The sequence below is a fragment of the Solanum dulcamara genome, chromosome 8 (assembly GCF_947179165.1).
Source record: "Solanum dulcamara chromosome 8, daSolDulc1.2, whole genome shotgun sequence".
NCBI lineage: Eukaryota > Viridiplantae > Streptophyta > Magnoliopsida > Solanales > Solanaceae > Solanum > Solanum dulcamara.
This window is the reverse complement of record NC_077244.1, coordinates 24490105-24562193: the sequence shown is the minus strand read 5'-3', so window position 1 is coordinate 24562193 and position 72089 is coordinate 24490105.

The window sequence follows — 72089 nt, the reverse complement described above, 5'->3', positions numbered from 1 at the left end:
TTCAGACTTTTAATGTTCAGGAGTGACTACAAGTCACGAGTAACAATCAGAGCTCATAAATGGAATTACCTCTAAACCTATATCATATACCATTTCACTTAAAGTTAAGCCATTCCAAAGGAAAGAAGAAATAGGCTTTACATGTACTAGTTTTCATCACATAAAAGACTTAAGGGCAACAACTCAGCTATTGCAGGAGTTCTAACATCAAGAAGTAAATAAGAGTTTCGACTTATATTCAGGGCTTTATGAATGGATTGAATCCCACATATCATATACATATAATTTATAACTTACATCTAAGACATGCCAAAAGAAAAGAAAGATAGTTCTACATACTAATTCCAAAAACATGCCAAAAGAAAGCTTCACATACCTTGTATGGACTTCTCTTAATCACGTCCACATCGTTGTCCTTGAAACCTATTTAACATGGAAGTAATGTAAGTATTAACAACCTTGGACTTTTCAGCAACTTAGACTACCCACGAGTATTCATAACATTCATCCCTTCGCTCGCCTTCTCGGCTAGTTCCTTAACTAGTTAGGATGTTAACGAAAATTGGGCAGCACCTCCCCTATAACGTGCCCTATCCGAATACACAACCATGTCCTTAGAACCTGAATCTAACCAACAATACAACCAGCAGCCCAAAAATATACATATTACGACAACATTACACAATATAAACCCTCAACAATTCACTCAAAACTAAGATACCAAAACTAGAGTTTTTAATCTTTCTTTCGCGAATTCTTTAATTGCAAAGCGGAGGGTCATTTGGCTGAAACCAGCAGACACCCATGCCATTATAAACACACATTATAGCACCCTAACAACTCATCACACGACCAGCAGTCACATACCACAAGTACGAGGCATTATTCGATTACAATTAACTATAGCGATTCCAATTTCGCTTATTTCGAATGTCGAACTTGTGAAGCCTTTTCCCCAACTTCCAGCAGATAATAAGGTGTATAGTACACTATAATTTAACATCATAAACTTCAAATTAGAAGGGAAGAACTTACCTTTCCCTAAATTGGTTAAAACTAGCCGAAATTGTGCCTCGGAACTTCTTCAATGTGCTGAAATTGAGCGGGCTGCTTGTGGTACTTCCTCGCTGCTCCGGATTGAATTTTTAGGTTATAAAACACTAATATATAACTTAGGGACACGTCAAATAATTAATTCAAGGAACGAAACCCGGAAGCTTACCCAACAAGGGTCAAATCCGTAACCTTCTCCCTTGCCCCTTTTCACGTTTTCTCTTGTTTTTTCCTTCCAAATTTCAGTTGCAACGCTGGAGTTTCAGTTCCATCAACGTCTTAAAACACATATATATGTATCCACGTACTTAATATACACCGTATATAATTAATTCACGGAAGAAAGTTGAGAAACTCACCTTTAATCTTCAAGAACCAAGGCTGCCTCTCTTTTCTCTCTTCTCACGTAATTTTCTAAGTGCAGCTGCTGTTTTTGGGATAGGTTAACAGCTGAAACATTACATATTCATATATATATATAAGGTGACACGTGTCATCCCCTAAGGGTGACACGTGTCAGGCCATCATTGGGCCACCTCAACCATGCGGCCAATGGGGTGCTGCCACGTGGAAACGGGGTCCACCTCCCCAAGCAGGTGGGTCACCTACTTAACCCCAAGTAGGTGGGTCACCTTCTTGCTTAGGGCTGCCACGTGTCACTCTCCTATTGGCTGCCCCACGATTTTTTTTTCTTTCTCGTGGGTTCGTAATCTCGTCTTAGTTTAAGAGCCTATGTCATTGATGCTATGGAAGCTTGGTGTATCCTTAAGCAACTTAAGTGTATAAGACTCTTAACTTAGTGTCTTACGTAGGTAAATCGAGTCCTACGACTCATTTCTTAGCCTCGAACTCTTTCCGGATTCTTATGACTCTATCTCCAACCTCCCTTCTCGCGAGGTATCACAATCTTCTTTCCTTAGAGTTGTTTGATAGTGTCGTAGCTTATCCGGCTCACATGATAGTGTCTAAGGAACTTAAGAAGACGTTCCGAGCTCAAGAGTGCGGGGTGTAACATCCTTCCCCCCTTTAGAACATTTGTCTCCGAATGTTGAATAAAACTTTCCTTAATACTTTATACGGATCATAGGGAGATGCCTTTCTACTGGAATGACATACATTTTTATCCAAGTAATTAATATACGAGTTCCAAGACTGGGGCTATCCGTAGACGTCGGGAATAGGTACGGACACTTGTGTTTCATGTCCTTTTCAATCTCCCAGTTTATGTCTTCACGATTCTTATTCCGCCACAGTACCTTGACGGAAGCTATGTCCTTAGTTCGCAACCCGTTTAATCCACTGATTCCGGATGGAGATAGATTGCCCCTCATAGGATAACTCCCTGTTACGTGGACCTCCTCCATGGGAAATATTCTGGGAGCGTCGTTCCCATTCTTACAGAGCATTGATCTGTGAAAACTGAATGTATTGTTTCAAATTGGACGGTAGGTATCACTCATAGGCAGCTTTATCTATTCTAAAAATGCCCTGCGAAGGATCAATGTATCCCCTTCTTGCTGACTTTAGGCTGCTAATTGATATCTTGTCCCGTAATAAGCTTTACTTCATCAATAATTTAGTGGATCACATCTGGGCCTGTCCCTTAATCGAAGGGCAAAATGTCATACTAAGATTCATCTGGGTTCCTCAATCCCTTTCAAAATGATTTCCAGCAGTTAGCTGTAAATTGAACTTTTCTATCTGAGATAATAGATGTGGGGACTCCGTGAAATCTTATTGTCTCCCTACTATGTCATTTCACAGAACCCTCAGCTGAATATGCCATTCTAACTGGAGGGGAACAGGTTGATTCTATCAGCCCATCTACCATAGCCCGTATGAACTCCCAGTTCCTTAGAATGGGAGGTCAGCTCGTACTATAATTCATATTAACTGCTTTCCACCTCTGAGTCAGGGTTTCCATTCCCTGAGATAGGCTATCAGACTGCTGATGCTTCTTTTAACTTAAGGTATTGTACAACTCCTCTTAATCCAACTTGTAATACCTTAGGTATGCTATCTTTCTCTTTTACTCAGATCTTTTCTCCAGTTTTCTTACCATACATCATATTTTAATCCTTACATAAACGTGTGTACGGACATAGAGCAGTACAGAAAATTTCTTAGCGTTGCTATACTAGTGGCTTACCTCCTTTAGTTGAGGTCAAGGCTCCACTATGGCTCTTGTCCTTAATACCGATTATATCTGAATAGTTGTGCCTCGAACCATCTTACACTTTTCCTGAATAGATTCTAAATATGGCAATCACATTGTTATTACTGACTTTCTTTTATCGAGTAATCATTTGACCTCGCTCTTAGTATGCCAATATTCATAAGTTGCACCACTATTTTTGTGCCATTTTCACGAGGTGTGTTGTATTTCAGTCATAATCTTTTCTTCTCTTGGCTTACTCTGTTCTATATGTGTCATTGTACCAACACACCTTTATAATCTCTTTTTGTCATACTTGTTTTGTTCTCTTTCTCACTTCCCAGGGGGTCACCCATCCCAATGCTACTCTCATTCGAGCACGCTTAACTTCAGAGTTTTGACGGAATCCGGTGCTTTAGTTTGGGTATGATCGCGTCCATCCCTTATGGGGTCTCGTTTGACGTTAAGCGTCCCCATTTACATGCGATAGCATTAGTTGATTTTCTTTTACGCTTGTACTTCTTTTGTCCACTTCCCCCTTTTTAGGGTGTACTTATGTCATTTTCCGTATATCTTCAGCTATTTACACACGAATGATTCTATTCCAACATATTTAACGGGTTGCACCATATCTACATCTTCAGTTAAATCATCCCCACGTTAGGTTGCCTTTCTAGGAAACCCTAGCACAACCGTAGGGTGCTTTAATATTTGGAATATCTCGAATCGAGTCTCATCTAATGAATGATACTCGAGTAGTATCCGTAATGTAGCAGTGCATTCAAAGCCACATTCCATTCATCCAAACCAGTAATTAGGGAGGGCTCATAATTGGTGCACATTCCCCACTCGAGTGTACTTATACTTTAATGACTCATGTTTCGAGCTTCGTCATTATACTAACTTTATTCCAGTGGATACCACTAATCATTAGAGTGGAATCACGTGTACACCATACTTCTTTACGCCTCCTGAGCTTGCATCTTTGTTGTGTGCTTTAAGGCTCATTTCTAATCCTGCTTAAAACCATATCAATTTCGTGGTAGTAGTGGCCTTGTCTTAATACTTTTTCATCGTACTATACCTCTAGTTCGTAACTATCTATGTCTCTTTTTGTTCGATACTTATACTTAATTAATCGCATCTATCTTGAGTGCCTCTATTAGAACTTCTGTATTATTCCTTCAACTCATTTCCATTTTTGGTTGGGCGTAAGGAATTCCATATTACCCTTTATTTCCTTGCACTAGCCATCCTTTTCGTCATCATATAACCTTTATTCGAAACTTTCCTTATGGAACTTGATAAATCTTCCTTATTTGTTCCATAGCTTGCTTTTTCGTTCCACACCTATCTTTATATTCCATTTACATGGACCGCATCATACCTTCTAGTTAATTCCTTACTAAGTTTTGCTTATTCTAATAATGGTTTTTGTTATATTCACCTGGTACCTTGTTCGCATTCATACCCATAGTATAATACCGCTTGACTTTCTTCACGATTCTTACTATGGGTTACTTACCCTTCTTAGCTAGTATTATCCTTAATGTTTCGCAAGCTGTCTTATTAATATTTCATATCCATCACAATTCTTTATCCCTCATACTCTTGTCTTAATCATACTGTTACTTCCCTTAACTATAACTCGTCATAGTTTATCCCTATGTATCAATTCAGGAGATGCCTTACTATATCATTTTATCCCGATCTATCAGTCTTCTCTAAGTCATCTTCTTTGGCTTATAGCTCTTTTCCAACTTCATTCTACTATATCAATATCAACCTCCTAATTTCTATTGCCATTAATTCAGCAACTAACTCATTCCTCGAGGTCAGCCATACTTGTTTAGTCAAATCTCATCATTGTTACGAGAACAACCTTTCAAGACATACTATAGCCCTGTATTTCATTCTCCTCTTATTTCTAGGAAAATTTGGGCAGAGTTTCCTCTATATTTATTACTATCTCAACACCTGCACGCAGAAAATACCAACAATGCCTCACAGGGCACACATATATACATTCATATTGTATAACATCTCAGCCACACAGGGCACACATAAATAGTCATATCATCTTATATCGCAGCCGCATAGGGCGCCCATAATTAATAGTATGAAAATGAACTTACCTGCTATGTCCACTCGAGCTGCACCTGTTATACTTTCCTGTTTACCTTTCCTTTCACTCTTCAATTGTATCTATCAATCGCATTTCAATACCTTATCTGACATAGGTCCTTCGTGCCTTTGCTTACCTGCGTTCTTCGTAACATCCAATACTGTCGGTTACTTTCTTCTATCGGCGTTGTCTTCCTGCTAAAATCGCAGGTTAGTATGAGGAATTTCATTTCCTATAGCTCGGCTCTATCGCACGATCTTAGATATGAAAGAAAGTAACATCTTAAATGTCCTGCAGCCTCCTGTCTATAGATGTGGTGCACAACACACTGATAAACAAGACTCTACTAGACACGGTCTGTAGACATTCCAAGGACGAACTGCTCTGATACCACTTCTGTCACGACCCAACCCCGTAGGCCGCAACTGGGGTCCGACCTGGACCCTCTTATGCGTATTTATCAACTACACTTAAGTTAAACCGTGTGTGATGTGATACTATATACAAAAACCCCAATAGTTTAAAACTTTTTCATGTACATGTAGCCTCTTTCATTTGTATCATATCATGAAAGGGCACGCGAGCCGACAAGGCTGCTATAACAAAAACATTCACAACATATCGAATAGGTAACATCGAAACTAACTCACAAACAACCCACATATACATATGTCTACAGACCTCTAAGAATAGTAACAGCAACATATGGCGGGACAAGGCCCCCGCCGTACCCCTAAATGTACAAATATATACATTAAGTGACCAGCATCAAAATTTAGGCTCCAGAACAGTGAAGTACTTCCGACACAGCTGAGAGGAACTCCTATGCTGATGGATCTCCAGAATAAACATCTGTACCTGCGGGCATGAAACGCAGCCCCCTGAGAAAAGGGGGATCAGTACGATATATATACTGAGTATGTAAAGCATAACACATCATAACTGAGATCATAACTGAAATAGGGATGCAGGGGACAAGTATAATAACTAAATGAATTACTGTACCTGCACCTTAGGACACGTAAATCATTACATTAAGTGACCAGCATCAAAATTTAGGCTCCAGAACAGTGAAGTACTTCCGACACAGCTGAGAGGAACTCCTATGCTGATGGATCTCCAGAATAAACATCTGTACCTGCGGGCATGAAACGCAACCCCCTGATAAAAGGGGGGTCAGTACGATATATATACTGAGTATGTAAAGCATAACACATCATAAATGAGATCATAACTGAAATAGGGATGCAGGGGACAAGTATAATAACTAAATGAATTACTGTACCTGCACCTTAGAACACGTAAATCATACACATCATCATATGCTGTGCCCGACCCTCTAGTGAACTCGTTGTTATAATCACTTCTTCATAATCATATATCATCATATCATAATGCATTTCATTTCAGCATATCATCGTATACGGTATCATACCATCGTATACGGTATCATCTTATCATGTATATAATCGTATCACACCCGGTTCACTACGGGGCTCAGGGTCACAATGTATTGCTTTAATCTCATATGCATGCCTACATAAAGTATCCGGCCCTTTAGTGAGGGACTCGGTGAATGGAGTAGTATACGTCTATAGCGTACCATCATAATATACATATGTACCCGGCCCTCTAAGGAGGGACTCGGTGTTCCTTCCTTATTTCACCACATATACTATCATATTACAGTCGGCCCAGGACTCGGTGAATAATCGTATCCTCATAACATATAACATATATCACACCTCACGTACGGCATCGTCTCCTCGTGCATGGAACTATACACATACGGCCCGAGACGCGGTGAAAGTAGCAGTAACACTGTGCACGATAACATATCCCGGCCCATCGTGGGACTCGAGGAAGGATGGGTTACAGTATACACGAGTAGAGTAGTGAGAAACCATATGCAACTAAATCATTATCTAAGACTCGATGAAACAATCAAGTGAACCGTCACCTGAAGACTGGGGAGTAATTATCCGAGGTATCCCTTTAGATGTCATTAGGGCTTATATCAGTTGGGGCTTCAGGGATCACAAACATGCATCAAATAATGCCACATAATTTATGCAATCAGAAATATAGTCTATGCAATCAGAAACACAATTTATCTAGTCAAAGACTCAACTCATGCAATCAACGACATTTATCATTTCAGAGCCTCTAAAAAGAGGAGCTAGTACCTCTACTTACTATTCATTATATAGCAGGCTCGAGAATAGTAGTTTGACTACTTTCAGACTTTTAATGTTCAGGAGTGACTACAAGTCACGAGTTATAATCAGAGCTCATAAATGGAATTACCTCTAAACCTATATCATATACCATTTCACTTAAAGTTAAGCCATTCCAAAGGAAAGAAGAAATAGGCTTTACATGTACTAGTTTTCATCACATAAAAGACTTAAGGGCAACAACTCAGCTATTGCAGGAGTTCTAACATCAAGAAGTAAATAAGAGTTTCGACTTATATTCAGGGCTTTATGAATGGATTGAATCCCACATATCATATACATATCATTTATAACTTACATCTAAGACATGCCAAAAGAAAAGAAAGATAGTTCTACATACTAATTCCAAAAACATGCCAAAAGAAAGCTTCACATACCTTGTATGGACTTCTCTTAATCACGTCCACATCGTTGTCCTTGAAACCTATTTAACATGGAAGTAATGTAAGTATTAACAACCTTGGACTTTTCAGCAACTTAGACTACCCACGAGTATTCATAACATTCATCCCTTCGCTCGCCTTCTCGGTTAGTTCCTTAACTAGTTAGGATGTTAACGAAAATCGGGCAGCACCTCCCCTATCACGTGCCCTATCCGAATACACAACCATGTCCTTAGAACCTGAATCTAACCAACAATACAACCAGCAGCCCAAAAATATACATATTACGACAACATTACACAATATAAACCCTCAATAATTCACTCAAAACTAAGATACCAAAACTAGAGTTTTTAATCTTTCTTTCGCGAATTCTTTAATTGCAAAGCGGAGGGTCATGTGGATGAAACCAGAAGCCACCCATGCCCTTAGAAACACACATTCCAGCACTCTAACAACTCATCACACGACCATCAGTCACATACCACAAGTACGAGGCATTATTCGATTACAATTAACTATAGCGATTCCAATTTCGCTTATTTCGAATGTCGAACTTGTGAAGCCTTTTCCCCAACTTCCAGAAGATACTAAGGTGTATAATACACTCTAATTTAACATCATAAACTTCAAATTATAGGGGAAGAACTTACCTTTCCCGAAATTGGTAAAACTAGCCGAAATTGTGCCTCGGAACTTCTTCAATGTGCTGAAATTGAGCGGGCTGCTTGTGGTACTTCCTAGCTGCTCCGGATTGAATTTTTAGGTTATAAAACACTAATATACAACTTAGGGACATGTCAAATAATTAATTCAAGGAACAAAACCCGGAAGCTTACCCAACAAGGGTCAAATCCGTAACCTTCTCCCTTGCCCCTTTTCACGTTTTCTCTTGTTTTTTCCTTCCAAATTTCAGTTGCAACGCTGGAGTTTCAGTTCCATCAACGTCTTAAAACACATATATACGTATCCACGTACTTAATATACACCGTATATAATTAATTCATGGAAGAAAGTTGAGAAACTCACCTTTAATCTTCAAGAACCAAGGCTGCCTCTCTTTTCTCTCTTCTCACGTAATTTTCTAAGTGCAGCTGCTGTTTTTGGGATAGGTTAACAGCTGAAACATTACATATTCATATATATATAAGGTGACACGTGTCATCCCCTAAGGGTGACACGTGTCAGGCCATCATTGGGCCACCTCAACCATGCGGCCAATGGGGTGCTTCCATGTGGAAGCGGGGTCCACCTCCCCCAAGCAGGTGGGTCACCTACTTAACCCCAAGTAGGTGGGTCACCTGCTTCCTTAGGGCTGCCACGTGTCACTCTCCTATTGGCTGCCCCATGAATTTTTTTTTCTTCCTCGTGGGTTCGTAATCTCGTCTTAGTTTAAGAGCCTATGTCATTGATGCTATGGAAGCTTGCTGTATCCTTAAGCAACTTAAGTGTATAAGACTCTTAACTTAGTGTCTTACGTAGGTAAATCAACTCCTACGACTCATTTCTTAGCCTCCAACTCTTTCCGGATTCTTATGACACTATCTCCAACCTCCCTTCTCGCGAGGTATCACAATCTTCTTTCCTTAGAGTTGTTTGATAGTGTCGTAGCTTATCCAGCTCACATGATAGTGTCTAAGGAACTTAAGAAGACGTTCCGAGCTCAAGAGTGCGGGGTGTAACATCACCAATGCCCTGCTAGCCTCTGTAGGGAAGGTACTTTATCTAGACACTGCTTCCATACAAAAAACAAGAGGAAGCATAGCCAAGGTGAGACTTCAAGTGAACCTCACCAATAAAAGACCTCCCCATGTTTGGCTGGGATATGACAAAACTGATAAAACTCTAGGGAGGTGGCAAGCTATTTTATATAAAAATGTACCTTATTACTGCATGTACTGCAAACATCAGGGTCACTTGATACATGTTTGTAATATTCAAAGAAGGGATGAAGAACAAAAAAAAGAAAAGAAGAAGAAACAACAAAAATGAACAAAAACAAGGAGGGCATGCTAACCAAGGATCATGATGACACAAATATCAATACTTCTATAAAAGATTCTTCTGCTCAGCCACAACAAACACTTGACAATGCAAAAGAACTGTTGTGGCAAGTTCAGAGAAAGAAACAATCTAAGGGATAAAACAAGCCCCAACAAACAAATGTGATCAGCTCTATTCAACCACAGCAGAACAGGGCAGTTGATAAACCTCAGCAAAACATCACAGGTCCAGGTAAGTCCTCTACTCCTATTTATACTTCCAATAACCAAGATGCAGGAGAACCAAGTAACCAAAGGAATTCCACTTTGAAGAATTCAGCAAAAATGCAGGAAAACACCATAATTCAACAACAAGGTACTACTCAAGGGAGCAATGTACCAAGGAATGCAGGTATTGACTTATTACTCCCCATACCCCTTACACCCCCACATCATATCTCTGCTGCTGTTGGTTGTGTAGTTGATGGAGGAAGGGTTGGAGGAGTAATGGAGAACCCCACTAATCTGCAGGATGGGGAACCCAAAAGGGGAGGGATTTTGTCTCATGTTTTGCATGAGAATATCACTGACCTTAGGAGTGCCCTTACAGCCCCTGCTACCCCTGCACACAAGGCTCAAAATGACATACCAAATACTGAATCCATCAGAAGAGATCCCCGTACTGATGATTCTACCATGCAAAACATCTTCGGCTCTATGGCCAAGGATTTGGGATCCTTTGCAAGCAGTAGTGGCAAAGACTCTAATGCTAAAAAGAACAAGTTAAGCAAGAAAAGGAGAGAGGCCATCAAAAAGAAAACAAACCTTTCTGAGAAATACCAAACTCTTTTAACTGACAGTGTTGCAATACAGCAAAGTGAACAGGGATGTCAACAATTTGTACTTGATGATGACCAGGTGGGTATAGATATCACCCCTTTTCAAACTCTAGAGGTAGCTACAGATCACTTCACCTTCAACATCAACATACAGGACCCTATTGATGAGTATGCTGTATGTGATTCAGAAAATGAAGAAGATAATAATTATCAGCCCTTGCATGATCAAGAGGAAGATGATATTATAAGTGAGCATTTAATCAAAAATATCAACCCCTCTTCTGAGAATATATATGAGGAAGATATCCAACAGGTGGCTAGTTCACAGGGTCTATCTCCTAGAGGGATACATAGGACCAGATTTAGCAACAAGGCAAAAATTTCTACAAAAACTGCCCCCACAGGCAGACCAAGTACCAGGTCCCATACTTCAAGAGTTTCTCAATGAGTAGTACCCTTAGCTGGAATGTAAGGGGTATAAATACCCAAGGAGCCATGGATAGAATAAAACTTCTCAAAAATATCCATCAAATTTCTCTTATAGATCTAATGGAACCTTTTTCTGATAACTCTTAGTTACAATACTTCAGAAACCAGCTCAATATGGACCATGCCATCCACAATCCCAATGGTAAGATTTGGATTTTCTGGACCAAAGATGTGAATTGCAAGATTTTGGAGAATGATGAGCAACTAATCACTTGTGAACTCAATCATGCCTTGATCCCAAATCAATTCATCACTACCTTTGTCTATGCAAAATGTAAAGATCATCTCAGAAGACCTTTATGGGATAGCCTTCTACAGCAGTCTACTACATCCAATCCATGGTGCACTATAGGAGCCTTTAATGTTATTGTAGACCCTGAAGAAAAATTAGGGGGTGTCCCCTATAATATGAGAAAGAGTTTTGAGTTCATTAGCATTATTGAGGCTTCAAGTCTTCAAGACCTTGGTTTCTTAGGTCAGAAATACACCTGGTCCAACCTGAGGGGTATCAACTTTAGAATTTGGAAGAGACTTGATAGAGGGATGGTTAATGATAACTGGCTAGAAACCATGCCCCATACCAGCATTACTCATCTTCCTTCTGTGGGTTCTGATCACTGCCCCTTGCTCTTAGAAATGATTGACCAACAACACAACCCCATCAAGTATTTCAAATTCCTGAACTGCTGGCCTGAGCAACCTTCTTTCATGGATACTGTCAAGAATTGCTGGAGCAGACCTTCTAATGGAAATCCAATGTGGAGCTTTCATCAGAAAATAAAAAGACTTACTGCTACTCTTAGCAGCTGGTCAAGAAATCAATTTGGAGACATCTATGCTAAAGTCAAAGAATATGAGGAGAAGGCTAGACAAGCTGAAGAGAATCTGATCAGTATAAACACCAATGAAAATAGGTCTCAACTGCATGCTATCAATGCTGAGTACATTAGATACATGAAAATGGAGGATTCTATCCTCAGACAAAAGTCTCAACTTCACTGGTTCGAAGAAGGTGACAGGAACTCTAGCTACTTTCATGCTCTCATCAGAGGCAGGAGAAGAAAGCTTTACATCCACAGAATCCAAAATGAAGAAGGCTCTTGGGTGCAAGGTGATAAAGAGATAGCTGATGCTGCTTGTGAATATTTCCAACAAATATTTACTGGAAAGGAGGAGCACATCCAACAGCAGACACTCCATTGCATCCCTACAATGGTGACTGACAAAGACAATGATGATCTACAAGCCATGCCTACTATGGAAGAAGTGAAAACTGCTGTTTTTACTATGAATCCTCACTCTGCTGCTGGCCCTAATGGGATGAATGGAACTTTCTTTCAGGTGTGCTGGGACATCATCAAAGAAGACCTCCTTAAAGTGATCACATCCTTCTTTTGTGGACAAACTATGCCTAAATATTTCACCCATACTTGTTTGGTTCTACTCCCAAAAGTAAACCATCCTACAAAAATCTCTGAGTTCAGACCCATAAGCCTTAGCAACTTTACTAACAAAATCATTTCCAAACTCCTCTACCTAAGACTTGCTCCTATTCTCCCCAACCTCATTTCCTTGAACCAATCTGGCTTTGTCAAAAATAGAAACATCTCTGAAAATATAATGCTTGGCCAGGAAATAATCCACTAGATCAAAAAACTAAATGTTGGAGGCAATGTTGTGATAAAACTTGACATGACCAAGGCTTATGATAGGGTCTCTTGGAATTACACTTGTCTTGTGATGAGAAGAATGAGGTTTAAAGAAACTTTCATTGACATGGTTTGGAGAATCATGGATGATAACTGGTACTCTGTTATAGTCAATGGTTCAAGACATGATTTCTTTCACTCCAGAAGGGGTCTCAAACAAGGTGATCCTCTCTCCCCTGCTTTATTTGTCCTAGGTGCTGAAGTGCTGTCCAGACTACTAAATAATCTTCATCAGCATCCCCAATTCCATGGTTTCTTTATGGCAAAAAAGGGACCTCAGATCAATCATATGAGTTTTGCAGATGATATCATCATCTTTACTTCTGGAAAAAGGCACACCTTAGCTCTCATTATGGAAACATTAACTACCTATGAAAGAGTTTCTGGACAATTGATTAACAAGCAAAAAAGTCATTTCATGGTTCCCTCCAATGCTTTCAAGTCTACTGTACTGAGAATCAAGAGTATCACTGGTTTCAACCAAAAGAGTAGTCCTATAACATACTTGGGATGTCCTATTTATATTGGTAGGCAAAGAGTTATTTACTACTCTGATCTTATTGCAAAAGTTGTAAGCAGGATAACTGGTTGGCATGCTAAAATCCTGAGCTATGGGGGTAGAGCTATTCTTGTGAAGCATGTTATTCAAGCCATGCCAATACATTTGCTTTAAGCCAGCATCCCTCCCTCAACCATCATTAAGCAGATTCAGAGCATCACTGCTAACTTCTTCTAGGGATGGAAAAATGACAAGAGGAAGTACCACTGGTCCTCATGGAAGAATCTTAGCTATCCTTATTGTCACGATCCAACCCCGTAGGCCGCGACTAGGGTCCGACCTGGACCCCCCGTACATATATCTATTAGCTGAGGTCACATTGAATCATAAATAAGACAATATCATGTAATAGAGCCCCACTAGGCGATAATATTTTCATAAATTGTAGCCCTTTTCGTTTGTATCACAACATGACAGGGCATGCAAGCCGACAAGGCTGCCATAACATAATAACATATATCATATATCATGTAGACCCAGCTTAATCAAACTGACATACACAACCCACATATACATGTCTGCAGACCTCTAAACATATAAATGACAATGTATGGCGGGACAGGGCCCTCGCCGTACCCCTGAATGGATAAAACAATTTCTATACATCCGTGGACAGTATCAAAAAACTAGGCTCCAATACAATGGAGCCTCTTCCAGCTGAGCTGCATGGAATCCTAAGCTGACGGACTCCCAAAATCTGTATCTGTACCTGCGGGCGTGAACGCAGTCCCCCGAGAAAGGGGGTCAGTATGATATGTGTACTGAGTATGTAAAACAAAATATAATACAATTGGAACATATCTGAGATAGAGAATCAGGGGATACGATATCAATTCAGAAACTTGTACCTGTACTTTATGAATTACAAAAACATGCATGTTCGAGTCATATCATATAGCCGGCCCTTTCGGGGGTCCGGTGAATCATCTCTGTAAAATCATCTCTGTAAAAGCATCATGGCCCTAGTGCCATCACCACCTTATTACAACACATCATCATATATTTATACACGTATCCTGGCCCTTTATTGAGGGACTTAGTGAATAATGCAGTGAACTGTGCACGAGAACATATCCTGGCCCGGGACTCAAAGAAAGAAGTGTTACGGTATACACGAGTAGAGTAGTGAGTAACTATATGCAATTTAAATCGTTATCAGAGACTCGATAGAATACAAAAGTTAAGCTTTTATTTGAGAACCCAAGTAACGGTGTAGTCATCTCGAGTGTCCTCTAGATGCTATTATGGGCTGTCTCAATTATAATCTTGGGGCTCCTAGATATGTACTAAAGTAAAGCCAAATCGCTTATAGAACCAGAAACATTTGTTAACATATAGTCTGTAAGACTTGGAGCCTGTACATTTGTTACCGTTTTAACATATAAAAGTTTCCAGGGAAATAGTTCGATTATTATAAAAGTTCGATTTTCAGACGTAAATAAGAGATGCTAAGAATGGAGTTACCCCGGAACTCATATCATGTTTAACCTACAACCAAGCCATGCCAAAAGAAGAAAGAGAATAAACTATATATGGTCTGTACTTTCCTTTATGGGATCTGCATACACATATTTCATACCCGGCCCATCATGGGGCTCGGTGAATCATTATGGCATCATAATCTCACTTTTGTACCAAATACGTATCAAAGGAAATGAGAGATAGCTTTCCACATACTAGTGTTTAACACATAGAAGCCTTACTAGGCAATACTCAATTCTTGCAGAAATTCCAATACTAAGCAGTGGATATGGATTATGAGGCATACTTGGAGTTTTTGGAATGGAATTATCCCCACATTCCACACACACTTCACTTAAGGCTAAAACTTGCCAAAAGGAAAGAAAGATAGTTGTACGAACTTATACCAAAACATGCCAAGAGAAAGCTTTACATACCTTTTGGGAGTTACCCTTTATCCTGCTCGTCTCGTCGTCTTCCGAACCTATTCAATATGAAAGTAATACGAATATCAACTACTCTTAACTTTCCAGCATCTTGGATTATGGCTTAATGTTAATGGAATCTATTTCCTTAGTCGTTTCCTCGGCTAGTCCTTTAGTTTGTTAAGGCGTTAACGAAAATTGGGCAGCACCTCCCCTATAATGTGCCCTATCCGAATTTCCAATTAGGTCCCTAAGACCTACAGCCAACCAACAACAACAACCTGCAGCAATTCATACCAACAATATACAGTATAAACTCCAAACGACTTATTCGAAAATACGATATCAAAATAGGGCGTCTAGCCTTTATTTTGTGACGCCTTTAATTATACGTAACGAGGGGTCTTGTGTCTTCGACCAGCAGCACCCTAACCCACTTTAGGACATATTCAGGCCCTGCAACAACAAGCCACACCCCTGCAGAGCAACTCACAAGAACAACGCTTTGTTTCGACAACAATTCAACTATAACGACTACAAATTAGTTTATTCCGAACGCCAAGTATTTCTAAGCCATTTTTGTATTTCCAGCCACCAATAGGGCATGTAACATGCTCCATTAGAACAAATAAAGCTCAAATTTAAATAAGAAACCTTACCTTACGTTAAACTTGTCAAACTCGCCAAAACTATCCAAAATGTGAAATCTGGACAGCTTACTGTTTTACCTTGTCGCTTCGTTTCGAAGGGGTAATGGAGGGAAAAAGGATTTACGTCCTTCATGAAAGTTATATACATGTGTCTTAGGGTCGTAAACAATTTCGAATCATCCCTACATCAATTTTGTACGAAAGGATATGACCAAAATACTCACAGCTGTCCGTGTAGGATTTCCAAAACCAAATCTGGGCAGTACCTCCTCTACACTTCATCACCCTTTTTCGAGCTTCTACAAGTAAAAATGGATTTTAGAGTCTGAACGAAAGTTATCTGCCTCTGAAATACCTTTCCAAAACATATTAAATCATTCAAAACGAAACTGTACACAAGAAGTTATACCCATATTACTAACAACAGTCCCTTCCAAAAACGGGTTGGTTAATTAGTACTTAACGTTTTCTCCTTCAACTTTCTCTTATTTCTTTCCAAGTGTAAACTGCAACCATGGTTCCGTAGGCATCCTAAGACACATGTATACACCCCCACATGGTTGAAAAACATTGTAGATAATTAATTCACGGAGGAAAATTGAAGAACTCACCTTTAATTCTTCAAAAACGTTGCTGCCTTGTCCCTTTTGGTTCTTCACGTTTTTCCTCTCATTTGGCTGATGTTTTTGGATGGAAAATGAGTTAAAGAGTCAGCCAACATGTATATATATACCTCCTTAGGAGGTGACATGTGGCATCTCCCTAGGGTGACACGTGGCAGCCTCCTAGGGTGACACCTCGTCCAAGCTTCCAACACAAAACTGCCACGTGGCAGCGTGGGGTCCATCCCAAGTAGGTGAGTCACCTGCCTGCTTGTCACCTGCTTGCTTGTCACCTGCTTGCTTGTCACCTGCTTGCTTCACTTTCGTAAGTTCGGAAACTAGTTTTTGCTCCCTCTTGTAGGTTCGTAATCTTATCTTATTTTAAGAGCCTATGTAACCCATGCTACCCAAGCTTGGTACGTACTCCAATAGCTTAAGTGTGTAAGACTTTCAAGTTAGTAGCTTACGTAGATAAATCGAGTCCTACGACTGGGGTATCACATTCTCCCTTCCTTAGAGTCGTTTGATAGTGTCGTAACTTAAGTGGCTCACATACTCGCTTCTAAGTAACTTAAGGGACCTTCCGAGTTTAAATATGTGGGGTGTAACATCCTTCCCCCCTTTAGAACATTCGTCCCCGAATGTTAAATGCAACTTCCTTTAAGACTTTATATAAATTATAGAGGGGTTCCTTTCCTTTATGCTATCACATACATTCCCATCTATATTATTAACATACGAGTGCTCAAGAGTTGGAGTTACCTGTAGACATCGGTTACAGGTGCGAATACTTGTATTTCATGTTCTCTTCAGTTCCCCGATCATCCTCTTTCTGGTTTTGGTTTTTTCACCGTAACATGACGGAAGGTACGTCTTTATTCTACAATCATTCAGTTCGCCGATCTAGGATGGCGGTAGGTTTTTCCTCACCGGATTCCATCTCCTGGACCTCACCTATGGCATATACCCTGGGTGTCTCATTAGTATCTTTGTGAAGCATTCTTATCTGATGGACTGGGCGTATAGTTTCCAAATGAGGTGGTAAGCTGAACTTACCAGCCACGTTGCCCACCTTATCAGTAACTTGATACCGTCTAACATTTTTTTTGGGTCAATTTCCTTTTTCTAGGTGACCCTATGATGAACATCCAATCATCAACTTGAACTCTGTATGTCGACGTCGATTATCTGTATATCATTCCTGCCGACTTTGGGCTTTTAGTCAATAGCTTACTTAATCATGTCGAGGCCATTGGAATACTAGTGTAGTAATTATTATTGTAGGCAACTTGATAAGTGATGGATAATCATTCCGGCTACCTTCGAAGTTAATCTCCCGGCTTGTGACATATCTTCTAGCGTCTAATAGTGCGCTCAATCTGTTTAGTAGCTCGAGGGAGAAATGTGGTACTAAGACCTGTCTATGCTCCTGACCTCTTCTTGGACTGATCTCAAGGCGTTAATTATAATTGAAGTCCCTTTATCTGGGATATTAGATAAGGAAACCTCATGGAACCTTACCATTCTCCATGTTCTATAACTCCCTCTAATTTCAGCAGCATAGGTGCTCTTGATTGGAAGCAAATGGGCTGATTCATTAGCCTAATCACAATAAATCATATATCACCCTACTCCTACCGAGTATAAAATGGGTGTGTAATGACATGGATAATTTGGGAACCGTTAGCCTCGTATAGTCTTTCTCGACTCCTTTCAGAACTTTAACTGGCACTTTATTCTTTTGGGTCTTTCTTCTCCCTTATCCTATATTCGATGTCGGGGAAGATCTTTGGTCCACTCGTGGCCATGTCTCACTTCACCCATAGTATCAGATCCATCTCGATAGTTTGACTTAACCCATCTCTGCATCTCTCAATAGTTAATCACAACTTAAGCTCCCTTGCCTAGGACAATAGCTGTGGAGACTCCGTAAGGTCCTACCACTCTTTTACCTTACAAATTTATACCTTCTCGGCGGAGTAGGTAACCTGTGATCGAAGGAGCAAGGGTAAACACCATTAATTCACAGGTAACATTTGTGGAATTTTTAACCTTGGGTATTACTTCCTGTCATCCGTAAGTTACATCAACTGTTTTGCTTTTTCTTGCCCTCAGAGTTGGTTGCCCAGTGGTGTCGAAATTCCCTCGACTACTGGTCCATATAACCCTTCGGTGGTTTGCCTCTTATTAATAGGTACTATGTTGACGAACTGTGGCATTCGAATGTGTTATCAGTTAGCAAGTAGCTAATCCTCCTTGTTTTGCTTAAGTCCTTGTTAGAATTACTTTAACGTATCTTATGACACTCCAGGTACGTAATCCCATATTGTTTCTTCGTCCCCAGTTCAGATTCATCCATCTCGCGTGATCATACCAGCACTAACGCATTACGTTCCATCAGAATTTCAAAGTTAAGCGTGCTGGGGTGGGAGTAATATTGGGATGGGTGACCTCCTTTGGAAGTCTTCGTGTCGTGTTTCATTGTAGCCTTTTCCACGAGGTGCGGGCACTCAACTTAGTTCTAGATTTACCTCAGCGTTGTCTCGCGAGTCTTTATATTTTGCCCCGTCTTTTCATCTGTTATCTTACAGCTAGTATCGGCGTCGACCTTTAGCTCCACGATTCTTTATTCACTTTATGTTCTCCTTATTTTCTACCACAGGAGGCTTTCTATTCCTTTTTCTTTGGTTATTTATCTATTGCAACATCATTTGCGACTAACTCTATAACCAATATTTTGGCTTTTGGTCTAGCATACTGTCGTTATCCTTTGTAGTGTCTCTTGAATTATTCAATATCCTTTCATTGGTACATTCTTCTGTTTTTATATGCAGCCGCCTTCTAGTGTTATGTTTTTCAGGGTCTCCTCGCAAACTTCTTAACGCTGCTTTATGTAGTGTTCTAGCTTCCATTCAATTATTGGCGGCCTCTGGACCTTTTTAACTTGGTTTAGCAAGATATCTTATCGAAGTTTAGACGTCTATCTCACATTTATTGCTATATCAATTGCCTCCTCCTACCTTTGCCATTTTCTCATTAACTTCCCCCCTTTAGGGGGTACCCGCACTTTCCTCTGTTTGTACTTTGTTCTACGTCTCTATGTCCAGTCTAAATTTTTGTCCAATTCCTTTCACCAATCTATTTGGTACCGCATCATGTCTTCGTTTATCTGCATGTTTATAATCTGATATCCGCATACGGAGCCTTGATTAAATTACGAAGCGACGAAAACCTTTCCATATCTAACGTGATGTCTTATCTACTAATTAGTACTTGAACAATGTGACCCAGGGAACAACTCATCCAAGGCTACTTTCTACTTTTTCTTTTTCCAAGAATTACTTACCACCTGTAGTTGTTCCAATCCCAATTAGGTAGTGCTAGTATTCCGACGATAACTATTCTACGTTTTCTCGAAGTAGTGGTTTTTTCCCAACCTATATCCTTTGCTTCTTGGGGCGAATAGAAGTTACATCATTTGTTCCTTAAGTTTTCCATCCTCGTCCCTTAAGGATTCCACTATTTTTGGGGCGACGTTGTGTACACGCGTCATTTCCTTTATATCTTAAGCCCCATGTTCTTACTGCGTTCTCAATGCAGGCCTTTAACTTAGGCAACGCGTACTATGTGCGTCTTACTAGTGGTTCCACTTTATCCCTGCATACTCGTATCACACTGTTCAGTTCATACTTACATATCCCCCTTTTTTTTGTTCATATTCGTATTCAGTTCCTGACATCTCTTTGAGGTGCTTCTATTAGAAGTTCTTTCCCCAATTAGTCGGTGGCAAATTATATGCTATTATCGTACATCATTTTCCAACCATTGTTGGAAGGGATCAGAACCTCTTAAACATCACAGTACTTTTTTTTTTGGTAGTACTTGACCTACCTGGTCTCCTTCTGAGTTTATCCTCGAGTTATGAACAACTCATCTAATTTACAATTAGGAGTTGAGGGCTTGGTATTTTTTTTTCCAAAAGAGTGAAACTCATTCGTGGGACATCTTATCCTTCATTCTGAGCCCTCTGTGTATATTTCTAAAATACAAATACGGCTGGAGATACCATAATCTGAACTTTACTACTTAAATAAGCATTTGTTCCTCCGAAATAAAATTCTTTGAGTGAAAAGGGTGCCCCTTATCGACCACCTAAAGGGTACCTCTTACAGCTTTAGTTGAACACAGTAGGGGTACTTGGTATCAACTCCTCTGACATCTCAAAAATCTATGATTTATTTCCTTTTTCTTGTTCTGGGAAAATTTCGGCAGAGTTTCCTCTACATTTCTTACTTATCCCAAAACCTGCATGCAGAAAATACCAACAATGCCTCACAGGGCCAGCATATATATTTACATATCATATCACAGCCGCACAGGGCTTTCAATGTCATTTTTTATCGCAGCCACACAGGGCTTTCAACGTCAACAATAATATAAAAATATTGGACTTACCTTATATGTCCAACTTCAAACTGCAACTATTGCACTTCCTGACTGCTTTCCCTTCAGGTTTCAGCTTTACATTTCAAATAATACTTCACTACCTTACCAAACGGATATCTTCCGTGCCTTCACTTTACTTACCTGCGTGCTTTGTAACTTTCCATGTCATCAATTACTTTCTTCTGTTGGTGTCTTCCTTCTATTAAGATCCAAGGTTAGTATAAGGAATTTTTCCTATGACTCAGATCTAAAGCACGATCTCAGATGTAGAAGAAAGGTAACATTCTAAATGTCCTATAGCTTCCTATTTATAGATGTGGCGTGCAACACATCGATAACCAAGACTCTATTAGACATGGTCTGCAGACACTCCAAGGATGAACTGCTCTGATACCACTTCTGTCACGACCCAACCCCGTAAGCCGCGACTAGGGTCCGACCTGGACCCCCCGTACATATATCTATTAGCTGAGGTCACATTGAATCGTAAATAAGACAATATCATGTAACAGAGCCCCACTGGGCGATAATATTTTCATAAATTGTAGCCCTTTTCGTTTGTATCACAACATGACAGGGCATGCAAGCCGACAAGGCTGCCATAACATAATAACATATATCATATATCATGTAGACCCAGCTTAATCAAACTGACATACACAACCCACATATACATGTCTGCAGACCTCTAAACATATAAATGACAATGTATGGCGGGACAGGGCCCCCGCCGTACCCCTGAATGGATAAAACAATTTCTATACATCCATGGACAATATCAAAAAACTAGGCTCCGATACAATAGAGCCTCTTCCAGCTGAGCTGCATGGAATCCTAAGCTGACGGACTCCCAAAATCTGTATCTGTACCTGCGGGCATGAATGCAGTCCCCCGAGAAAGGGGGTCAGTATGATATGTGTACTGAGTATGTAAAACAAAATATAATACAATTGGAACATATCTGAGATAGAGAATCAGGGGATACGATATCAATTCAGAAACCTGTACCTGTACTTTATGAATTACAAAAACATGCATGTTCGAGTCATATCATATAGCCGGCCCTTTCGGGGGTCCGGTGAATCATCTCTGTAAAATCATCTCTGTAAAACCATCATGTCCCCAGTGCCATCACCACCTTATTACAACACATCATCATATATTTATACACGTATCCTGGCCCTCTATTGAGGGACTCAGTGAATAATGCAGTGAACTATGCACGAGAACATATCCTAGCCCGGGACTCAAGGAAAGAAGTGTTACGGTATACACGAGTAGAGTAGTGAGTAACTATATGCAATTTAAATCGTTATCAGAGACTCAACAGAATAAGAAAGTTAAGCTTTTATTTGAGAACCCGAGTAACGGTGTAGTCATCTCGAGTGTCCTCTAGATGCCATTATGGGCTGTCTCAATTATAATCTCGGGGCTCCTAGACATGTACTAAAGTAAAGCCAAATCGCTTATAGAACCAGAAACATTTGTTAACATATAGTCTGTAAGACTTGGAGCCTGTACATTTGTTACCTTTTTTACATATAAAAGTTTCCAGGGAAATAGTTCGATTATTATAAAAGTTCGATTTTCAGACGTAAATAAGAGATGCTAAGAATGGAGTTACCCCGGAACTCATATCATGTTTAACCTACAACCAAGCCATGCCAGAAGAAGAAAGAGAATAAACTATATATGGTCTGTACTTTCCTTTATGGGATCTGCATACACATATTTCATACCCGGCCCATCATGGGGCTCGGTGAATCATTATGGCATCATAATCTCACTTTTGTACCAAATACGTATCAAAGGAAATGAGAGATAGCTTTCCACATACTAGTGTTTAACACATAGAAGCCTTACTAGGCAATACTCAATTCTTGCAGAAATTCCAATACTAAGCAGTGGATATGGGTTATGAGGCATACTTGGAGTTTTTGGAATGGAATTATCCCCACATTCCACACACACTTCACTTAAGGCTAAAACTTGCCAAAAGGAAAGAAAGATAGCTGTACGAACTTATACCAAAACATGCCAAGAGAAAGCTTTACATACCTTTTGGGAGTTTCCCTTTATCCTGCTCGTCTCGTCGTCTTCTGAACCTATTCAATATGAAAGTAATACGAATATCAACTACTCTTAACTTTCCAGCATCTTGGATTATGGCTTAATGTTAATGGAATCTATTTCCTTAGTCGTTTCCTCGGCTAGTCCTTTAGTTTGTTAAGGCGTTAACGAAAATTGGGCAGCACCTCCCCTATAATGTGCCCTATCCGAATTTCCAATTAGGTCCCTAAGACCTACAGCCAACCAACAACAACAACCTGTAGCAATTCATACCAACAATATACAGTATAAACTCCAAACGACTTATTCGAAAATACGATATCAAAATAGGGCGTCTAGCCTTTATTTTGTGACACCTTTAATTATACGTAACAAGGGGTCATGTGGCTTAGACCAGCAGCACCCTAAAACACTTTAGGACATATTTAGGCCCTGCAACAACAAGCCACACCCCTGCAGAGCAACTCACAAGAACAACGCTTTGTTTCGACAACAATTCAACTATAACGACTACAAATTAGTTTATTCCGAACGCCAAGTATTTCTAAGCCATTTTTGTATTTCCAGCCACCAATAGGGCGTGTAACATGCTCCATTAGAACAAATAAAGATCAAATTTAAATAAGAAACCTTACCTTACGTTAAACTTGTCAAACTCGCCAAAACTATCCAAAATGTGAAATCTGGACAGCTTACTGTTTTACCTTGTCGCTTCGTTTCGAAGGGGTAATGGAGGGAAAAAGGATTTACGTCCTTCATGAAAGTTATAGACATGTGTCTTAGGGTCGTAAACAATTTCGAATCATCCCTACATCAATTTTGTACGAAAGGATATGACCAAAATACTCACAGCTGTCCGTGTAGGATTTCCAAAACCAAATCTGGGCAGTACCTCCTCTACACTTCATCACCCTTTTTCGAGCTTCTACAAGTAAAAATGGATTTTAGAGTCTGAACGAAAGTTATCTGCCTCTGAAATACCTTTCCAAAACATATTAAATCATTCAAAACGAAACTGTACACAAGAAGTTATACCCATATTACTAACAACAGTCCCTTCCAAAAACGGGTTGGTTAATTAGTTCTTAACGTTTTCTCCTTCAACTTTCTCTTATTTCTTTCCAAGTGTAAACTGCAACCATGGTTCCGTAGGCATCCTAAGACACATGTATACACCCCCACATGGTTGAGAAACATTGTAGATAATTAATTCACGGAGGAAAATTGAAGAACTCACCTTTAATTCTTCAAAAACGTTGCTGCCTTGTCCCTTTTGGTTCTTCACGTTTTTCCTCATGTTTTTGGATGGAAAATGAGTTAAAGAGTCAGCCAACATGTATATATATACCTCCTTAGGAGGTGACATGTGGCATCTCCCTAGGGTGACACGTGGCAGCCTCCTAGGGTGACACCTCGTCCAAGCTTCCAACACAAAACTGCCACGTGGCAGCGTGGGGTCCATCCCAAGTAGGTGAGTCACCTGCCTGCTTGTCACCTGCTTGCTTGTCACCTGCTTGCTTCACTTTCGTAAGTTCGGAAACTAGTTTTTGCTCCCTCTTGTAGGTTCGTAATCTTATCTTATTTTAAGAGCCTATGTAACCCATGCTACCCAAGCTTGGTACGTACTCCAATAGCTTAAGTGTGTAAGACTTTCAAGTTAGTAGCTTACGTAGATAAATCGAGTCCTACGACTGGGGTATCACATTCTCCCTTCCTTAGAGTCGTTTGATAGTGTCGTAACTTAAGTGGCTCACATACTAGCTTCTAAGTAACTTAAGGGACGTTCCGAGTTCAAATATGTGGGGTGTAACACTTATGATGACGGGGGCATAGGGTTTAGACAAATCACTGATGTGGTCAAATCTTTTCAATACAAGCAGTGGTGGACCCTTAGAACCAAGAACACCTTGTGGGGAGAATTCCTTAAATCCAAATACTGTTAGAGGGCCAATATTATTACAAAAAAGTGGGACACTGGTCAGTCCTTAATTTGGAAGCACCTCATGAACAACAAACACAACACTGAGCCTCACATTCAGTGGCAAATTAAGTCTGGCTCTTGCCTTTTTTGGTGGGATAACTGGCTAGGTGTTGGCCCTTTAGCTCATTTTTCTGCTAACAGCTGTAGGTTTAACCACACCCAAGTTTCAGCTTTTCTAACTAATGGCCAATGGAATATTGATCTCATTATCCAAAAAACCCCTCCTCAGTTTGTTCCTAACATTTTAGCAACTCAATTCAGCTACTATCCCCTCAAGCAGGACCATCCATGCTGGATTCCTAATACCAATGGGGAGTTCAGTTGTTCTTCTGCCTGGGAGCTCATTAGAGACAAGAGGACAAATACTATGCTGAATGCATGTACTTGGCACTAACTAATACCTTTCAAATGCTCCTTTCTTGTTTGGAGAGCTCTTAGAAGGAAATTACCTACCAATGACAAAATAACCAGCTTTGGCAAAGCCCCCTCTCAGTGCCATTGTTGTGATAGACCTGACCAAGACACCATTGATCACACCTTTGTTGCAGGAACCTTTGCCAAGAATACTTGGAGGGTGTTTGCTGATTCTTTGGGCATAAAAAAAGATTACACACCTCTTAGAAATATGCTTATGAGATGGTGGACATCTAAATACAAGAATGCAGCACATAAACTCCTGTTACAAGTAATCCCTATCTTCATTTGTTGGAACTTATGGAAGAATAGATGTGCTTCCAAATATGGTGGGAAGAAAACTAACCTTTCAAGAGTCAAATTTTCTGTCTACAAAGGCATCTCTAACCTGCTCATCACAGCTTTTCCTTATATTGAATGGCCTAATAACTGGAAGGACCTAGTTATTTCAGTGGAACAATGCTACCATGACACCAAAATTACCCCTGTATACTGGATCAAACCAGCTGATCACATGGTAAAGCTAAATACAGATGGTAGTACCCTTAACAACCCAGGCAACATTGGTGGAGGAGGAATACTTAGAAATACTCATAGTGACCTTATCTTTGCCTATGCAGTTCCATTGGGGGAAGGAACTAACAACCAAGCAGAAATCAGGGCTGCTATCTTTGGTCTATCTTGGTGTATTCATCTTGGTTATTTATAGGTAGAGTTAGAGGTAGATTGTCAACTCCTAATCAGGTGGTTACAACAAGAAGCAAAACCCCCTTGGTCAATAAAGGAGCTGCTGAACAATTTAAACAACATCATCAACCAATTCCAAACTTTCAGCTGTAAATACATCCTTAGAGAAGCAAACTACATAGCTGATGTCTTATCCAAACACAGCCACAAATGCAAATCTCCTGAACTCTATTTCACTGTGCATGATCTCCCCAAACAAGCTAAGGCATACCTTGATATGGACAAGCTGGAAATGCCTTCTTTCAGAAGAAAGAAACTCAGGAGAATAAAGAAACCTCCCTAACTCATTCCATTTTTGGTTCTAACTCAAACTTCAACATGGTTTTGTCTATGCATAGCTATAAATACCTTGAAGATCTAACGGTTAGAACTCCTGGCAAAAGGAAAATCTCCCTTCCTTATTACTATCTTTATTATTTTCTTAGAATAACCAGTCTAACCTTAGAGGTAAGGAGTAGAGTAGTTTGTATTTTGTCTTCTCTTCCTTCTTGGCTTAACAGGTATAGGAATCTTGATTGGAAGCCCAGGCTGATCACACATGGGACACAATCAGCTGTCTTAAGCCTAAAGAGAGAGAAATTTGCTATTTGGAAGCTCCAACTTGGGCAAAAAGCCTTCAAATATTGCAAGCCTTCAAATGTTAACAGACTTTGCATAAGACACATTACAGAAGCAACAGTGACTCCAATTGATAAACAATAGCAGCATTCTAACAGCAGCACCAGAGACCAAAAGCAACCAGCAGTACTTAACAAATACATCATGCATCACCAAAATGCCTCCATATTGTGCAGGATTACTGCAAATACAATTCCTGAAGATCCCATGGAGTTTCAACTCAAACGGATAATTGGAGACGTTAGTCGAGCGACCTTGAAAAAGTTATCAGACTTAAGTCCCCAAATGGAGCATTTCACAACTTGGAGCCTCCAGCCTGTCCAAATGACCTCGAAATGTTGCAAGAATACAGAAAATACAGTATTTGCAAATCCCAAGAAGTTTCACCTCCAACGGATAATTGGAGACGTTAGTCGAGTGACCTTGAAAAAGCTAGTCGACTTAAGTCTCCAACTGGTGCACTTCACAACTTAGAGTTTCCATCTTGTCCAAAAGACCCCCAAATGTTGCAGGAATATAGCAAATATAGTAGTTGCAAAGCCCAGGAAGTTTTACCTCAATCGGATAATTGGAGACGTTAGTCGAGCGGCCTTGAAAAAGTTAGCCGATTTAAAGCTAACAAGCTCCAAAGCACTCTTTGAGGTCTTTTCCTTTCTTTGCTTTGTTTTTGTTTGTATGTGCAGGTGCTCTAAGGAGCTGAGCATGAGGAAAGGTCTCCTCTTGAAGGTAACTTACAACAACAAACAACTGAGCACTTCCACTATGGAGGCACCAGAAAGCTGGCTACAGGTTTGCAGCAGCCTATACTTCTCCCACATTCGTTTGGTTCTTTGGCTACTTGTTTATGCAGGTCCACAGAGATCCAAACAAAGGGAGACAAATGCTAGAGATGCAGGAGCATCACCAGCCCTCACCAACAATCCAACCATGCCAGATTCCATCCTTTATTACCTGCATCAACCCCATTACATCCAAGCTACTTGGAACTCCTTGTTTGTTTATTTATTGGTGTGCAAACACATAATACAGCAGCAATGGAACCTTCCAAAATGCAAGGCTCCATCAGTTAAACACTCAATCCAAGGCTACTTCTCCTACAGGTTGCAATATACAACAGCAAAAGCATGGTGCAATAGGTACAACTGCTTCAACAACAATAACAACATGAGGAGCTACAGTCACATCAATTGGTCCATCCACAACAATTCTACAGTAACCACAACAACTTGGGGACTTCCAGTTCTGTTTGTGGATCTTTGTTTTTGGTCTTGTTGGCTTGGTTTTATGCATTTGCAGGTAGCTGGAGATACACTAAATCAAGTAACATTTGGGGATACAAGCCTCAATATACAACACCTCCAACAACATGCAGTATCCAAGAAGCTTGCAGAACTGCAGCATGAATCAGCAGAATCGCACCTCTTAATGTGCATTTCTACTGCAGAATACTACAGCTTGCACAATCATGATACTCTACACAGCTGCACACTAAAGAAAGGCAACAGGAAGTTGAAGCCTCCTTTAAACCTCCTACAAGATTGCAGCTGGATCTCCAAGCAGCAGTTCAGTCACAGCTGCATCACTTACATCTGCAACATACAGCAGCTCAGGACTAAGTCATCCTCTACAACATCTCCAAAGTTGCTGACTAATACAGCTCCAAATCGGCTGACTGATACACTTCTTTCCATTTTTCATCCTCCATAGCTGCTATAATTATGATATTGAAGTTGATGCATCTCTCCATTTGGACTTACTTGGTATGACAAGACTAAAAAGGGCAAAGATGAATAGAACTTTCTCATCCCATGCGAGATAGAAGTTTCGTATACTTGTTCTGCTTCAATTTAGCTATGTGATTCATCGCGTAGTTGAATAGGACTAGTGTAGGTTACTTTCTTGTTTTCTCATGGAAGGGGAGAGTCTCCCTCATTTATGCTTACTTAGTCGACTTGTACCGGGAGGAGTCCTCCCATAGGTTTAATGCTTTCTAGTTTTAGTTAGCCTTTTTTAACGGGAATGAGTTAGCCGACCTTAGTAGGTTAGCCGACTTATGAACCAACATAGGATCGGAGGTAAGGTTTATGTCCCCCTCCGTGTATTTTTACTTTATTTTATTTATGTTAAGGCTTGGGGGTGCTGCTCAACCCCTGACTGTGCATGAGAGGTGGGAGCCTCGTGTAGGGTCTGTTCCCAAAAAAAAAAAGAACCATGTTGAAAGTGTCTTTCCACTCGTACTCGAGAATGGGCAAAACTCTATTGTTAAGACGAAATGTAAATCTAAAGTCAAGATGGGAAATATCCGAATCGAGAGGCATGCCAATATTGATGACAAGTCACCGTAACAAGAAGGACAAAGTTCCATCAAGAATATAAAATGATCAAGCAATTCGTACAAGTGGGCGGTTTAGCGAAAGTTTTGCAATACTTGAGATAATATTCATACCAAAGTACAAAAGAAGGAGCATGGAAAGAACCCATCAAAATACTTCAAATTTTAGAAAATAAAATAATTTAAGTTCAAGTTTATATACAAACCTTGGCGTTTTAGCATACAACAGGTTCTACCACAACTCGAGGAGCTCACTTCCTCTCCGCCATAGACCAACCAAAATCCACTTCGTCAAATAGTACCTCTTAGCTTGTATAAGAATATATACACATTAAATACACAATCAAATATCTACTTAAGTTTAAGAGTCTCATCATATCGAAACTAAATATGAAATTAATAAAAATTAGCCCAAACTATTCAAACCGGAATTCTGGACATCCTACTGTCTTGTATTGTTGCTCAGTTTCAAAGGGGTAAATGGGGGAAATAGGCTTTGTAGACTCAATGAAAGTTATAGACATATATCTTAGGGTCATATACAATTTTGAATCACCCCTATAACAATTCTGTACATAAAGAAATGCCTAGAATACCAACAGTTGTCCATGTAGGATTTTCAAAATAAAATTTGGGCTGCACCTCCCCTATACTTCATCACTCTTTTTCGAGCAGCTAAAAGTAAAACTGGGTTTCTGAGCCTAAATGAAAGTTATATCCCTATGAAGTAGATTTCCAAAACATCTTGAATCACTCAAAACGAAGCTTTACAAAAGGAGTTATACTAATATTACTAACGACAGTCATATCTAAAAAGGGGTTTGCTACCAAGAACAAGAACCTCCTCGCTACCCCAACTATAAATTTTATGTTATTAAACACCTCCATTTGATCGAAGAAACCCTTAGATAATTAATTGACAGAATGAAATCGGAGGGCTTAGCTTTCTTCCTTGTTGCTGCTATAGGTAAATTCTCTTATTCTCTAAGTTTTTCCTCTCAAATTTCTAAGTGTAAGGCTGAAACATGACTTCTTAGTCATCTTAACATGTATATATTTGCTCCCTTAAAGTGTGACATGTGGAAGCCCCTAGGGGTGACACATGTCCATCCTCTAGGGCGCCACCTCATCTATGCACCCAATCCAAAGCTACCACATGGCAGTGTGGTGTCCACCCTAAGTAGGTGTGTCACCTACCTTGTCCAAGTAGGTGCATCACCTTCTTAGTCCAAGTAGGTGCATCACCTTCTTAGTCCAAGTAGGTGCATCACCTACTTGTTTCAAGTAGGTGCTACACCTCTTTTTACCTCTTCCATTAGTTCATAATCTCGTCTTACTTTAGGAACCTATATAATCTTTGCTACCTAAGCTCGACTATACTCAAGTATCTTTTTTACGTAAGACATTCCAATCAATAGCTTATGTAGAACTTTATAGATAACGTGGATCACCTGGCAATCCTTTAGAAAAACCATAAAAAGAAAATTAGGGTGTTACACACGTATCATATAGTAATATCGAGGAACGTTCGGTTTGATCCACATATCATATACAGTACCCGGCCCTTTATAGGATTCGTTGTCATCATATCATCATATACCGTACTCGGCCCTTTATGGAACTCGTTGTCATCATATCATCATTTACCATACTCGGACCTTTATGGGACTCGGTGTCATAATCATCATATACCATACCCGGCCCTTTATGAGACTCGGTGTCAGATGTATTACAGTATACACAAATCAAGTAGTGAGTAACCATATATAATTTAAATAATTATCAGAGATTCGATAATGTAAGAAGATTAAGCTATCGTTCGAGGACCAGAATAGTAGTGTAGCCGTCTCGAGTGTCTTTTAAATGCCATTGAGGCCTATATCACTTAGGATCTCGGGAACCCTAGACATTTACTAAAGTAATACTAACAGTTCATAGAATTAGAGATACCCGTCGTCACATAGTCCTTAGGACTAGGAGCTTATGCATCCAATACTTCTCAACCTATGGAGTTCAAGGAAAGTAGTTCAACTTACTACAAGAGTTTGACATTCAGAAGTGAATACGAGATACATATTACATTTAGGACTTAAAAGTGGAGTTACCCCAGAGCTCATATCATATTTTACTTACAATTAGGACATGCCAAAGGAAGAGAAAGAATAAGCTTTACCTAGTTTCTACTTTTCCTCATGGTGTCATCATTTACATATATCGTACCCAGCCCGTCATGGGCTCGGTATCATAACCTTATTATTGCATTACCTTACCATCATAGCACCACACTTATGTCAAAGAAATATCAAGAGGAAAGAAGGGTAGCTCTGCGTACTTATGCAAAAATATGCCAAGAGAAAGGAGATAACTTCATATACTTACTACTCTCTATCATATAGAAGCCTTGAGAGGCAATAACTCAACTAGTATAGGAATTCTACCATCGAGAAGTGAATAAAACTTATGAGTCATACTTGGGGTTCTATCAATGGAATTATCCCCATATTTCTCATATCAATCACTTAAGGCTAAGACATGCCAAAAGAAAAGAATGGGTAAGCTTCACATATCTCTTACGGATTACTCTTACACGTTTGCCTTGTCGTCTCTTGAACCTATTTAACATGAAAGTAATACTAAGGTTAATGAAATTTCATTTTCCAATTTCCAAATCTACACCCAAGTACTCATAGGAGTTATTTCCTTATCCATTACCCTCGACTAGTTTGTTACTAGTTCCGAATCTACCGAAAATCGGGCAACATCTTCCCTATAACTTCAACATCCCCGAGATTTCAACTCAGCCAAAATATAAACAAAATACCACCAAAAACAACCAGAAGAATATTTTCAAGTAAATCACATCAACCTTACACAATACAATCTCCAAACAACTAGCTCCAAACTACGATACGAAAATAGAGTTTTTTAATCTTTATTTCGCAAAATCTTTAACCATACCAAATGGAGAGTCGTGTGGATGAAACCAGGAGAACCACACCCTTTTTCAAACACTTTCAAGCCCTGAAACACGCAACCCAACCAGCTACACCCGCAGCACCACAATGACAACCCACTACTCGACTTCGATTTAGCTATAACCACTTTAATTTAGTTTGTTTCTAACGTTAAGCATCCTTATGCAATTTTTCCATTTCCAACCTTATTTAAGACATGTAATATAAATCATAGAAACATCATAAACTCTAATTTGAAAGGGAATCCCTTACCTTGCCCGAAACTTGTCAAACTCGTCGAAACTTGCCTCAGAAGTTCCTTTAGAGCGCCTAAAATTTTGTGGCTTTTTACTAACGTTTTGGGCTGATATAAACCATAAATTTTCATTACTAAACCTTCATAACATCGTGGCACACCATAGATAATTAATTCATAGAGCGAAATCGAAGAACTCACCTTTTTTCCCCAAAACCATAGCGCTCTCTCTCTAGCTTCAAGTTTTCTCTTCTCTTCTTTTCTTGAATCTTTTTTTGATAAAGATGAAGCTTAAAGGATAAGGATGAATTAAAGTCATCAAACACATATATATATATAAGCCACCTTAGGGGGGTGACATGTGTAAACCCCTAAGTGGTTACACAAGCCAAGCCCTAAGTGGTGACACGTGTCAAGCCCTCATTGGGCCAACATATCCCTTCCTCCAATCACGGGCTGCCACATGGCATGTGGGGGCCCACCCTCTTTGCTCCAGCTGCTACCACGTGGCACTTCTAGCTGCTTCCATGTGGCACTCTCACATGCTGCCATATGACACTTTCTTTCCCCCCTCGTGGGTTCGTAATCTCGTCTTCTTTTTTGAACCTATGTAATCCTTGCTACGTAAGCTTAGTATGTACTCCAGTAGCTTAAGTATGTAATATTTCCAAGTTGGAAGCTTATGTAAATAAGTCGAGTCCTACGACTCATTGTTTGGTCTCCAACTTCTTCCAGATTCTTCTAACTCTATTTCTAATCTTCTCTACTATGGGGTATCGCGTTCTCCTTTTCTTAGAATTGTTTGATAGAGTTATAGATTATTCGGCTCACATGGTAACTCTTAAGAATCTTAATAGTTCTTAAGAAGTCTTAAGAAGCTTTAAGAAGCTTTAAGAAACTTTAGAAAACCTTAAGAAACTTAAGAGGCTTACGATCCTTCCAAGAAACTTAAGAGCCTTCTAAGAGACTTAAGAATACGTTCCAAGGTACAAAAGTACGGAGTGTAAAAACCAAAGCATGGGGTACTCACTAGGCATCGTAGGCTAATAGAGCTCAGAAGGATCATATATACATATCGGCAATAAGAAAGGTATAACAAGGTCTAAATAGAATTAAAGGCAGCCTCAAATCGTGAACAAGTATAAAAAAATAAGCTAGTAACCCCAAAAACTACCACAAAATCCATAACTCACACAAAAATCAAGTGCTATGCGTATGTGGCCAATCCAAAATAAATGCAAAAAGTTCCAAAGTTGTCTCACCTGCTGTCCCGTGGACCCTCGAGATAATTACGGAACCCCGCCTCATCTTATCAGAAACGTAAAACCCAAAATTTAAGCTATGGACTACCAAAGCTCATCAACATATGCATAATCAAGTGAAAATGGTACTTTTTCTTTAAAAACCACGTTTTCATCAGTAAAGTCAGTCAAAAATCGGTATCCCGCTCCCTTGGAGCTAAAATCCATAAAAAGTGTAGTATGTCTCAAAATAACTCCTAACCTCTTCTCTTTTAGAAATTAGATGCGAATATTCCATGATCATGCTTATGCACCAATGCAATCCAATGACTATCTAAAAACAATCCAATTCAAGCAAATAACCGGGTAAAATACCATCCACATCTCAAAGGCACTAACCTAGCAATCCAAACTCATGGCCTTATGCCCAACAATTCAATTAAAAAGAAAAATAAACTGCAACATAGCAAAAATAGGGCACACAACCCAAACATAACAAACAAAACACACACTAGCTAAGCTTCACACCATCTAGGAGCTGTCTAAGGATCCAAACACCAATCAAGTGACAATTCATCATAAACTAAGGTTCGGAGGATAAAACACTAAGTTAAATAAATTGAAACAGACAATGAATCTTACGAAGGTTCAATCATACTTAAAACCTAGTTCTAACACCATCCTAACAATCAAACTACTCAAATATATATATATATATATATATATATATATATATATATAACCGACTAAGCCAAGTCTAAAAAGATAAATCATAACTTGCCTCAAGACCGAAACCGCACATGAACAGCTAAGCCATAGCCTTTTCTTTTTGGACTGCCTTCGAACGATGCCAATCTATCAATAATGGAATCACAACATCAATATGGTCGTTATGACATTAAAATTATCAAATTAAGAGAAAGGACAAATTTTGAGTAAAAATCGAGAATTGTGGGATCCGCTCTATAACTTATAAATTTTACTCCGAGAATAGGCCCTAGCTGCTAAGCCTAGCTTGTTCTCCGAAAGAAAACACAATTCATACAACCAAATAACTACAACACCAACAAACACAAAAGTTCTCAACTTAGTATAAGACCCACAAAAGTTTCAGGGAAAAGGGCAGTTTACTTCAAGACAAGACTTTGCTCCTAGTTTTGAGCACACCAATGGATTCCCCTTAAAAATCCACGCAACTTAGATTTTTGAATCTCCCAAATCGCCCAAATATAGAGAGAAAAATCGAATTGGAAATTTAGGGCTCAAATTTGAAAAAGAGACCAAAAATAGGCCTCTAATGTCTCTTAAGCAAACTCTTGGTGTTCGCTTAAGCGACCCACCTCAAAGAGGCAGGCATCACTTTAGAAAACAAGGTCGCTTAGTCGCCTTTGCGATGGGGTAGCCGCTTTAGCGACCCTAGGGTCCAAGTGCCTGGTCGCTTTAGCAACCTCTTGACTGCTTTAGCGACACTCTCTTTAGGAATAGGATTGGCTTTAGCGACGCAACTAGATCCCTGCTGGTGCAAAATAAAGTTAGTATGCCAAATTCTCTGATGAGGTGTTCCATATTCTTTCAAAAACCCGTGCACACAAATGAGATATGCAATCCTACCAAATTCGACAGACTCAATGATGCATTCAAAATTTCTATATGAGGTCATTTTAATGAAAAATGGGTCCCTAACCTAAATGCCATTTTGAGCCAAATTCCACAATAGGTCTTGGGATTAAACCGAAACACTCGAGAAGCAAACGAAAGGTCATTATAAACCAAACTTGATATTTCGGAACCAACTGGGTTGTCATAATTTTCATTCCAGTGCAGTTTCCAAGAATTTTGACCAAAGTCAACCATAAGCTAACTTACAAAGTCAAAAATGCCAAGTGGCCCCAAACTTGTACCGATTGCCTTAATACTTGTGCCGACCATGCTACTAGCGTAATTTTGCCATTCTAGAGCTGATGGATCATCAAAAATTTGTTTTGAGGTCGTTTACCATAAACTATGATTGAAGTCATCTTTTCCAGTTATAAAAGCTCCAAAACAGGGAAATGGGCCTAAAACCCACTCCAAGCACCTTGAGAATCGAACCAAAGTCATTCCAAGACAAACTTAGCATTCTGAAGCTAACCGTGATGATGGAATTTCAATTAGACAGCAGAATCTCTAAATGTTGACTCAAGTCAACTATTTCAAGTCTTAAGCCTCAAAAAGGCCAAACCTCCTCAAAACTCAACCGAACACTTTGGAAGTGTGCCACCCATCCAACACTGCATAAATACTAAAAGAAAGCTACGAGAAAGGGTAAAATGGTAAAAATATACAAGAACACAGAAATGACCTTGAGGGTCATTCCAACATCCACTAATAAAAGGACTTTCATCCACGAAATTAAAAGAAAGAAAGGTACCTGAAGGCTTGAAAAGGTGAGGATATAGAGTTCGGATATCAAGCTCAGTCTCCCAAATCGCTCCTTGATCGGAAGATGCCTCCATGAAACTTTACTGACGGGATCTCCATAGTCCTCAACTTCCTAACCTCTCTGTCTAGAATGGCCACAGGCTCCTCCTCAAAAGTGAAAGACTCATCCAACTAAACCGAATCCCACTAAAGCCGGTGAGACACATCTGGAACATGCTGTCTTAGCATAAAAATATGGAAAATAGGGAATTCCCAAAAGAGATGGAGGTAGTGGTATCTCATAGGACACCTCTCGTACCCGTGTCAGAATCTTGAATGGACTGATGAACCTGGGGCTAATCTTGCCCCTCCTCCCAAATCTTATCACACCCTTCATGGGTGATACCAACCATAAACTCTAAAGGCAGCAACCTTCGGTCAGCATATCTCTTCTCCTTACTCTTGGCAGTATGGAGTCGCTCTTGTATCACACGGAAACTATCCATAAAATCACGCAACAAGTCGATGTCTCATGGCCTAACCTCAAAAGAATCAAACTAACCCACCGGAGAACGACATCTTCTACCATACAATGCCTCAAATGGAGCCATCTCAATGCTCTAATGGTAGCTATTATTATATGCAAACTCTACCAAAGTCAAAAACTGATACCACTGGCTCCAAAATCAATAACACATGCCCATAGCATGTCCTCCAAGACTTGAATAGTCCTTTCGAATTGGCCATCAGTCTGGGGCTGGAAAAATGTATTGAGCTTAACACTGGTACCCAACTCTCTCTGAATAGACCTCTAAAAGTATGAAGTAAACTGTGTACTATGATCTAAGATAATAGACATTGTCATACCATGCAAATAGACAAAATCTCGAATATAGATCTGAGCTAACCTATCTGAACTGTAGGAAGTATGAACCGACAAAAAGTGAGCAGACATGGTCAACCGATCTACAATGACCCAAATAGAATCAAACCCTCAAAAAGTGTGTGGCAAGCCTACCACAAAGTACATATCTATTCGCTCGCACTTCCACTCTGGAATAGGTAGGTATTGGGTCAAACCACCTAGCCTTTAATGGTCGTACTTCACCTGCTGACACTTCAAGCACCTAAATACAGAAGCTAAAATGTCTATCTTCATCCTACACCACCAATAGTACTAAATCAGATCACGATACATCTTCGCCACACCAAGATGAATGAAATATCTAGAACAATGGGACTCCTCCAGAAATAGCCTAACCAAGCCTCCTACTCTAGGAACACAGATATGACCCTCAATCCTCAAAACACCCTTTGAATCTAAGATCTCCTTCCAAGCCTCACCTCTAAGAACCTTATCCTGGATAGTCCTCAACTACGGATTATCAAACTGTTGTGCCTGAATCCGCTCCATCAAGGAAAATATAGCCTCCACACAGGTGAGTACCCTACCTAGCTCAAAAATATCAAGCCTAACTATCTAGTTGGCTAATGACTGGATGTCTGAAGCCATAGGTCGCTCCTTTGTAGCTAAGAAAGACAAACTCCCAATACTCACTATCTTCTGGCTCAAGGCATCCGCTATCACATTAGCCTTGCTCGGATCATAAAAATTCAAAATGCCATAGTCCTTCAACAACTCCATCCACTTGCGCTTCCTCAAATTAAGATCCCTCTAGCTAAAGATATACTGAATACTACGATGGCCAGTGAACACCTCAAAATTAACTCCATATAAATATTACTGCCAAATATTCAACGCGAAGACTACTGCCGTCAGCTCCAAGTCATGAGTTGGGTAATTATTCTCGTGAAGCTTTAGCTGCCTAGAAGCATAAGCAATAACTCTACCCTGCTGTATTAACACACATCCCAGCCAATCCCAGAAGAAGACTGTAAACCCATAGCCTTCAACTGGAAAGTTTAGAATTGGTGCTGAAGTCAACAAGGCCTTGGGCCTCAGAAAGCTCACCTCATACTCGTCAGACTACTGGAAAGGGACATTCTTCTGAGTCAATCTAGTCAAAGGTGCCTCTATCAAAGAAAAACCCTCCACAAACTGCCTGTAGTAGCCTACTAAGCCGACAAAACTGTGAACCTTAGTTGGAGAAGTAGGTCTAGCCCAATCATGAACTGTGGCGATCTTTTTTGGATCCACTATATTTATCCTTGGAAACACCGTGCCCCAAGAATGTCACCAAATTAAGACAAAATTCACACTTGGAAAATTTGGCATACAACTGCTAATCTTGTAAGGTCTGGAGTACAATCCTCAGGTGTTGCTTGTGCTTCTCCCTACTCTTGGATAGACTAGAATATCATCGATGAACACTATCATGAACAAATCCAAATAGGACCTAAACACATAGTTCATCAACTACATAAATTCATTAGGCATTGGTCAACCCAAAAAATATGACTAAGAACTCAAAATGGTCATAGTGAGTCCTAAAGGCAGTCTTAGGGATGTCTACAGCCCTAATCCTCAACTAGTGGTAGCCCGATCTCAATTCTATCATAGAGAACACCACTGCACCCTGAAGCTGGTCAAATAAGTCATCAATCTGTGGCATAAGATACTTGTTCTTAATGGTCACCTTGTTTAGCTGCCTATAGTCAATTCATATACATAAGGTATAATCCTTCTTCTTCATGAACAAAACAGGAGCACCCCTGGGAAACACACTAGGCCTAATGAACCCCTTACTCAGAAGGTCCTAGAATTGCTCCTTAAGCTCCTTCAACTCAGTTGGAGCCATCCGCTAGGGTGGAATAGTAATTGGCTGAGTGTCCATCTCAACATCAATACCGAAGTCAATATTACAATCAGGTGGAAAACCAGGTAGATCGATAGGAAACATGTCAGGGTACTCTCTAACCACTGGAACTGAATCAAGTGAAGGAGTGCTGGCACTAGTATCACAGACATAAGCAAGGTAAATAAGACACCCCTTCCCTACCATCCGCTGCGCCCTCAGAAAAGAGATCACACCCCTTGTATATGGCTAACAATACCCATCCACATAATCAGAGGAATGCTAGGCATATATAAATTGACAGTCATAGAGAAGCAATCCAAGACTGCATGATGAGGATATAACCAATCCATGTCTAGAATCAAGTTAAAGTCCACCATATCCAGTATAATCAGGTCCGCCCTAGTATCGTACCCCAAGATAGACACTATATATGATTGATACACTTGATCCACTACTAAAGAATTACCTGCGAGGATAGCTACACTCATCGGTATAGGCAAAGACTCACACAACATATCTAGACATGTGCTAATGAGCAGACACATATGAGTAGGTAGACCCCAAATCAAATAAAATATATGAAGGATGATAAGAGACGGAGATTGTACCTATGATAATGGCATACGAAGCCTCCGCCTCCATCCTCCTCGAAAAAGCATACATGTTTCGTACCCCATGGCCACCCGACCTGCCTGATTATGGACCACCTTAAGCATCTTAGGGTCCACCCATGACGTACTAAGAACAACCTCTAATAGATTAAATAGGAGCCCTCAGGGTCTAAACCTTCTAACCCTAATAACCTTATTAGCCTTGCTATTTGAAAGGTCAACCCTTATGATACTCTATAGCAAAGTGGAAAAACTCGCCACACTCATAGCAACCTCTGCCAAAACTGACCCGCAAAGATGACTCAGCTGAACCTGATTGGTCACCATGGCCTGATTACCCTAAGTATGCTCTCTGAGGAGTCTAAATCGATGTTAGAACCATAGGACCACCAACACCTCTAATAGTACCACTATCTGTAATTTGAAAGGCAACCTGCACCATCCTAGTAGGCAAAAGCTGTGGTGGGTAACCTTTGTCCGAAAATACCCTACCACGGGACTAAGATATGGTGAAACCACTCTGATAGTATGGCCTCTTATCGTTACCCCCATAGGCCTCATAATAGATCCCCTCAATGGTGCATGTATGATCAATTATTTGTATAAAGGACTCAACTGATGCCACCATCTGCTTTGTAAACAACCGTAGTAGGTATGAGATCCCTCTGACTAACCTATGCACTCTCTCATGCTTGTTCGGTATAAGCATCACTGCATGTCTCGAAAACTCATAGAACCGACTCTCATACTCTGCAACTAATAGTGACCCCGGAGTAAAACTTATAATCTGATACTGTAACTACTCCCTCAAGCAGTGAGGTACATTCTTCTCTAAGAAAGACTCATAGAACTGAGCCCAAGTCATTGGAGGTAAACTGAATCGCCTACACTGAAGATTAAACCTCCACCACTTCTTTGCTAACCCGACTAGCTTGTAAGAAGTGTAATTCACCCCGTGAGATTCCAGTAATCCGAGATTATGCAACCTCTCCTGAAAACTAATCAAAAACTCATGGGAATCCTTGCCCACTGTGCCAAAAACCTTGGGAGGGCCTTATCTGATAAATTTCCCTAGCATATTTTTCTCCTTAGAAGACATAACTGGCCTGGATGCCATGGGTAGAGCAAAAGTAGGAATTAACTAAACTACTAACTAAGAAGCAGCAGCAACAAGTTGTGCCCCTAATGTTTGACCTCTCGGTTCCCCTGCCTGAGCTATGGTTTAAGCCTCATCGTACCGCGGGGAAACTGTTGAAGTACTGGGCATAGCTCCTGCCTAGGCCATACCCTCTATGATGCAAAGAATCCTCACTACGGTCTCCTCTATAACTAGCATGGCAAAAATTTCTAGCAGAGGTTGGGCTGGCCCCACACCACTTGGCTGATGCTAAATCTGCTCAACCTCTATGTTGTTGGGCTCTAGTGACGGTTTCCTCTTTTGACCTCGAGCTAGTGCGGTATCTTGTGCCCTACCTCAACCGCTAGGTCAACCTTAGGCTCGACCCCTGCTGGGACTCTACTTGCTGGAGTAGGAGGCTCTCGTCTACTCGTAGATGATCTCATCCTCTCTATCAGAGAAAGAGTGAAATGAACAAAAATCAGAAGTTGCTATAGTTAAAGATGCACGATAACAAACAAAAGAGTGAAATATTCCTAAGAATGCCCTGTAGCCTCTCGAAGATGGGATACAGATGTCATTGTATCGATCCACCAGACTCTACTAGGACTTGCTCCTGTACAGGTGAGACCGGTGAACCTAAGCTCTGATAGCACTGTCATGACACAAAATCAGGCCATGATAGCGCCTACTACAACTCACCAAATATGCAAACCTCAAACCAAGGACACAAATTCACAGAAGACAATAATAGAGAATGCTGGGAATAACATATAGGAAAAATAGGCCATATCTTAAACCTATAGATCAATATAAAATATACAAAAGAGGCCCGAAAGTGACCAGGAAGTCAAACTAACACACGATAAAATCTCCGGACCTGGTGCCACTTATACAGGAGTTACTAAGTACAGAATGACCAATTATACAAGGGAACTGACTAAGAAAAATACAAAACATAAGTTAGTACAAAAGTAGGAAAGAAGAAAGTCTCTAACTCCAGGAGCTCACCACATTCCAAGTCGATGATAGCCAAGGGAGATCCAACGCTCAGGAAGGGTTGCTCATATTGAGAGCTGCATCAAAAAAGATGTAGAAATGTATTATAAGTACCAAAGCACGAGGGACTTAGTAGGTATTATTGGTCGATCGAGCTCAGAAGGATCATATATACATATATGTAGTAAGAAAGGTATAACTGTAGTTTCCTTCTGGGGAGGATGCTACTACTTAACAAAAGAATGTATGTAATACTTGTGACATTTAAAGATCTTAACATAAGACATATTTATATAATCTAGTAGTGCAATTTAGCCCATTCAGAATAGTTATAGGTATAAAATTTTGCCTTTTAAAAATGCATTTGACCTCAATTGAACCAAATTAAAGATTCAATTAATGACGAGGCGACTTTTCAAAATAATTAAAGAAAATAGCTTACCAGACTTTCATATACTATTCAATACCACGACAGTTCACGTTATAAAATATTACCAACTTGTGATTACCAAAGTTAACTAGTTCATGCTTCATACAACTATCCCAGCTCAAACAGTAAATTTAATACATTACAAGACTTGGATTTATACACCCTAAAATAACAAAACAAGCAACCAAATTTATGTTACAACCTATGGTGTCATGAATGGATCAACTCTCAAAAATAAATACATAAATACAAGCACTTCATAAATCATATACATGTCCAGAAACTACTACAAAATATAGATGCATATATGCAAATGTGATCTTTCTTAAAGCTTTTAAAACTTCATCTCCAATGGCCAATTTCAAGCATCTCCACAGACATTTCCTATGATAGAAATAACTATCGCTAAGCATAAAGCTTAGTGGTGTAAAACTACAAGTTTGAATCCTTTAGATTCTCTAATTTCTCTTTTCAGGTCAAGAGTAGCACAAATGTAAACATAAAAATTAAATCAAGTAAGGAAATATATCACGAGTATCAAGTTTGATATTTAAAAGTTTAAGTGTCAATAATTCATAGAACCATATTTACAAGAGATTTAATAACAAGTTTTACCCAATATATACGTCATGCTGTCACACCAAACATGATCAAGTACCAAGAAGGACCAGAGCCCTGTATCAAAAAGGTTAAAGACCCAATAATCAAGAGAACCAAGAACCATATTGAAAATGGCTTTCTAGTTCGTACTTAAAATGGACAACTTCCATACTTAAGATGAACTAAAAATCCATAATCAATATGACAAAGGGTCCAAATCAAGAGGCATCCTAATAGTGACAAGATCACATTCACAAGAAGGACAAAGTCCACAAGAATGTCAAGTGATCGAGCAATCCATACAAGTGGGTGAGTTAAACAAGTGTCTTACAATTTTCCAAGATACCAACACAAAAATACAAAGTAAAAAGAAATAAACAACATACCAAAATAGGCTTTCAAATATACCATAAGTTAACAAGAGTACAAGTACAAGTTTATAAACAAACCTTAGTATACAACTAGTCCAATACAACTTCAAAGTTTCAAACCGTAGACCCACCAATATTTCAAGTTTCTCAACTTGTACACGAGTATAAACTACCTTGAAAATACAATTAAATAGTCTCTTTAATTTCTAGTATATTCTTAATATTGACATAAAATAATAGTTATCATCAAAAGTGAGCCTAGAATGTGTAAATATGACTATACTACCAAAACAGTCAAATAGGTCATCTCAGTACCTCATGTCGTAACTGAATATTGAAAATGTAAATGGTAAAATTGGACTTTATACCCTTCATAAAAGTTGTAGATATATGTCCTAAGTTTGAAAATTATCAAGAATCGCCGCAAAATAAGTTTTTTTACAAAAAGATATAATAAAAATACTAGCAGTTGTAAATATGGAATTTTTAAGTCAAAAATCTGGACAGAACTTGTCCTATGTTGCATCCTCTTTTATGACTCAATAAAAGTAGAATAAGGCTCCAACATAAACATAAGAGTTGTAGGTATGTGTGTTATATTTCCAAAACATATTTATGTACTAAAATAAAAGGTCTACACAATGATATATTCAAGACTTACTAACCGCTACACAGTTCCAAAAATGGATTTGATCACTTACCAAGGGTTAGGGTGTGTTTTGAGTTTTGGCTATGTGGAACCTATTTTTATTGTGAATTTTGTGAAAAAAACTCATTTTAAGAGACATAAAATGTCCCTTTGTCTCAAATAACTGACCTTCTTAAAGGTGCTTCATTAATATATAATATAACAGTTATATCTATCATTAAAGTTGTTGGTAAATAAAAAGAGTGGCTGCCCAAAAAGTCACTAAGGGCTGCCAAACTTCTAAAATAAAATATCTTGATTCTATTATTAGAAGGGCATTTAGGTCTCATGGGAATTTACAAATCTACCACAATAGACTTCTTTATAACACCATAAGGATTTAAGGAAGTCGAGTTCTCCTACTTCACAAAGTTTGAGTCAAGGAATTATAAAGTAGGAGTTGATCCTCTAGTCAAGAAATAACCTCCTGAAGTGCGAATATTAGCTTAATTAATTAGGAGAGTTACAATAACAAGGTCTAAATAGAAGTTAAAGGCAGCCTCAAACCGTGAACAAGTATAAAACAATAAGCTCGTTACCCCAACAACTACCACACAATCCATAATTCACATAAAAATCAAGTGCCATGCGTATGTGGCCAATGCAAAATGAATACAAAAAGTTCCAGAGTTGTCTCACTGCGTGGACCCCTGAGACAACTGCAGAACCCCACCTCAGCTTATTAGAAAAGTAAAACCCGAAATTTAATCTGTGAGCCGCTGGAGCTCATCAACATATGCATAATAAAGTGAAAATGGTACTTCTCCTCTAAAAACCACATTTCCATTGGTAAAATCAGTAAAAATTAGTATCCCGCTCCCTTAGAGCTCAAATCCATAGAATAGTGTAGTATATCTCAAAATAGATCAAAACCTCTTCACTTTCAGAAATTAGATGCGATTATGCCATGACCATGCTTATGCACCAATCCAATCCAATGAATATCTCAAAATATTTTAATTCACGTAAATAACTAGGTAAAACACCCACCACATATCAAAGGTACTAACCTAGAAGTCCAAGCTCATGGCCTTAGGCCTAACTGTTCAATCAAAAAGGAAAATAAAGTGCAACATAGCACAAAAAGGGCACACAACCTAAATGTAACAAATAAAATGCACACTAGCTAAGTTTCACACCACCTAGGAGCAGTCTAAGGATCTAAGCACCAATCAAGCCACAAGTCACCCTAAACTAAGGCTCTGATGCTAAAATACAAAGTTAAATAACCCGAAATAGCCAATAAATCTTACTAAGGATCAAGCATACCTATAACCTAGTTCTAATACCATCCTGACCATCAAAATACACAAATATATACATAACCAACTAAGCCAAGTCTAAAAAGTTAAACTATAACCTACCTCAAGACCGAAACTTCACACGAACCATTAAACCAGAGGTTTTCCTTTTGGGGACACCTCTGAATGATGCCACTCTATGTACAATGGAATCACAACATTAATATAGTCGTTATGCCATTAAAATTATCGAATTCGGAGATGGTCCAAATTTTGAGTAAAAATTGAGAATTATGGGATTTTCTCTATAACTTATAGAATTTGTTTCGATAATAGGCCCTAGATTCTAAGCCTAGAATGTGCTCCAAAAGGAAACACAATTCATACAACCAAACAACTACAACACCAACAAACACCAAAGTCCTCAACTTAGTACAAGACCTACAAAAATTTCAGGGAAAAGGGGAAATTTACCTCAAAAGAAGCCTTTTATCCTAATATGAGCACACCAATGGATTCCCCTAAAAAATCCACGCAACTTAGCCTTTTGATGCGATCATATTGCCTAAATATAGAGAAAAAAAAGAGTTTGAAAGTTGGGCTCATGTCTGAAAAAGAAACCAAAAGTGGGCCTCTAATGTTGCTTAAGCGAACCCCCAGTGTTCACTTAAGCAACCAACCTCAAAGAGGCAGGTATCACTTTAATGAAACCAGGTCGCTTACCAATCGCTTAGTGATCGGGTGGCCGGCCACTTTAGCGACACCCGACCTCAGGTGCATAGTTTCTTTAGTGACCTCCTAACCACTTTAGCGGCACTTGGTTTAGTGACCAGGAGTCGCTTTAGCGACGGCAGCAGATCCTTGCTGGTGCAAAATGAACTTGGCTTGCCAAATTCTTCGATAGGGTATTCTAGATTTATTCAGAACCCCGTGCGCACAAACTAGCTATGCTACCCCATTAAATTCGATGTTCCAGATTTAATTACGCATTCTAAATTCCCATATGAGGTCATTTAAATAAAAAGTGAGTCCCACACCCAAGTGCCATTTTGAGCTAAGTTCTACAACGACTCTTGGGATTAAACTAAAAGCCTCGGGAAGCAAATGAAGGGATGTCATAGACCAAACTCCATATTTTAGAACTAACAATGCTGTTAGAATTTTTATTCGAGCGCATTTTTCAAGAATGGTGACCAAATTCAACCATATGCTAACTTTCAAAGTGAAAAGCATCAAGTGGCCCCAAACTTGTACTGATTCCTCAATACTTGTGCCGACCTTGCTACTTGCCTAATTTAGCCATTTCGGAGCTGATGGAACTTTCAGAATTTCATTTTAAGTTATTTTTCAACAAGTTATGACTGAAGTCATCTATTCTAATTATAAAAGCTCCAAAATAGGGAAACGGGCCTAAAACCCACTTCGAGTGTCACAATCTAACCCCATAGGCCGTGACTGGGGTCCGACCTGGACCCCCCGTATACCTAGCCATCAACTGTGGTAAAATTGAACTGCAAGTAAAATAATATTATGTAACAATGCCCTACTGGGCAATAATATTTTCGTAAACCTGTAGCCCTTTTTCGTTTGTATCACGATACGACAGGGCACACAAGCCGACAAGGCTGCCATAACATAATATCATATATCATGTATCATGTAGACCCATCCGAATCACACTGACACACACAACCCACATATACATTTCTGTAGACCTCTAAAAATATTAACGACAACACATGGCGGGACAGGGCCCCCGCCGTACCCCTAAATAGACAAAATAATTCTTATACATCAACGGTCAGTATCAAAAACTAGGCTCCGATACAATGGAGCCCCCTCCAGCTGAACCGAGCGGAATCCTAAGCTGACGGACTCCCAAAACCTACCTGTACCTGCGGGCATGAAACACATCCCCCCGAAGAAAGGGGTCAGTACGACATATGTACTGAGTATGTAAAATGTAACACAATACTATTGGAGGTCTATCTAAAACAGAGAAGCAGGAGAATAATTTATCAAATCGCGAACATGTACCTGTACTCTGTGAATTATAAAAACATGCATGCTCAAATTTTCAATATAGCTGGCCCCGTCAGGGGTCCGGTGAATCATATATATAGTATCAGTATCAAGCTCCATGCCACCGTCACCTTATTATAATACATCATCATAGTATCAGTATCAGGCCCCAGGCCATCGTCACCTTATTACAACACATTATCATAGTAGCAGTATCAGGCCCCAGGCCATCATATATATACATACAGACGCCGGCCCTTTAGCAAGGGACTTGGTGAACAATGCAGTGAATTGCATGAATCTGACAACCGGCCCGGGACTCGGAGAAGAAGTGTTACAGTATACACGAGTAGAGTAGTGAGAAACAAAACACAGTTTAAATCATTATCTGAGACTCAACTATACAAGAGGACTAAGCTATTGTCTAGGAATTTGAGTAGCAGTATAGTCATTCTAGCTGCCCTCTAAATGCCATTAGGGGCTACATTAATTACATCTCGAGGTCCTTAGACCTATACCAGAGTAAGACTATTCACTTAAGAATTCCAAAGTACTCGTCTTTGAATAATTTTATGACTAGGAGCCTGTACATTTGTTACCTCTTTAGCGTATAAAAGTTTCCAGGAAAAGTAGTTTAACTACTATAGAAGTTCAATATTCAGAAGTAATTAAGAGATGTTTAAGAATGGAGTTACCTTGGAGTTCAGATCAAATTCAACTTACAACTAAAACAAGGACATGCCCAAAAGAAGAAAGAGAATAAGCTCTATATAGTCTGTACTTTCCTTCAGGTGATCTTCATATACATATTTCATACCTGGCCCTTCATGGGGCTCGGTGAACCACTATGGAATCGTAATCTCATTTTCGTATCAATACATCTCCCTGGGAATGAGAGATAGCTTCCCATACATTATATTCTTACACATAGAAGCCCTACTAGGCAATACTTAATCTTCACAGGAACTCTAATACTGAATAGTGGATAGGGGTTATGAGGCATACTCGGAATTCTGGGAATGAAATTATCCCCGCACTTCATATACAATTCACTTAAGGCTAAACATTGCCAAAAGGAAAGAAAGATAGATGTACGAACTTATACCAAAACATGCCAAGAGTAAGCTTTACATACCTTTTGGGAGTTACCGTTTATCCTGCTCATCTCGTCGTCTTCTGAACCTATTCAATATGAAAGTAATACGAATATCAACTACTCTTGACTTTCCATCATCTTAGGTTATGCCTTAATGTTAATAGAATCTATTTCCTTAGTTGTTTCCTCGACTAGTTCTTTAGTTTGTTAAGGCGTTAACGAAAATTGGGCACCACCTCCCCTATAATGTGCCCTATCCGAATTTTCCATTAGGTCCCTAAGACCTACAGCCAACCAACAACAACAACCTACAGCAATTCATACCAACAATATACAACATAAACTCCAAACGACTTATTCAAAAATACGATATCACAATAGGGCGTCTAGCCTTTATTTTGTAATGCCTTTAATTATATGCAACGGGGGAGTCATATGGCTTAAACCAGCAGCACCCTAACCCATATTAGAACATATTTAGTCCCTGCAACAACACACCACACCCCTGCAGAAGCAACTCATAAGAACAATGCCTTACTTCAACGACAATTCGACTATAACGACTACAATCTAGTTTATTCCGAATGCCAAGTATTTCTATGCCATTTTCATATTTACAGACACCTATAGGGTGTTTAACACACTTTATAACAATGCCATAAAGTCCAAATTAAAAGAAGAAACCTTACCTTACCCAAAATTGGCCAAAATTGTCAAATCGCAACTCGGAACTTCTTCAAACGCGCTGAAATTGAGCGGGCTGTTTGTGCGACTTCCTTGCTACCCCAAATTGGATTTTCTCATTATTATACAGCGTCATATAACCAAGGGATACCATAATTAATTAATTCATGAAACGAAACTCGGAGGCTTACCTCCAATAGCCAAACCCGTAGCCTCCCTCCTTTTCCCCATTAATGTTTTTCTCTTCTTTTTCTTCCAAATTTCTAATTGTAAAGCTGAAGTTTTGGTTCCGTAGACATCGTAATATACATATATATGTATTCACGTACTTAAGTAACACCGTATATAATTAATTCACAAAGAAAAATAGGAAAACTCACCTTTAAGCTTCCAATGCCATGGCTGCCTCTCTCTCACGTTTTCTCTCCATGTTTTGGACTGATTTTCTGGCTAAGAATGAAATAATTAGTCAAAATACATATATATATATATATAGGGTGGCTATGGGGGTGACACGTGTCATCCCCCTAGGGTGACACGTGTCCAGCCGTGATTGGGCCACTATATTTATGCAACCAGTTAGGGGCTGCCACATGGCAGTGGGGCCCACCTCCCCCAAGATGGTGGGTCACCTACTTGACCCCAAGCAGGTGGGTTACCTGCTTCCTTGAGGTGCTGCCATGTGGCACTCCTCCATTGGCTGCCACGTGTCATTTTTTCTTCTTCCTCATGGTTTCGTAATCTTGGCTTATTTTAAAAGCCTATGTAATCCATACTACGCAAGCTTGGTACGTACTCCAATAGCTTAAGTATGTACGACTTCCAAGTTATTAGCTTACGTAGGTAAATCGAGTCCTACGACTCATTACTTGGCCTCCAATTCCTTTCGGATTCTTATGACTCCATTTCCAACCTTCTCTACTATGGGGTATCACATTCTCCCTTCCTTAGAGCCATTTGATAGTCTCGTAGCATATACGGCTCACATGATAATGTCCAAGGAACTTATGAGACATTCTGAGTTTAAAAAGGGTGGGGTGTAATATACTTCCCCCCTTTAGAACATTCGTCCCCGAATGTTAAACAAAACTTCCCTTATAACTTATACAGACCATCGGGGGATTCATTTCTATTTCCTTAACACATATTTCCATCGAAGTACTTAGTATACGAGTTCCAGGATTGGGGTTACCTATTGACATTAGGAATGGGTACGAATACTGGTGTTTTATGTCCTCTTTTTAATTTCTCAGGTCATCCCCTTTTGTAGTTTTGGTTTTGCCACAGTACCTTGACGGAAGGAACATCCTCAGTTCGCAACCTTCTAATTTTCCAATCAAAGATGGCAATAAGTTTCTTCTCGTAGGATAACTCTTTCATCTCATGGACTTCATTTATGAGACATACTATGGGTGGATCGCCAGTAAATTTGTGAAACATCTATATCTGATAGACTGGCGTATGGTTTCCAAATCAGGTGCTAAGCTCAACTTACCAGCCGCGTTGCCCGCCTTATGCGAACCTGATATAGTCTAATATATTTTGTTTAAGTCCCCTATTTCGGGTAACTCTGTTATGAACCTTCAATCATCCATTTGAACTCTGAATGTCGATATCGATTATTTGTATATCATTTCTGCCGACTCTGGGTTGTTAGTCAATAGTTTGCTTAACTCTGTTTGGCCTACCAGCTTAGTCTTTTCCCCATCAAGGGGACTTATATGCTCTTCCTTACAACATCTTGTAGGGGGTCATCTGGATACTGAAATGGTGGTCCTTCTCGTAGACAAACTCAATAAGTGGTGGATGATCGTCTTAGCTCTAGGAAAAATGCGGTACGAAGACCTGTCTGTGTTCCCGAGCTTTTCTTGGACTGGTCTCTAGACGTTAATCATAACTAAAGTCCCTCTATTTGAGATATTAGCTGGGGAACTTCACGGAACCTTGTTATTTCCTTGTTATATAACTTCACCTAGTTTCAGTTGCATAGATGGTCTTGCTTGAAAGCAAATGGGCTGATTCGTTAGCCTATTCACAATAACCCATGTAGCACCCTACTCTTATAGAGCATAAAATAGGTTTATCATGACGTGGATAATCTGAGGCTCCTTACCCCGTATAGTTCTTTTTGACTTTTTTCCAAGCTTTAACTGGCACTCTATCTTTTGGGTCCTTCTTCTCCCTTATCCTATATTCGATGTCGGGGAAGATCTTTGGTCCACTCGTGGCCATATCTTACTTCACCCATAGTATTAATTCCATCTCGATAGTTTGACTTAAGCTATCTTTGCCTCTCTCTCGATAGTTAATCACAACTTGGGCTCCCTTGCCTAGGACAATAGCTGCGGGGACTCTGTAAGGTTCTAGCACTCTTTTACTTTACAACTTTACACCATCTCGGCGGAGTAGGTAACCTGTGATCGAAGGAGCAGGGGTTAATATCGTTAATTCACAGGTAACCGTTGTGGAATTTTCGACCTTGGATATTGCTTCCCGTTATTCGTAAATTACATCAGCTGGTACCCTTACCCTTTTGGGTTTGCTCCTTCGCCTTTAGAGTTGGCTGCCAAGTGGTGTCAAAATTCCTTCGCCCACTGGCCTATATAGTTATTCTGTGGTTTTTCACTCATTAACTGGTTCTATGTTGAAGAACTGTGGCATTCAAGTGTGTCGTCAATTAGCAATTAGCTAATCCTTTTTGTTTTTCTTAAGACCTTGTTACAATTTTCTTTACCGTATCTTATAATACTCCGGGTACATAATCTCATCTCGTTTCTTCGTTACTAGTCAGATGCTTCTATCTCGCGTGATCATACCAGTACTAACGCATTAAGTTCCATCAGAATTTCGAAGTTAAGCGTGCTGGAGTGAGAGTAATATTAGGATGGGTGACCTCTCTGGGAAGTCTCCGTGTCGCGTTTCGTTGCAATCCTTTCCATGATGTGCAGGCACTCACTTTAGCCCAAGATTTACCTCAGCGTTGTCTCGCGAGTCTTTATGTTTTGCCTTGTCCCTTCCTCTGTTATCTTGTAACTGGCATAGGGGTAGACCTTTTAATTCCACTACGACCATGTCCCTTTTTGGTCATTTTGGTTTAACTTTTCCTATTGTATTCCCCCCCTTTCTGCATGCACCCACTCATTACGGTGGGCTACTGAGTAGCGCCAAAGTTCGTTCATATAGTGACCTTTGGAGCCACTTTGAGTCTTGTCTATTATTAGCTGGCATAGCTTTAAAGGAATTTGACATGTAAGCTTCCCTATCCTCGATTCACTTTGTGTCGTTCCCATTTTCTACCACAGAAGACTTTTTATTCCTTTGTCCTTGGTTATATATCTATCGCAACATCATTTGCGACCAACTCTATAGCCAACATTTTTGCTTTTGACCTAGCATGTTGTCATTATCCTTTGTAGTGTTTCTTAAGTCATTCGATATCCTTTCATGTTTACACTCTTTTGTTTTTTATACGCAATCGCCTTCTAGTATTATGTTGTTCAGGGTCTTGTCACAAACTTCTTAACGCTGCCTTATGTAGCATTCTGGCTTTCGTTCAATCACTGGTGGCTTCCAGACCTTTCTAAGTTAGTTCAGCAGGATATCTTATTGAAGTTTAGACGTCCATCTCAAATATATTGTCATATCAATTGCCTCCTCCTACTTTTGCCATTTTCTCATTTACTTCCCCCCTTTAGAGGGTACTCATACTTCCATCTGCTTGTACCTTACTCTATGTTTCTTTACCCAGTCCCAGTTTCGCCCAATCTCTTCCTCCAATCTACTGAGTATTGCATCAAGTTCCCGTGTTTCTGTATATTTTATAACCTGATTATCCGCGTACAGAATCTTGGCTAAATCATGAAACGACGAGAACCTTTCCATACATAGTGCGACATCTCATCTGTTACTCTGTACTTGAGTAATGGGACCTATAGGACTACTCGTCTAAGGCCACCTTCTACTTATCTTTATCAAAAATTAATTAACACTTGTAGTCATTCCAATATCAATTAGGCAGTACTAGTATTCCGACGATAACTATTTATGGTTTTCCTGAAGTAGTAGCTTTATTCCAACCTATATCCTTTGCTTCTTGGGGCGAATAGAAGTTGCGCCATTTATTCCTTAAGTTTTCCATCCTCGTCCCTTAAGGGTTCCACTATTTTTAGGGCGACGTTGTGTACACGCGTCATTTTTTTGCATCGTAAGCCCCATGCTCTTACTGCATTCTCAACGCAGGCCTTTAACTTAGTCAACGCGTACTATGTACATCTGACTAGTGGTTCCACTTTATCCCTGCATACTCGTATCACACTGTTCAATTCATACTTACATATCCCCCTTTTAATTCGTATTCGCATTCAGTTCCTGACATCTCTTTGTGGTGCTTCTGTTCGAAGATCTTTCCCCAATTAGTCGGTGGAGAACTATAAACTGTTATCGTAAGCCATTTTTCAATCATTGTTGGAAGAAACTCGAATCTCTTAATCATCATAATACTTTCATTTTTATACTCGACCTACCTCGTCTCCTTTTGAGTTTATCTCGCGTTACGAACAATTTATCTAATTTATAATTAGGAGTTAGAGGTTTGGTATTTTTAAAACGAGTGAAGCTCAACTACTAGACATCTTACCCTTCAACCTGAGCTTCTCCTTTTTTTTTCTACAACACAATTACGATTAAAGATACTGCGGTCTGAACTGTACTGCTCAGATAGACTTTTGTTTCTTCGAAATAATCTCCTCGAGTAAGAAGAGTATCCCTTATTGACGACATGAACAGTACCTCCTATAGCTTTAATTAAACATAATAGGGGTACTTGATGTCAATCTCTAGGACATCTTAAAAAGCTATGTTTCATTCCCTATTCTCGTCTTGGGAAAATTTTGGCAGAGTTTCCTCTATATTTCTTACTTATTCCAAACCTACACGCAGAAAATACCAACAATGCCTCACAGGGACAACACATATATATATTCATGTCATAGCCACACAGGGCTTTCAACGTCAACAATAATATAAAAATATTGGACTTACCTCATATGTCCAACTTCAAACTGTATCCGTTGCACTTCCTGTCTGTTTTCCTTTCAGGTTTCACTTGACATTTCAATATTAGTTCAATACCTTACCAGATGGATATCTTCCGTGCCTTTACTTTACTTACCTGCGTGCTTCGTAATGTCCCATGTCATCAATTACCTCCTTTTGTTGGTGTCCTTCCTCTGTTAAGATCCAAGGTTAGTATAAGGAATTTTCCTATGACTAGGATCTGTAGCACGATCTCAGATGTGAAAGGAAGGTAACATCCTAAATGCCCTGTAGCTTCCTGTTTATAGATGTGGCACGCAATACACCGATAAACAAGACTCTACTAGACACGGTCTTTAGACACTTCAAGGACGAACCGCTCTGATACCACTTCTATCACGACCCAACCCCGTAGGCCGTGATGGGGTCCGACCTGGACCCCCCGTATACCTAGCCATCAACTGTGGTAAAATTGAACTGCAAGTAAAACAATATTATGTAACAATGCCCCACTAGGCGATAATATTTTCGTAAACCTGTAGCCTGTTTCATTTGTATCACGACATGATAGGGCACGCAAGACGAAAAGGCTGCCATAACATAATATCATATATCATGTATCATGCAGACCCATCCAAATCAGACTAACACACACAACCCACATATACATGTTTGCAGACCTCTAAAAATATTAACGACAAGACATGGCGGGACAGGGCCCCCATTGTACCCCTGAATAGACAAAATAATTCTTATACATCAACGGTCAGTATCAAAAACTAGGCTCCGATACAATGGAGCCTCCTCCAGCTGAACCGAGTGGAATCCTAAGCTGACGGACTCCCAAAACTTATACTTGTACTTGCGGGCATGAAACGCAGCCCCCCGAAGAAAGGGGTCAGTACGACATATGTACTGAGTATGTAAAACGTAACATAATACAACTGGAGGTATATCTGAAACAGAGAAGCAGGAGAACAATTTATCAAATTGCGAACATGTACCTGTACTCTGTGAATCATAAAAACATGCATGCTCAAATTTTCAATATAGCCGGCCCCGTCAGGGGTCTGGTGAATCATATATATAGTATCAGTATCAGGCCCCGTGCCATCGTCACCTTATTACAACACATCATCATAGTATCAGTATCAGGCCCCAGGCCATCGTCACCTTATTACAACGTATTATCATAGTATCAGTATCAGGCCCTAGGCAATCATATATATACATACAGACGTCGGTCCTCTAGCAAGGGACTCGGTGAACAATGCAGTGAATTGCACGAATCTGACAACCGGCCCAGGACTCGGAAAAGAAGTGTTACAGTATACACGAGTAGAGTAGTGAGAAACAAAACACAGTTTAAATCATTATCTGAGACTCAACTATACAAAAGGACTAAGCTATTGTCTAAGAATTCGAGTAGCAGTATAGTCATTCTAGCTGCCCTCTAAATGTCATTAGGGGCTACATTAATTACATCTCGAGGTCCCTAGACCTATACCAAAGTAAGACTATTCACTTAAGAATTCCAAAGTACTTGTTTTTGAATAATTTTATGACTAGGAGCCTGTACATTTGTTACCTCTTTAGCGTATAAAAGTTTCCAGGGAAAGTAGTTTAACTACAATAGAAGTTCAATATTCAGAAGTAATTAAGAGATGTTTAAGAATGGAGTTACCTCGGAATTCAGATCAAATTCAACTTATAACTAAATAAGGACATGCCCCAAAAAAGAAAGAGAATAAGCTCTATATAGTCTGTACTTTCCTTCAGGTGATCTTCATATACATATTTCATACCCGGCCCTTCATGGGGCTCGGTGAACCACTATGGAATCGTAATCTCATTTTTGTATCAATATATCTCACTGGGAATGAGAGATAGCTTCCCATACATTATATTCTTACACATAGAAGCCCTACTAGGCAATACTTAATCTTCACAGGAACTCTAATACTGAACAGTGGATAGGGGTTATGAGGCGTACTCGGAATTCTGGGAATGGAATTATCCCCGTACTTCATATATAATTCACTTAAGTCTAAGCATTGCCAAAAGGAAAGAAAGATAGTTGTACGAACTTATATCAAAACATGCCAAGAGAAAGCTTTACATACCTTTTGGGAGTTACCCTTTATCCTGCTCGTCTCGTCGTCTTCTGAACCTATTCAATATGAAAGTAATACGAATATCAACTACTCTTAACTTTCTAGCATCTTAGGTTACATCTTAATGTTAATGGAATCTATTTCCTTAGTCGTTTCCTCGACTAGTTCTTTAGTTTGTTAAGGCGTTAACAAAAATTGGGCAGCACCTCCCCTATAATGTGCCCTATCCAAATTTCCAATTAGGTCCCTAAGACCTATAGTCAACCAACAAAAACAACCTATAGCAATTCATACCAACAATATACAACATAAACTCCAAACGACTTATTCAAAAATACGATATCACAATAGGGCGTCTAGCCTTTATTTTGTAACGCCTTTAATTTTACGCAACGGGGGAGTCATGTGGCTTAAACCAGAAGCACCCTAACCCATATTAAAACATATTTAGTCCCTGCAACAACACACCACACCCCTGCAGCAGCAACTCATAAGAACAATGCCTTACTTCAACGACAATTCGACTATAACGACTACAATCTAGTTTATTCCGAACGCCAAGTATTTCTATGCCATTTTCATATTTACAGACACCTATAGGGCGTGTAACACACTTTATAACAATTCCATAAAGTCCAAATTAAAAGAAGAAACCTTACCTTACCCAAAATTGGCCAAAATTGTCAAATCGCAACTCGGAACTTCTTCAAACGCGCTGAAATTGAGCGGGCTGTTTGTGCGACTTCCTTGCTGCCCCAAATTGGATTTTCTCATTATTAGACAGCGTCATATAACCATGGTATACCATAACTAATTAATTCATGAAACAAAACTCGAAGGCTTACCTCCAATAGCCAAACCCGTAGCCTCCCTCCTTTGCCCCTTAAACATTTTTCTCTTCTTTTTCTTCCAAATTTCTAATTGTAAAGCTGAATTTTTGGTTCCGTAGACATCTTAATATACATATATATGTATTCACATGCTTAAGGAACACCGTATATAATTAATTCACGGAGAAAAATTGGAAAACTCACCTTTAAGCTTCCAACGCCACGGCTACCTCTCTCTCACGTTTTCTCTCCATGTTTTGGACTGATTTTCTAGCTAAGAATGAACTAATTAGTCAAAATACATATATATATATAGGGTGGATATGGGGGTGACACGTGTCTAGCTGTGATTGGGCCACCATATCTATGCAACCAGTTAGGGGCTGCCACGTGGCAGTGGGGCCCACCTCCCCCAAGAAGGTGGATCACCTTCTTGCTTGAGGTGATGCCATGTGGCACTCCTCCATTGGCTGCCATGTGTCATTTTTTCTTCTCCCTCGTGGGTTCGTAATCTTGTCTTATTTTAAGAGCCTATATAATCCATACTACGCAAGCTTGGTACGTACTCCAATAGATTAAGTATGTATGACTTCCAAGTTATTAGCTTACGTAGGTAAATCGAGTCCTACGACTCATTACTTGGCCTCCAATTCCTTTCGGATTCTTATGACTCCATTTTCAACCTTCTCTACTATGGGGTATCACATTCTCCCTTCCTTAGAGCCGTTTGATAGTGTCGTAGCGTATCCGGCTCACATGATAATGTCCAAGAAACTTATGAGATATTTTGAGTTTAAAAAGGGTGGGGTGTAACATTGAGCACCTCGAAAACCAATGTAAAGGTTATTCTAAACCAAACTTAGAGTTCCAAAGCTAACCATGCTAACGAAATTTCAATCCTACATTAGAATCTTTGAATGTTGACTCAAGTCATCTCTTTCAAGTCTTGAGCCTAAAAAAATGGTCAAACCTCCTTAAAACTCAACCAAACACTTTCGGGGGCTTGCCACCCATCCCAACACCGCATAAATGCTACAAGGAAGCTACCAAAAGGGGAAAAATGGTAAAAACATGCAAAAGCACAGAAATGATCTCGAGGGTCATTACAAAGCTTGTCCTAAAACCCTATCAAAGTCTAGTATAGAGGCATGATTAGACGTTTAAATTGATGTAAGTCCTTTCGGACATTGGGATTGAAGTTGCGTTCATTGACTTCTATATTGAGTTGATTCTTCTGTTTATCTTGTTATGTTTATTTCACCTTATGTATGCTTAATGATATGTCAATAATCTTTGTGGAGCGCTTCGGGGTTTCGATCATCGTGTTATGACTAGGACCTAGGTCGGATCATAACATATTGATGCAACTTTATCTTGATTGTTTAACTTATAATCTGAGATTGCAAACTCTTATTAGTTTATATCTCTATGGTTTCTTGAGAAAGACCAAGAGTGGAAGATATAGTTGATAATTCTATGATTATTTCAATTGCTAGCTAAAGCTTCAAAGAGTTTAGTTGAATTTAAGGTTGTGAAATGTTTATAAATGCGATATATGTAGGGTTTGAGAAAACCCATGTGAAATTTGATAGTTGATTGAAAGATAGTTGTCATTAGCATGAGTATATCCTACCCATTGATAATCAACCATTTGTAGCATTAGAAAATACCCATATTGTGAAATTTGTATCCTATTACACCCCCCACCCCCCCGAGATTTCTCTTTTACTTGCTAAATTTTCTTGTGTTAAACTCTGCATTTGTGGCTTGTTAACAACTTGTTAACCAATTTCTAATTTTTACTTAAAACTCCCTCTATTTTACATATATGAGTTACCTCAACCCACATACGAAATCCAAGTTCATAAGATTACATCGAATAGTGATTACTATAATACCATTCCCTATGGGAACGACCCCAATTCCTTTGTTGGGTTTTATATTGCTAGCAGCTTCTTACACTTTGAATTATAAGAGTGTAGTTGAGCGTTATCAATTTGCAGGGTACAGAGGTGTAGTATGAGTATCAAACTAATGGTACTTAGTAGGCACAGGCCGAGTGAGCTCCAATGACAATGTAATTATAAATAACATGTAATTAAGGAAAGTACAGTACAAGCAGCTAAAGATGAGTTATCATATGTTAATACACGTAAACAGAGATAAGGGAGTAGAATACTATGAACTAGAAACCTAGGTGAAAAACATACCTAAAGACGCTAGCCCAACAACCTAACCACAACAAGATCATATTACAGATGTCAACTAAATGAAGATATACTGACGGTAATCACCATTATTCACCATAACTTCCCAATGGGTCAATCGAGTCCAATCCAATGAGGGAGCACTGATATAGAATAAAAACTAGGCCAATTAGATAACCAACTATAAAACCAATATAAAATACACAAATATAGATAAATAATAACCTAACCAAACTCCCATAAGCCTGGAAGGCACATATCAACAAACATAACACAACCGTCACCTGTAAGACCAGAAAGTATAAACAACAACCAATTATACTGGTGATAGGCAATGCATATAGATGCAGGTTATGCAATAAAAATATATAGTGCCCTCTGTAACAAAGTATATACATATACCTCCTACCCTTGGCATACTAAGTAAGACTATGCGGCCTCATCCTCTTGTTCAATTGTCACACGGATGAAGGGACCTATAAGGGACTCAAAAAGTTTGTATATACTTACTTGGTCCCATCACAAGACTTTCACAATCAATCCTCTTGGATCTGATCCATCATGGTACCAAATATAAATATGAGATGCCATTAGTATATAAAAGGTCAAAAATATTCTCAACCAATTAGTAAGAGAGAACAAAAGGGTGAGCAACTCGCCCAACTGAACAATTAAGTATTGAGCACATCTCTGATATCTCATCGGTTACAAAAATTCATTTATCAAGTAGTAAAGGTAGTATGAAGTCTTAAAAGGAGTAAAAGAGGGATATCAAAATTTTCTGAAAACTGTAGGGAAAATCCAATAAATGAGTCAGGATCATACTTCAAAACACATATAAACAGCTATCAATACAATACATGCCATCACCAACATCCAAACAATTTGACCTACAATTAGATAACATTACCAAAACAACAACACTCCTAGAGCATAGGAAACTAACGTGGAATCCAATTAGTCCTCGACCAAGACCTTAGATTCAACAACATACCAAGAAACTCAAGATAACAACATAACATGCTCACCATAACTCATGAAACAAAGGGATAAATGAAGAGTTCAATAGTCAAGAAGGAGGAGTAACTTAAGGATAGACACCTTACCCCACACATATTATTCAAATGACAATGAAACACACAAAGCCATCCTATCACTATTGTACGTAACAAGGCTCCAAGCAATAGTAAAGGGTATCAAACCGTAGCAATAACTATGAAGAGCAATATAATACAAATGAATCTCTAAGAACTTGATCTAAGGCACTAAGTTCATCATATGATCTAAAGCCACCATTATCATCTCTAAAAAGATCATCCACTCCAACTAAGCCATAAGCAGGGAACTACTAGCCTAAGCTAAGGATCCCACAATCCAAGACTAAATGTAAGCTTCTACGGAGATCACAAAAATATATATAAGGAAGGATTTTTAAACCTAACATATACAATCCACATTCACATGTGATTCATACTATATGTTATCTAATAGAGCTCAATCAAGAAAAGTAGACCATAGCCTCTATCAAAGTCGATCACACACACTCTCAATCTCTTGAACTAAAGCTTTTCTCTTTTAAATCATCTCAGATCACCACCACGCTATTATAATACTGATCAGGATATCAATGTGGACGTTTAGACACCAAAATAAACACAATTGGAGATGGACCTAAGAATGTGTCAAAAAAAGAATTATGGGACCGGTACTGGAATCCCACAATTGACTCCATCAATTAGTCCAAGAAATCTCAAGGAACTTGTTCCCCAAAAATAGGCATAATTCGAGCTTGAAAACCAAATAAAACCCCTCATGTAATTGAATTCACCAAAAACACCTTTTGAGAGGTATGAGAGGTCCTTCAGGACAAGAATTTACCTCCAAAATGTGTTCCCCACACTCTTATAACGACCGTGCACAATGCCTCAATAAATTCCTAGAAATTACAGACAAAAAATACCTAAAACCAGAGTCTTGACACTCTCACAATCGAGGTTTCAATATTGGAAGAGGGTCTAAAATTTGAGACTGGACTTTCGTTAAAAAACCAGTCATGTGACTTTTGCAAATACAGGCCCCAGGCTGTGATCGTGGTTGTCAATGAGGTCAGGTCAACCATGTCCCTTCATTATGAATGTAGAATTCCACTCGCGAATGTGAAGGCTTGAGGTGACTCCTTTCTGCGATTGCAACGCCCATCCCACAAATACCATGACCAAACATACTTGGTATTCACTAACGCAGCAAAAGGTTCATGAATATGATGACCAAAGTATCTGGACCTCACAAATGTAGTGCAAAGAGAGAAAACATAAAGAGTAATGGTGCTACACCAGCCCAAAATAGAAATGTGCAAAATGCCCTGATTGGGGCTCAAGATTTGTTAAGAACCCCGTATATGCAAATGAGATATGCTACCTCACCAAATTCAACATTCTAAACCCAAAAGAGATCTCGAAACTTCCAACCAAGGTTGTCTCAATCAAAAGTGAATCCTACATCCAAGTTTTATTTAAGCCCAAACCCACAGGGTAGCTCAAAATGAGTCTGGAAACCTTGAGACCCAAACGAAAGGCCCTTCTATCCCTAACTCAATATTCTGGAGCTAACAAAATCATTAGAATTGCTTTCTGAGTCATCTACCTGAAGTGTTAACCAAAGTCAATTGCTTAAACTCTAAGAGCTCCAAAATACAAAAACTTACACGAAACTTGAATGAAAGACCAGGTGACCAAACTATCAGTCCCAGCAAGTCATAAATGACTTGAGATAACTATAGAAAAGCTCTAAAACCTAAAAATATTAAAATATTGAGGAAATAACCTTTAGGGTCATTACAACATTAAATTAATGTGCTATTCCATAATGATTGAAGTAGAAAGTAAGATTTAAATTTTTTTGATTTACGTAACTCAATTGCTGTAGCATGCTAGCTTTGACCAATTGAAATAGTAGGAAAAGAATTAGTTACGACTAAATTTCAAATTCTTATAGTATTCCACATAGATTTCTAGAAGAAATGGGACTTGTACTTAGTCTAGGAGAAGTTCTTCCACGCACCGCCATTAGCATCTATAAATAGATGCTTGTTCTTTATTATTTTTGACATTAATTGTAGCGTTGTTAGCCACGGCGAGGGAGTATGAAGCAAGGTAATTTTTCTAACATCTATTTCATTTTGTTCTGATTTTAATCACTTTTTTTATAATTTGACATATATGTTATAGAAAATTCATATCTTATTGTAGAAATGTCGGAATCATGAAAGGTTTAATTTTCCAGAAACTAGAATTCTTGATCTACAACATATCCAAAATTGAATTTAACACATTCAAAACCATTCTAGATCAATTTTTGAAGTTGTCTAGATTCTATCATGTTGAAAACTTTAAATTTATGCGACTTTACTAAAACTCTCATATCTTGATGTAGGAAAGACAAAATCACAAGTCGTTTGATTATGCCGAATCTAAACACAAGGGTCTATAACATATCCAAGATTTTGAATTTCACACCTTAGGGATCGTCGCAAATGTTATGACGAAGTAAGATCTATATTTTGACTTGCTGACAATTCTAGATTTGTGTGACTACACTAATAAAAATATATCTCGATGTAGAAGTTGATAAGTGGGTATTTTACCAACTTATCTTATCTTTAAGCTTATGTTTTTCCGTGTTTAATTGATAATGTGTGTATTTGATATGATTTACTTCATATTTTATAGGATAATAAGATATAGAGTTGATCGTGGAGATAAAACAATAAATCAAGTGACAACGAGGCAAAATAAAGAGTAAAACAGAAAATAAAAACTAAAAGCAGACTATTCATCATGACCACATGGTCAGAGGTCACGATTGCGGTCAAAAATTATATAATGCATCATGATCACATGGAAGGAGTTCGTGATCATGGAAGTTGGGTCAATGCTAACCTCCCGACCGCGGTCAATCTATCACGAATGCAAAGAGAAAAGTGTCAGACATTTTTGGGAAGAACTGAAAATTCACAATTTGATGTTAAATCACATAATACACTCCTGCACAACCATTTTTGAGAATATTTATTTTTCTATTATTCATCATATCTTGAAACTTTGGCCTATCTTGGAGAGGAAGTTTTCATAACCAACACCATTAGAGTGAAAATTGAGAGCTTCAATTGTGATGATTTTTAACCCTTACTTCAGCTTTATGCTTTGTAATGAATATTTTTAGGTGTAGTTGTTAGTTGTTGATTTAGATATTGTGTTAGGCATAAACAATGCTGTTAATTTTTATTTTGTGTTTTTGCTATTAGTTGAATATTTTCTTATCTATAAAATGTGTCTTTGATTATCTAGTTAATATCACGCTTTAATTGCTTTCTAGGGGAATTGATAACTCTTAGGACTTGCCTATTTACTTTGATTTAGCTTGAAATAGTTAATTGAGGTTGGAAGCTATTGATTGGTGCTAATTTGTGGATTAATTCCTCATTTAATGGATTTGTTCTGGTAATAGAAGAATCCTTGCATTGCCTAAAATTGGATTATTGTTGTTGTCACTTAGCTATGTTCAAAAGAGCTAGCTGAGAAATATTTGACTACTATAATAAATATAGGTGGATAATTGGGAGTCCAATGCATGTTTAATTTGGCCCCTGATTAATTGAGACTATATGCAATTAATTTGTAATGGATCATATGGATCTTGATTGACTTCCCATTCTCAAATCTCCTTGGTATTCTTGCTTGATAAGGTCATTGATCTTGCTATCCACTATCCCGTATCCTTGATTTCGTATTTGTATTGTTACAAAAAAACTCCAAAAATACATGTATTAATTATTTGGATTCAAACTAGTAGTTTGTAATTTTTTATTTCTTCAATCGCCTACACATCATTTCTTGTGGGATTCGATTCTGACTTCATATATTGGGTATTATATTGCTAGCGACCTCCTATATTTCAATTTATAAGAGTGTAGTTGAGTGTTATAAAAATGGAGCCATTGCTGGAGAACGATTTGGCATATTAAATTGATTTAGAATTTATAGTTTACTTGTTTCTATCCAAATTTGAATATTTATTTTTGTTTTCTTTTTTGTGTTGGTTCTATGGCTTCTTGTGATAAAATCAAAATTGGTGATTGCAATTCCTATGTAGGTGACACATGTCCTTATTTTGGAAGACCTCATGATGGACAAAGTTGTATAGATGCCTCTCCACATGAAGAAATGTGGAACAAAATGAGTATTGTGAGTCAACCTTGGCTTGTAAGCATAACCCAATAATTGAAATTTTGTATGAGGCTATGGGATGTCATGATATTCCTGATTAGGAATAAATTCCTTGAATTGCACCTAAGTCGGTGTCATTAATTGATCCAACTTGAGTTTAAAATTGTAAATTTAAAGATCAATGTAAGAACAAAGACTAGAGCATGTGATGTTCCTCTTCAAGTGATCAAGAATGGTAAATAAGAGTTGGAGTCTCAAGAAAAAGGCATTATGATTAATGTGAAAGAGATCTTGGGTATTTGCGATCCAATCAAGACAGTAATAATACAAGATGTAGAAATTATGGAAATGATACTAGAGTTGCAAGAAAAAGTAAAAAATATTATTTATGACAACTCTAGTTCATCTGGGAGTGAGAATGTCACTCACTTGAAGGCCGAGAATTGTGATATAAAATGTTCGACAAATGGTGTGAGAATGGCACTCACTTGAAGGCCGAGAATTGTGATATACAATATTAAACAAATGGCCTAGTGATCGTCTCACTTTTATCCAATGATCCTCAAAGAAAAAATGATGTGAAACTGGTTAACAAATTCAAATCTTCAAATTGATGAGATAGACAGAGACTCTTGACTCTCTAATGTTTTCCCCATGCATCTCAATGAATCCTTGAATTGAAGCTGGAGAGCAGATTCATTACCTCAAAGAAAATACATAAAGGGTGATGTATACACATCGTGCCACGATGTTAAATTATGCTCTTGATGGGAAGCCACCCATTGGTTTGCAAAATTTTTGATTTTGAATTGAAATTTTAAGTTTTTAAGTTTTTGATAGATTATGATTTTATTTTTTGACTAATCCTTATATTTTCAAAGTTTTAGTAGTGGTTTGAATAGGTTTGGAAGCAAAAATTTGAGTGGGGTAGAGTTTGGGGTTGCATTACCTTCAAAATAGGACTTGGAACACTTTTTGGAAGCTCGGGATCACCAAAATAAGTTAGCAGTTGCCAAATGGATCCTTCCATTGACAAAAAGATTAGAGACTGCTCAAGTCTGCGAATTAGGTAACTCATCACGATAACGAGAGCCACTAGCCATGACCGTGAAGTGTAATAGTTGATAATCACGATCACATAAGCCAATGGCTGCGATCAGAAAGAATAAAAATGTATCCAACCACTATCACGAGGAGGGGATCCTGACTTTAAAAGTCAGATCTTTTAATTTAAAACAACGTTCTTCATTCCTAAAAGCCCCAAAGTTTCTCTCAAAACTCAATTAAACTATGATCATTTTGTGTAAGAGTCTTCTTCAAGTATCAATCCTCAAGTTATGTATTTTCACTCTCCTCCTTTTATTGTCTCTTTGGTGATTTGAGTTAGTGGAAGATTGGATTTGATTCTTACCCAAAACTTTGAATAAGAAATCATGTGTAAATGTGAAATGTGGGTTGATATATTATTGTTAATTGTTGTGTTTGCTGGTAAACTGATGATGGGGAAAATTGGTGGAAAATTATGATGAAAATTACTTGTTAAGTTATAGCCCACAAACTATTCATCAATTTGATGCCTGACTGAAGAATTCTTAGAGGAAAAATTGTTCTCTGCGATTGTGATGACCAATTCCATAATCGTGTTGAGATAAAATGCTAAAATTCACGATCGCGATGAGTTAAATCAAGTATGGTACCATCTCTTTATCATGATTGCGATGCCCAATTCTGTTATCTCAAGTAGCAATTTTACTGGTAGTTCAGTCAGGTGAAAATAATAGTTATGCCTAGCCTTTCCCGAATCTCATTTCACCCATTTGTTTGGCCTAATTGCTTGCTAATACACTCTTTTACATGTCTATACACATGTCTAATGTGTTTTCTTCATTTGTAGGTACTTTGAGCATCAAAATGGCCTTGGATTCTATTCTAAGTGAGCAACAAAATAATGAAAAAATGGTTACGAAGGAGTTTTACAATTAGGAGGTGTTCATTTAAGTAAAGTCTCATCATTTGAATGACCGCCTTACATCGAAAAACATCACAAAGGAAAGGCGCATTCTTTTGGACAATCTTCAAGCGTGAATGACCAATTTTTATGGGAAATTTGAGGCTAGCAGTTGTATTGTTTTGAAACTGATTCGATAAAGGCGAATCATTTAATGGTTCATAAATTCTCTGCCAATACTGTCGAGACTAACTTTACCAATGACTTGATTATTACAGTTTGGGGTAAGCAAGTTCATTTTGAACTCTCTCTTATCAATGCTTATTATGGTCTTCCTAATGCCGATAACAAGGAACACAAGGTAAGGAAAAAATAAGAAGGGAAATAATTGTATGTGAGATAGTTACATGATGGCCATATGCCACACTAGATCACTTCAAACCAAAGGATTGAGTCATCAGAGTTCACCGCTGAAGCCAAGAGATGGCTATGTATCATTTGCAGCTGGGTCATTCCTTTAAGGAATGAAACTGATATGTCACTTGACAAAGCAACACTCGTATGTGCTATTATAGAGGGGCTCAAAATAAATGTTAACGAAATTATAGCACTACAAATTCAAGAGGTCGTCATTGAGGTAACTAAAAGTACTTAATTTCCCTCTTTGATTACTCATCTATGAAGCCGGGCTTGAATAAAATGAAAATGATAGCATGAAATTTCTAGAAAAATTGATTCTTCCATTGAAGTAAAAAGGACCGGAAATGTAGATCTATGTTCTTTCACCGATATTTGGTGTATTCACTGAGGATAGTGAGTCACTTGATCCTAGCTCTACCTCCACATCCATTGGGCCACTACAGAGGGGACTTCCTACACCCATGTACATCTTTAGCTAGGTGCATGGTTAAAATACTCAGATTAGGTAGCTTGTAGCTAGGCTTCCTATCGGCCTGAGAGAGATTTCCTCTACTTGTCCTTCAGGGACATTTGCCTCATGTCCTGGTTCATTGACCTTGTCTAACATAGTACATGAGCAGAAACATATAAAGGATAGATTGATAAGGATTGAGAGGATTCAAAACAAGATGAAGGAGCATGAGAAGAAGATCAATTCCTAACAAAGATGATGGACACACTTTGAAAGTTCTGTGGATTAGGAGGTGATAAGGATGAGGATGACATGGTCCTTTAGGGCTCTAGTAGCTCTAGTTCTGATTGAGGCATTTTGGAGTGTCCCTCAAACCTTTTCTATGCTTACATGTTTACATTGTGAGAACACAATACCAAAACAGAAGATAGTGTAAAAGTCTGAAAGTAAAGAAACAACATAGGGGGTTTGCCCTTGAATCACGAGGACTCACCAAAACTAGCAATGCTAAATGGAAGCATGTACTAGCCATTGGAATGGCAGGAGCATCGTAACCTATATTATTAAATAATATAGGCAATAAAATATGTATTAGTACATGAAATATTCTAAGTAAGTGAGAAATATGCATAACGTAAAATATGATTTCATAATAGGTGTAAACATGAAATTCATGACCAATATCCTTTAAAACTTGAGAATAAATCATACATCATAATATAAGGTCAATGCATCACTTAAAAGACATCATTAAAAGCTTGTAGATTAACCTTAACCAATAATAAATAGCATAAGAGCTATAATATGGAATCCGATGTAACTCCTACACTAAAAAAGGAGAAGATACTTGCCAGATAGACTCTGTATCATTTCATCATGAGTTATTTGTGGATTCACTAGCTAAGTCATTTAAAACAACCTATAACATAGTTTGGGACTAGAGTCTTACACTAGAGACTCGCTTACCAAGCCTTCACCTCAAGCCTTCTCACGCTAAGCAAATCCCAATGGAATAGATAAAGTCAATTATCAAAACATAACATTAGGAAAAACAATAAATATCTACCAATCTACATCATAAAATCATATAAGAGTAGCTCATTTGAAATAATAATTCATAACATAATTCATACAAACATTTAATTTTTTAAGCATCTAAATAATGGTTTCATTCATATTGTGAGAAAACATTAAATAATTCATTGGTACTTACTTGAAAACATCCTCGAAACATACTTCATCATTTTCGTAAAACATGCATAAATTCTTCTTCAATTTCATGATCAAATTCATAGTTCATAAGTGAAAAGTCATAGGCATAATGCATGGGTCCATATGAAATCAATTTTAAATTATGTATCTTAGTAAATTCATGCATAATAAAGTAGAATAAAATCAACTGAATCAAAATAAAAATAACCCATTAGATTTGACATAAAACCCTCATTTAATTTGGTGAAGTAGAACTTAAAAGATTGAGATCTTTTGGGACCTAATGGATGAAAGGAGTCCATTGGTGAATTCCCACGTACCTGGATAGTCAAAGCCTAAGATCAATGGAGTTTGATCTTGAACCCTAGATTGTTGGAGAAGAAAACCTTGGAAAAGAATCTTGAGTGCATTAGGTCATATTGAGAGAATGAGAGGGAATGAAGTTAGCTTGAAGGGTTTGGGTAGTTACAAGTTGCCTTTTTTTGTCCAAAATGACATAGTTTAGAAATTAAAAGCATGGGGAATGTCCAAAATAACCCTGGATAATTTATGTCGAAGGATCCTACGGACAAGACCTACGGTCTTTAAGGTCTATCATGGATTGTCGAAGGGACTCGTAGAACTTGTGACCAAAATCAAAGGCTATTAGAATAGTACTAAAATCCTACGACCCTCATCCTACTGGTTATAGAGAGTCCTATAAGTCAGAGAATGAGTCCATAGAACTCATGTAAAAAAATAGGAGCTACTGGAATTGGGCTTCCATTCTACGACTAAGGTTTACAGGCTGTAGACTCACATACAGGTTGTAGGGACCTCTCAAGGAACTTAACTTGGTCTACTAGAATATGACATCTCCTAGGAGTCTTCTTATGGCCCCAATCTATGATATATAGGACCTTATACATTTCGTAGATCTCACTTGTCAAGTGATCTAACACTTGGAAAATTTTCAAAAATCTCAGAACCTTTCCTACGAGACCCTCCTATGTCCCATGCAACTTTCTACGACCCGTAAGTTGGCTCATGGGAACTACCACTAGACACTATTTTTTGTAACTTTTTTCCTTGTTCTGACTTTCTAATTTCTAGGATCTTATACTCTTGATATTCTAAGAGATATGGTCATTCGAAGTTGATCCAAATACAATCTTGTATCAAAACTCAATCGATAGGGAAACTTTTAACTAAACTTTGTGTTAGAAGATTTTTATGTCCTTAATTTATCCCCAAATCACTTCCCATCCTAAATAATTGACCTTAACAACTATGCACAATTAATAATCACCTGGTATGACCCTAAATACATATGAAGAATGATTTTTTAATGACCCTCCTGGTCATTTACATCCTTATCCGATCTTTTAGTATTTAGAGCTTTTCTATAGCGACCCCAAGCCATTAAAGACTTGCTGGCACTGACAGTTTGGTTGCCTGGTCATTCATTTTGGTTTTATGCCTGTTTTCCTATTTTGGAGCTTTTAGAGTTTGAATAGTTGACTTCAGTCAAAAATCCAAGAAAATGATCTCAAAATGGAATTCTGACAATTCTATAAGTTCTAAAATAGCAAAATTAGGCTAGTAGCATAATCGACACGAGTATCAAGGAAATTGGTACAAGTTTGGGACTATTTGGCCCTTTAGTCTTTGAAATTTGGTCTAAGGTTGACTTTGGTCAACATTTTTGGTAAACACACTTGGATTGAAATTCCGTCTGTGTGGTTAGCTCTGTAATGGTCATTTTAGGCTAGATGCATGCTCGGCTCGAGTCCTAAGCCTTTTGGTGCGAGTTTCAGCCATTAGGCGTCTTAGCCTTCAAGCTTTATCCTAAGGTTGACTTTGGTCTACATTTTGAGTAAACGTTCTTGGATGTTGAGTTTGGTCTACAACGACCTTTCATTCGTGTCTTGAGGCTTCTAGTCTTATTTCGAGCTACTTTATGGAATTGACAAAAATTATGCTTAAGTGTGGGACCCATATTTTGTCGAAAAGACCTCAAATTAAAATTTTAACTGCGCCTTTGAGTTCAAAACGTCAAATTTGGTAGGGTAGCATAGTTCATTTGCTCACACAGGATTTCGAATGAATCTCCAGCATTCCATCGGAGGCTTGGCCTTTTCCAAAACGCAACTGGTATGGCTGATTCTAGTGCCATCAATAAAGCGACCCATGGTTGCTAAAGTAACCAGGACATCGCTAAAGAAATGGCCGGCCCTAGGCGTCTGTCTCTTATGCCACCTGGCCTTTGCTAAAGCGATCTATCGCTTTAGCGAAGCCCTCCTTTTGGTGAGGTTCGCTTAAGAGACCTTTGGGTTCGCTTGTGCGATACCAGAGGGTCATTTTAAGACTAATTATCAGGCTTTTCCTCAAACTTTCAAAAGGCAATTTCTTGCGAATGAGAGCTCCAATTGAGGTAATTTCAAGTTTTGGGTGTTCGTGGTGATCTTGGCTATGCGTGGGAGTTTTTGAGAGCTTCGAAAATCATTCTAGTGAGGTAATTTCTTCCCCAAAGGGGCAACCCTACCTTAAATTTAAGTTTTTATGGTGTTTTTAATTGTTGGGCTGATTCAGCTCGTTTTGAGCATCATGTTATGCCCTATTTTAGGGTACAAGCTCAATAATGCGTTTAAAACTTTTTCATGGAGTCATTTTCAGGATTCCCATCATAGGTCCCACAATCCCATTTTATATCCAATTTTAGATCCATCTCGGAAAAATACGATGTTAGTGTCAAAAGTTTGTATTCACGAGGTTGTCACTATTTTGATAGCATGGAGGCAATTGGAGTTGTTTTTGGGGAAAAAGACTAACAGGAAGTGGACTTGGAGTGCATGCATTCGGGTTTGAGGTAGGCTACAGTCTCCTTTATTTTGATTTAGCTTCATGACGTATTGTTTAGTATAAATAGCTTTTAGTTTGGATTGTATGTGACGGGTTGGGCTCAATTACTAGTTTCTTATTTCCTTGTCTTGGTATGACCTTAGGGTAGGTTGCCTTTATGAGACTTCTAGTCTAGATTGTAAGAATTTTGATTGTGCCTTAGTTTAGACGTGATTATCCTATTTTAGATGGCTTGACCAATATTTATGGTGGTTGGCGGATCTGCACCTTAGGATTGATTTTTTTGGGATGAAGCTTAGTTGATGTAGCCATTGTTGGCAAGAATTTATGAGGCTTAGTGTCCTTCACTATTGTAGCACCTATCTTAAATCCTTGCTGTAGTGATTTCCACCCGATTAGGCTTCTGATCTACCATTGGATCCCAACTCTGAATTTGAGATAGAATCCCCAATGCTTTTTTATCGTTTGGCAGGGCTAGCTGTGGTTGAAATCTCGATGTTGTATTCCCACTTTGATTTGAAATGTTTCCTTATTTCCTCCACTTGCTTACCCAGTTAGGGTTAAATTCCCTTTTGGGCCTTGTGATTGAGTTAGAGGAATAAAGTTGAGCTTTAGGACTTGATTGGAGGCCGATTGCATTTATTAGCCTATTTTTCATGCTCTAGAGGGTAAGGTGCTTGTGGCGTCATTATTTTATGTGATTGTACGTGTTGTTTGGGTGTTGGTGATGGCATGCACCACATTTGATCATTGTTTTCTCATGGATATAGTCGATCTCGGTGCATGCATTGGTTCTTGGCATTCATTTGAAAAAACTGGTTGTAACCCAAACTATTTTATACTAATTTTATGAATGGGGGGTCGTACTACCTTTAGTACTACTATTTCAGTAAACTGGAGGCATCGAGGATCCGCTCATTTTTATTATATTGATTCTAGGCATCGAGGATGCTCTTATTTTATGATACTGGCCCAGTCATACAGATTTTTGACCCTTTCTATACAGATTTGACTTTTATATTCGGTCACCTCAAAGGAGAGGACTTTGATGATCGGATATA